The sequence below is a fragment of the Macrobrachium nipponense genome, chromosome 44, assembly GCF_015104395.2.
Source record: "Macrobrachium nipponense isolate FS-2020 chromosome 44, ASM1510439v2, whole genome shotgun sequence".
In the NCBI taxonomy this organism is placed as follows: Eukaryota; Metazoa; Arthropoda; class Malacostraca; order Decapoda; family Palaemonidae; genus Macrobrachium; species Macrobrachium nipponense.
Window position 1 is genome coordinate 48,613,941 of NC_087221.1, and position 60,948 is coordinate 48,674,888.

The 60,948-nt window shown below is 38.5% G+C and overlaps 2 protein-coding genes across 3 annotated transcripts; one reads left to right on the top strand and one right to left on the bottom strand.

Annotated features, from left to right (window-relative positions):
• Positions 1-2,601: 2,601 nt before the first annotated feature.
• On the bottom strand, positions 2,602-24,106 carry LOC135204322 (pantetheinase-like). Its single transcript, XM_064234502.1, has 8 exons — positions 24,058-24,106; positions 23,678-23,770; positions 22,702-22,856; positions 21,573-21,728; positions 21,156-21,355; positions 18,634-18,739; positions 10,238-10,349; positions 2,602-3,623 (listed from the first exon to the last, which is right to left on the bottom strand). Exons 2-8 carry the CDS (start codon positions 23,766-23,768, stop codon positions 2,650-2,652), a joined length of 1,794 nt encoding a protein of 597 aa, XP_064090572.1. The 5' UTR covers positions 23,769-23,770; positions 24,058-24,106; the 3' UTR covers positions 2,602-2,649.
• A 3,087-nt stretch (positions 24,107-27,193) lies between these two features.
• On the top strand, positions 27,194-60,650 carry LOC135204323 (uncharacterized). Of its 2 annotated transcripts, none has more exons than XM_064234504.1 (5): positions 27,194-27,401; positions 49,568-51,450; positions 56,155-56,355; positions 59,192-59,612; positions 60,170-60,650. In XM_064234504.1, exons 2-5 carry the CDS (start codon positions 50,477-50,479, stop codon positions 60,542-60,544), a joined length of 1,971 nt encoding a protein of 656 aa, XP_064090574.1. In that variant the 5' UTR covers positions 27,194-27,401; positions 49,568-50,476; the 3' UTR covers positions 60,545-60,650. The 2 variants fall into 2 exon arrangements, with proteins under 2 accessions (XP_064090574.1, XP_064090573.1); XM_064234503.1 differs by having other exon boundaries at positions 27,194-27,397.
• Positions 60,651-60,948: the final 298 nt, after the last annotated feature.

Here is a 60,948-nt window from a genome sequence, read left to right on the forward strand (position 1 = left end):
CTGAAGTGTCCTGCTCTTCCACACTAGAAGTAGACAACATTAAGCTTTTGCAACTGTCTTGCAAAATTAGATGAGGGAGGAGTATTATTACTTGTAGGTTTCCCATTTCTAAAATTGCTCATGAAACCCGGATGAGACTTAAAACCTGTGCATGGTTGATTCTGGTACTTGACATTATAACTGCACCTACTACTAATTATATTGTAGTCTTCACACAGTGTAGCAGCTTTGTCAAGTTTTTTAACCTCTCTCTCTCTCTCAAATAGGCTCTTATATGCTCAGGAATACCTTTAAAATATTGCTCCAAAACAACTAATTCTTCTAACTCTTAAAAAGTTGTAACTTTAGCTGCCTCCAACCATCTTTTAAAACACCTTCTCACTTTATAAGCGTAATAAAAGAGTTACCTTTACATCCTTTCTTAAATTTCTGAATCTTTCATTGTATTACTCTGGCGTCATTTGGTGTGCTTGTAGCACATATGTTTGAGCACCTTGTAGTCTTTACACTGATCAGCTGTTAAGGCTAAATAAGCGCTTCTCCCTTTACCAATCAAGACACTTTGTAGCAAAACTGACCATTTATCATTCTGGCCATCCCATACCTGAAGCCACTTTCTCAAAGTGATCAAAGAACTCAGCCAGAGCCTCTTCAGTAAACTTAGGGATTAACTTCTGCACTCTTACTACATCAAATGCAGGATCTTGTGTTACAGGTAGTGTGGATCTAGCTCTTATCAATTCCATATCCCTTTCATGTCTTGCAATTTCTCTTTCCTCTTTTATCCTTTGCCTTTCATCTTCAGCTGCTTTTTCTTCTTCTCTTTCTCTTCTTTCTAGTTTTTCCCTGCCTAATCTTTCTCTTCCAGCTTGCATTTTCAGCTTAATCAAACTTTCTTCTGCTTTTATGTGCCTGAGTTCTAACTCTACATCACTTTTCTCTTTCTTTTCTACTTGCTTATTTATAAGATCAGCCTGTGCTACATTCTCGAGCAAATTCTAACTCATCTTCATCAGTTATTCTACCAGAGTCCAGCTCAGTGGTCTGGTAAAACTAAGATATACTTAACTTTCCTACCAGAGTCTATCAATGCTTGCATGGCAAAGCATTTGATTTTTGCTTTTATCATACTACTAAACACATGACCACCACAAACTACTGCTAGAACACTCCATTGTGCTTTAGTTAGAGTAGTTTCAGATAACACTTGGATGGAAGGAGCTGCCAAAAATTCCTGAGTATCGAAAGGAGCCATTTTTCTCAAATAACAATTCTTACAATAAAATGCAAAAGCAAATATATATTCCTAATACCACCAGTATAAGCTGGAGTGATAATGTGATTTGTTTTTCTCCCTGGTCTCTGGGGACCATTAATACTTAGTATACAGAGTGCCAAATATTCCGGGTCTGGGAACCACTACTACTTGTGACAAAGTGGCTAATTTATATATAAATGTGACATATGTTACAGTAATGAAACAGTCTCACGAAAGAGAGAAAGAGAGAGAAATTTGAGATAGATGCTACACTCCCTAAAACACGCACCTAGTCTCGTAATCGAATGCCTTGTCCTATGGGTGCGAAAAAGGGCGTACCAGGTGAGCAAACAAGGGTGCGCAAACAAGGTCAAGATGAAAACATGTTACGTCATCTCTCTATTTTATGGAATTTTCCTATTCACAATTAACTACTTACGAGTTGATAAGTCCTCTTTTGGCAAACTGAAAGATATGAGAGTTAATTTATTAAAGATATTAAATGGTTTCCCTAGCAATAGAATCTTTAATTACTACAGGTACACATGAACGACATAGTTGCAGGGAAGATTCTCGAAGGACCTGATACCGTATCTGGGAGGTCCCTACGCATCCCTTTGCGTACATGGATGAATAGGTCCCCTTGTGTTCGAGACGGGGCCACTTAGGACGAAAAAAATTAGCTTAACTCATTTATTTTCAGGTGGATGAGTAAGTGGATGGGTAAGAGCAATTTCTGCTCGGACAAAGCAGTCTCTCTCTGTGCACCTTACACTACTTCTTCCTCTCTCCTACTTAAACATGTTATCATTAAATATGGGAATCTGAACACAAAAGTACATATTTTACAACATGTTACACAGTTTCTGAGGGGAATTAATTGTATTACCAAAATCACAATTTCATTACAAAACTTACTTACATTATAAGAAAATATATATATATATATATAATATATATATATATATATATATATATATATATATATACATATGTATATTAATAATTATATTTATACATATATAATATTATATATAATATTATAATATATAATATATGTAATACACACATATATATATATATATATATATATATATATATATATATAGTATGTATGTATGTATGTATGTAGTATGTATGATGTATGTATGATGGATGAATGAGTGATTTTATTATAATTGATTTGTTTAGATTTATTTTCAATTGGTTAGGATTGTACAATATATATATATATATATATCAATATATATATATCTATATATACTCTATATATATATAATATATATTAGATATATACATATATATAATATATTATATATATATATATATATGGTATATATATATATACGTATATACCAATGATCATTGGTCATTAACTGTTGAAATCATATTCAGCAGACACTAGTATGGTTGCCTCCATCATCTCGTGAATACCAACGCCCAAACATTCCAGTGACGAGCAAATCAGTCACCGGGTCCCCAGTGGATAAAGTGAACAGCACTTCATCCTCGGTGGATGAAGTTAACTGCGGATTGTATGGAAAACTGTACAGACTGTTTTCGGCGAGGCTGAAGTTCCTGTGGACCAGAGAAGGGTAGACACAGGCAGTATCGAAGGGAGCACTCAGCTTGAATGCTCCAAAGGTGTCACTTTCCGGAAGCCCTTCCTCAACGTGCGTGCAGGTATTGACGTCATCCGTCTGGCACCAGAGAACGGCGCAAACCTGGTTGTAGATGTGGTACGGCAGATGTTCCATGACCATCCCGCTGAATGCTACGAGGCTGTAGTTGAGTTTCCCCGTCGGGTAGTAGGAGAGGCTGCAGCAGAAGCCATCATCGTGACAGGCCTCGGCCCGTTGGAGGGCGTTTCCATCGTGGACGAGGGGCACGTTGGCGTACATCGAAATGTCGTCGAAGTAGACGGTGAGGTTTCTGCTCTGCTCTCTGCTATGTTCCTCTGCAGCGAACGGCTTGTGACTACTGTTACTTCGTCCGTGCTCCTTCCTTGAAACTCTGAAGAAGCGCCCGGCTTCAGACGCATGAGTGTCCACCTCCGGAAACAGGAGCCTCGAATCGGTATCCTGATCAAAGCGACCGGCTTCAGAGGCGTATGTTTCCACCTCCGGAAACAGAAGCCTTGAATCGGTATCCGGATCGAAGCGACCGGCCTCAGATGCGTATGTTTCCACCTCCGAAACCAGGAGCCTCGATCCAGAATCCGGATCAGAGATGTAGGTGATTTCCCGAGCATCCGACGGCCCTTGGTAAATCCCCGACCCAAGCTTCGATTTTTCCGGGTTATGATATCCCGAGACCAGAAGGTTGACCCCGAAGGACCGGCTCCATGCATTCTGAAACGACGGTGCTGCAAGAAAAAAAAACGTGTATGTATGTATATATATATATATATATATATATATATATATATATATATATATATATATATATATATATATATATATGAAAGGCCTAGGGTTTTTGATTAATAATATATTGCCAATATGTTCTCTGTGACCTATGTAATGTGAAGAACAGAGCAGAAGCAACGACCCGAGAAAGCTGACGAATAGTTTCTGTGGGTGGCGTGAGATAAAACTGCATAGTTAGACAAGTCAGTGCACTCAGTTCATGAACTCTCTTTTCAAAGTGCCTTTGGGAAAACTGGATGCAGCTAGTATTGTGAGGCTCTAACGAACTGTGCATTCTTATGTGCGTGTGCGCCTCTTCCTTTTAAATCTATGATACGCAAGTCTATGGAGGATTTTGATAGAGGCATCTTTGGAAAAAAGGCAGGATGCCGTGGTCCTCACCGGGAGTCTTTTTATAATATAGTGTTTTTAATAGTCTGGCTGCATGGACGGTTCTGGCAATGGGGGGGACCGAAAGGGAGTCCCGATGGGGGAAATAGAATTTTGGTGACTAATTACTATTCAGACATTTTACTGTTGGGGTTTTAATTGAATTGATTCATTATTTACTCATTGTTAATAAATGTATCTTTTATAATGCAACTCTCTCATTTTGACTACCTGTTAGAGTGGAGGGAAAGAAGTGGAGAGAGAGAGAGAGAGAGAGAGGTGTCAGTGCTAGAGAGAGGTGGAGAGAGAGAGAGAAAGAGAGGTTTGTTTGTGGTTTGCCTTGACGCTCGAGTTACACGTTTACCAAATGAATAATGAGGAAATATCCTCAATACAGGTTTTGGTGGCAGGCGGGGAAAAAGGGGTATAAAAGTTTTTTTTTATGCCTGGGAACGCCAATGAAGAGATAGGTGACCAGTTAGAAAATAAAGGGGTTATGGCTTAGTGATAGTTTTCGAATGACAAAGCCTTTGTGGGATTGTGGAAAATTGTTAAATTGTTAGTTTTCAGTTAATAAGTGAGAAAAAATGAGAAATATCTATCTGTTAACTGTGCAAAGGGGAGGGGAAGTGTTTTTTTATAGGGTCAGCATTTTGCCCAGAGCGAGACGCTGCTTCAAGGAGCGGGGAACAGTCAGTTGGTACTAAGATGTTTGTGAAGTGTGATTCCCGAGACAGTCGTGCGTGTATCACTGCATTGCATTACGCGAATTCAGTTTTCTTTTTGTTCCCATTATGGAGTGGTGAGTGTTAAAGAATGTTGTTTATTTTTTCTATATATTTCAATGAAATGGGACTGGTTCAAGAGGTCAAAATTTTTTTTTCTTTTCCCATAGTAGCAAAGTGACGTGTTTTCTTTATTGGCGCGTGTTTATAATAGACGTATTCGTCTTTGTTTAAAACATAAGGGTGTATAAAGATGTTTTTTTCATGCATGTGAACTGTGCTTAGATAGCATATCTAGCTTGGAGACAGGGTGGCCACTGAATTTCACGGGCTCAGCACATTTCTGCTAACCACGCAGAGAGGCGCATTGCAAGGGGAGTATGGTCTGCCTCGGGGAGTGTTCTATCGCTTGACTGAGGGGCTGTTCTTACGGGGGGGGAGAAACTTTATTTTTTCTCAGTGTGGATGAACTCCTCCTTTCTTTTTTTTTTTCCTTTGTCGGGCTGTTGAAGACAAGTCTGGCCTTGACAATGAATACTAAGACATCAGCTGATTGATTAGTTGATGAAGTGAAACGCCCGTAAGTTCTTTCTTTTAGAAAAGAGATTTTTTCTCCTCTTGGATGAAGAGAAAAGGAAATAAAAGAGAATTGAAATACATTGTATGTGTGTATGTTTTCCTTGTGCTTTCGAAGACAAATATGATGGGGATACACAGATTATTATTTTTTTTATTGTGTTGGAGAGATTACTTTGAAAATGGTGCCGAATGGTAATGCCCGGTGCCGTGAATGGTGTTGTGTCTGTGTGGGTGTGGCAATGGTGGTATATCATGGTGTTGCATCTGGAGAAATTGTGTGTCATAAGGTTCAGCATTACTGGTGTATGCTATTTGAATTTCACCCGTACTTGAGATCTTTGCAAGAGAATTATGCTATGGAGAATTATTATTATTAATAATAATTATTATACTTGAGATGTGTCAAGGGAGGGTTGCTTAAGTATAATTATCATTACGGGAGACTTGTTTTACGAGAGATTTGAGATATTTCATGGGAGATTATTTTATAATTATTATAGATAATTATTCATGGAGAATTATCACGATGAATTAATGGGGAGAAGTCTTGTCTTAATTATTTGTTGAGTTTTTGTACCTTTGGAGAATATTTCAGTGATTCACGAGTGATGAGTTTTGCTAAATCTTGATGAATCTGACTGAATCTCGGTGAATTGTGTTGAATCTTGCTGAACTTTTGCTGAATTTTGTGCTGAATTTCTTGGTGAATGGACAAGCATTGACATTGGTGATATTTTTTTTATACTGATACTGGTGATTTTGATGATAGCAATGTTGGTGATTTTACAATAATGATATTTCTGATACTGATTTTTTTTATACGAATACGTGGGTGTTGTAATGCTATCAAGGGTGGTGAAACCTTTTGTGAATTTGGGAGGAACTAACAACACATTATTTTAGTTTTTTTTTTTTCCTTTTTTTATGAGTTCAGCAGATAATTGCTTGACACCTAGTGAGTTACGGGAGATAGTTGATAATGCCGTTGATTTTTCTTTTCTCCTTTTTTGGAAGTTAGCCATCGCTGACACCAGTTTTTTTCATCATGGGTGAATTTGAATTTATTTTTTTCTCTCCAGTTGGTGTGAATATTTTTTTTATTATCTCAGTTCGTGACTTAGAGTCATTGTTCGGGAACGTGTTTGGGTTTCAGCTATTTGATGCTGCAGTGAGATTTACGGGAGATTTTTTTTGCACGTTTTGAATGCATACTTAATGGCACTACATTTTTTCTCTGGATATTTGTGTTCCAGAAATTGTGAGTTTTCTTGCACAATACATTTGTTGTATTTGTGACAGCTTTGTGAGAGATAGGAAACTTGGTTAAATTTCTAGTGGCCTATGTTGTAGTGCATATGGAGAAGTCTTGGCTAAGACACTTTGAATTTGGAGTTTTTATTATAATGAGTTGTGGCACATTGGTGATTTTTTCTAGAATTTTCTAGACAGTTTTTATTTGCCGAGTTTTTGGCCTTTTTTAGCAGTTATGCTAAGGAGAGAGTTTTATAGTTTTTGACTATAACATTGAGTTATTCCCTGGAGAATTGAGATATATTATTTGGAGTTATAATTGGAGGTATATATTATTTTGGAGTTATAAGTTGAGATATAATATATTGGAGATATATTTTGGCCATTTTTGATATTTGCCAATGGTGATGAGAACTACGTTTAGTTCAATTAATTGCAGCCATCTTTGTTGCAAATGGAGACACTTTTTTGAGGAGATTATGGGGCAATATTTGTGAGTGTGTGAGTTAGTTGCCTTGAGTGCACATTTTTTTTGGAGATAGGATTTTATTTTTTTGATTATCCTTTTTGGAGATATATTTTTTGGAGCCTTGTTTTATTCCACATGGAGTTATTGGGGAAATAGAGGTAAATATTTTTTATTTGCCGAAATAGAGGTAATTATTCTTTATTCCTGGAGTGGTGGTTTTTTTATTAACATGTGGCTATTGGAGAAATAAGAGTGAATAATATGGGGTTGGTTATTAACCAAATGGAGGAAATATTTTTTTTCACCGGAGTGGTGTTCTTATTAATATGGTGTCACATATTTATATATGGAGATGAAATTAATCTTTGGCGGGTGACCCTTTTTTGTGGTTATGGAGTTTTTTCGAGCCAAGAGAAGATTTCTGTGGTTCCTTCTTTTTGGTTTCGTGACTATTTAGAGGCGAGTGGCATTACTGCATTACGAGTCCTATGGAGATGTGTGCATTTTTTATGTTCACAAGTGTGTTATTTTGGATGCATATAATTGGGCAAAGTCATGTTGAGAGAATAAGTCTTCGAGACAGTCTTTGAACACATTAGTCATATCCTGGAGTTAATTTTGTGAAATGTGTCAGTTAAGACCTTTTTCTATAGAATCATGAGTTTCCAAACTTGTGTGTCTGACTAGACATTTTTTGTGCCGCAGTTTGAGCACACGTCCGCAGGCAGATTTTCTGCTGACAAGCGATGTGATGAGTCCACTGTGTGCTGACTCTTTTCCTCTGATGACGATTGCTCAGAATTTTAGCAATATCTGGAAATGTTGACAATAGCATTTCACGAAAGCGCATGGGTAAGAGTTTGCTTTCTGGACATGTCCAGTCGATGAAAAGTTGCGGTGTCGAGAAATTCCGTAACTTTACATAGAGCATTTCTTGGGAAAAAACGCGGGGGGTTATGCATATTATACATGTACTATGTATTTTGTGATGGGGAAAACTACTTGTGATTATAGTTTTTTTTTTATTATTTTTCTTCCTTTTCCTATGAGAGATGTAATTGGGGGATTGAGGTTAAATAGCATTTCTTTTTGGAAGGGAGATGTAATTTATCGGGAGATGTGATTTATCGGGGGTTGTTATTTACGTAAATGGGAGTTTGACGTTAAGTCTCATTGTGATTAATTGTATGGGCAGTAAAGGGGTTTTTGCTGTTAAACATTGGAGATTTTTACTGATTTTGTGGGTTGTTCAGATATCAGAGCTTGAGAGAACATTTTTTGGGTCTGGGTGTGTTACGTGATTCTTTTTTTTTTTCCTTGGGCTCATTACGATTTTTTCTTTTTTTTTACTTATGCTGACATTCGAGTTTGGAATGGGAGTGCAGAAGTCCGTGGAGTTGCTGTGATTTCTGAGTTGTGTGTGTGCTGATGTGTGAGTTTGGAGAATTGAGTTGGAGAACTTGATGTTTTTTTTTTTCTTTGAGAGTTGCGATAATGACTTATGATCTAGTAGTCATATTAAAGGGAGTTAATTGGGAGACGTTCAGTTAGTATTTCTGACTTTTTGAGATCATTGTTTGATAGAAGTAGTATGTCTGGGTTAATTTTCTTGTATTGACCAGTGACTTGACTAACACACCAAAAAGTCGTTTCCCAACGCTAGCAAAACGTCCACCAGCTGTGCAGAGAGGTTGCTGTTGTTTTGTCCGTGGTGATTACAAGAGTTTCCACGTGGGTGATCAAGAGAGTTCAACAGCGTGTCTTTTGGGGATCTGCAGAAGCCATGAGAAGTCTTCTACGATGAGGGAGGCATTCCGTCTTCCTACAGCTTCCTACAGTCTGCTACAGGAGCAGCAAGTTGCAACAAAGAGGGATATTCAAGAATCCGAAGAGAGAAAATTCTAGTGTTATTTGGAGATAAAAGTGTAACAGACTTTATTTCATAATGCCAGAGACGTGCAGTTATTATTTATATTTTATTTCAAGCCGGCCAATGTGTTTTATATTATATAAGCTATTTTGCTAGGCGGGAGCTAGCATTAGTTAGGTGGCCGAGCAGTGAAAGGCCTAGGGTTTTTGATTAATAATATATTGCCAATATGTTCGCTGTGACCTATGGAATGTGAAGAACAGAGCAGAAGCAATGACCCGAGAAAGCTGACGAATAGTTTCTGTGGGTGGCGTGAGATAAAACTGCATAGTTAGACAAGTCAGTGTACTCAGTTCATGAACTCTCTTTTCAAAGTGCCTTTGGGAAAACTGGATGCAGCTAGTAATGTGAGGCACTAATGAAGTGTGCATTCGTTTGTGCGTGTGCGCCTCTTCCTTTTAAATCTATGATACGCAAGTCTATGGGGGATTTTGATAGAGGCGTCTTTGGAAGAAAGGCAGGATGCCGTGGTCCTCACCGGGAGTCTTTTTATAATATAGTGTTTTAAATAGTCCGGCTGCATGGACGGTTCTGGCAATGGAGGGGACCGAAAGGGAGTCCCGATGGGGGAAATAGAATTTTGGTGACTAATTACTATTCAGACATTTTACTGTTGGGGTTTTAATTGAATTGGTTCGTTATTTATTCATTGTTAATAAATATATCTTTTATAATGCAACTCTCTCATTTTGACTACCTGTTAGAGTGGAGGGAAAGAAGTGGAGAGAGAGAGAGAGAGAGGTGTCAGTGCTAGAGAGAGGTGGAGAGAGAGAGAGAAAGAGAGGTTTGTTTGTGGTTTGCCTTGACGCTCGAGTTACACGTTTACCAAATGAATAATGAGGAAATATCCTCATTACATATATATATATATATATATTATATATATATATATATATATATATATAACTTTCTGATTCACATATGGATCGAACTCAGGCCTTTCAATTGAATATATATATATATACATATATATGATATATATATATATATATACATATATATATATATATATATATATATATATATATATATATATATATATATATGTATATATATATATACTATATATATATATATATATATATATATATATATACATATATATATTATATATATATATATATATATATATATATATATATATATATATATATATATATATATATATAATATATATATATATATATATATATATATATATATATACACACACTGGTTTTTCATTACCTAGGAAGAAAGGAAGGACATCAACCCAGGCAGTACTCATGGCCACATCATTTATCCCATAAGTCACAACGTTCCACAACCCAGGTTTTACGAAGCATATGTCGAAGCAAATCTGTAACAGAAATAAGAAGTAGTCTTGCCCTCCTATGTTCGCAGAACTTATAAAGAAATCATTTATCTTGGGGAACGAATTCAATTAGTTACTAACATTTCAGGTATCTATACAAATGACGCTTCAAGTATCTATACAACTGATGATTTAAGTATCTATACATCTGATGGTTTAAGTATCTATACAATTGACGTTTTAAGTATCTATAAATCTGACGTTTCAAGTATCTATACAACTGATGGTTTAATTATCTAAACAACTGACGTTTTAATTATATATGCAGCTGATTTTATAGTGTCTATACAACTGACATTTTAAGCATCTATACAACTGACGATTCAAGTATCTATACATATGACGTTTCAAGTATCTATAAAATTGATGTTTCAAGTATCTTTACAACAGACATTTCATGCATCTATGCAACTGACGTTTCAAGTATCTATACACCTGAGGTTTTACGTATGTATGAAATTGAACGTTTCAAGTATCTATACATCTGAAATTTCAAGTATCTATAAAATTGATGTTTCAAGTATCTATACATCTGATGTTTCAAGTATCTATAAAATTGATGTTTCAAGTACCTATACAACTGATGTTTCAAATATCTATACATCTGACATTTCAAGTATGTATAAAATTGACATTTCAAGTATCTATACAACTGACATTTCAAATATCTATACATCTGACATTTCAAGTATGTATAAAATTGACATTTCAAGTATCTATACAACTGACGTTTCAAGTATCTGAACATCTGAAATTTCAAGTATCTATAAAATTGACGTTTTAAGTATCTATACATCTGACGTTTCAAGTATCTATAAAATTGATGTTTCAAGTATCTATACAACTGACGTTTCAAATATCTATACATCTGACGTTTCAAGTATCTATACAGCTGACGTTTCAAGTATCTAAACATCTGAAATTTCAAGTATCTATAAAATTGGCATTTCAAGTATCTAAACATCTGAAATTTCAAGTATCTATAAAATTGACGTTTCAAGTATCTATACATCTGACGTATCAAGTATCTATAAAATTGATGTTTCAAGTATCTATACAACTGACGTTTCAAATATCTATACATCTGACATTTCAAGTTTCTAAACATCTGAAATTTCAAGTATCTATAAAATTGACGTTTCAAGCATCTATAACATCTGACGTTTCAATTATCTATAAAATTGACGTTTCAAGTATCTATATAACTGACGTTTCAAGTATCTATACGTCTGACGTTTCAAGTAAGGCAGTCCCCGGGTTACGACGGCTCCAGCTTACGATGTTCCGAGGTTACGACGCTTTTTCTTAAATAATCCGCCCTGGGTTACGATGTTTGTTCCGACGTTACGACGCTGACGCTTCCAACGCTCCGAGTTAACGACGCTTTTAAAAAACGCATACTATGATAAAAATCCTTTATAGTTTAGCAAAGTATATTAATAAAAATAAGTTTCTGGTTAGATTACAACAAAAATTTTGAGGTTATGATGATTTTCGACACTTTTTATGTCGTATTTTTCGATGTTTTTTAGTGACACCTCATAAGCGGAACTAGTTTCCGAGCGAATGAATACTAGCTTGCGATGCGCAAAGTTTATAACAGTCCAAAAGCGCAAATAATGAAAAATCATTGCTTGTTTCCAGTAATAATAACAAAATTAAGTTTCTGGTTAGATTACAACGCAAATTCTAAGCATTCAAAGAGAGACATTATCCAGTAATTTGATCAGAAAGAGAGAGAGAAGCAAGAGAGAGAGAGAGAAGAGAGAGAGAGAGAGAGGAGGAAGAGAAGAGAGAAAGGAAGCGAGAGAGAGAGAGGAGGAGGGAGAGAGAGAGATGAGAGAGAGAGAGAGGCGTCTTCCGACGCTCCGAGTTAACGACGCTTTAAAAAACGCATACTATGATAAAAATCCTTTATAGTTTAGCACAGTATATTAATAAAAATAAGTTTCTGGTTAGATTACAACAAAAATTTTGAGGTTATGATGATTTTCGACACTTTTTATGTCGTATTTTTCGATGTTTTTTAGTGACGCCTCATATGCGGAACTAGTTTCCGAGCGAATGAATACTAGCTTGCGATGCCAAAGTTTATAACAGTCCAAAAGCGCAAATAATGAAAAAATCATTGCTTGTTTCCAGTAATAATAACAAAATTAAGTTTCTGGTTAGATTACAACGCAAATTCCAAGTATCCAAAGAGAGACATTATTCAGTAATTTGATCAGAGAGAGAGAGAAGAGATCAGACGAGAGAGAGAGATAGAGAGAGAGAGAGAGAGAGGCGTCTTGGCAAATGAGATCATTGCCAATGGTCTTGGGGATTGACGTAACATTTATTTTCTGAAACAGATAGGACAGAGAAGTGTCGTTTTCATTAAACGGCCTTCTGACTCATGCCAGGTAAAAAGTTTTTTGTTGATACTAATAATATAAGCCTATCTAAAGAAGCGTTTACTTTAATTAGTCTATATGATACGTAAATAGTAATCAACTGTTCTTGTAGCCCTCAAGATTTGGCAAAATCGAAGTATCCAAAGAGAGACATTATCCAGTAATTTGATCAGAGAGAGAGAGAGAGAGAGAGAGAGAGAGAGAGAGAGAGAGAGAGGCGTCTGGCAACATGTCTTGGGGATTGACGTAACGTTTATTTTCTGAACAGATAGGACAGAGAAGTGTTCGTTTCATTAAACGGCCTCTGACTCATGCCAGTAAATGTTTTGTTGATACTAATATATAAGCCTATTTAAAGATACGTTTACTTTAAATAGTCTATATGATACGTAAATAGTAATCAACTGTTCTTGTAGCCCTCAAGATTTGGCAAAATCACTCCAGGTTGTACATAAAACTTCAAGAATGTAGTGTCACCAGAGGATTACAATAGTTTTTACCTTCAAGAACCAGCATTTTTTGATGAAAATAACTCCAGGTTGTACATAAAACTACAGGAAACAACATGTAGTGTAACCAAAGGATTACAAGTAAGGTTTTTATACCTTTTTATTAGTTTAAGACATTTTTCCAACGTCGTTCCGGCTTACGACGATTTTCGGGTAACGACGCGTCTTAAGAACGGAACCCCCGTCGTAACCCGGGGACTGCCTGTATCTATAAAATTGGCATTTCAAGTATCTATACAACTGACGTTTCAAGTATCTATAAAATTCACGTTACAAATATCTATACAACTGACGTTTTAAGTATCTATAAAATTGATGTTTCAAGTATCTATACAACTGATGTTTTAATTATCTACAAAATTCATGTTACAAGTATCTATACAACTGATGTTTTAAGTATCCATGAAATTGACGTTGCAAGTATTAAATTGACGTTTCAAGTATCTATACAACCGATATTTTAAGTATCTACAAAATTGACGTTTCAAGTATCTATACAACTGACGTTTTAAGTATCTATAAAATTGATGTTTCAGGTATCTATACAACTGACGTTTTAAGTATCTATAAAATTGACGCTTCAAGTATCTATACAACTGACGTTTTAAGTATCTATAAAATTGACGTTTCAAATATCTATACATCTGACGTTTCAAGTATCTATAAAATTGACGTTTCAAGTATCCATAACATTGATGTTACAAGTATCTATACATCTGACGTTTCAAGTATCTAAACATCTGAAATTTCAAATATCTATAAAATTGATATTTCAAGTATCTATAAAATTTAAGTTTCAAGTATCCATAACATTGATGTTACAAGTATCTATACATCTGACGTTTCAAGTATCGATACAGCTGACGTTTCAAGTATCTAAAAATCTGAAATTTCAAGTATCTATAAAATTGACGTTTCAAGTATCTATACATCTGACGTTTCAAGTATCTAAACATCTGAAATTTCAAGTATCTATAAAATTGACGTTTCAAGTATCTATAAAATTGACGTTTTAAGTATCTAAATATCTGACGTTTCAAGTATCTATAAAATTGACGTTTCAAGTATCTATACATCTGACGTTTCAAGTATCTATAAAATTGACGTTTCAAGTATCTATACAACTGACGTTTTAAGTATCTATACAGCTGATGTTTCAAGTATCTATAAAATTGACGTTTCAAGTATCTATACATCTGACGTTTCAAGTATCTATAAAATTGACGTTTCAAGTATCTATACAACTGACGTTTCAAGTATCTATACAGCTGATGTTTTCAAGTATCTAAAAATCTGAAATTTCAAGTATCTATAAAATTGACGTTTCAAGTATCTATACATCTGACGTTTCAAGTATTTATACAGCTGACGTTTCAAGTATCTAAAAATCTGAAATTTCAAGTATCTATAAAATTGATGTTTCAAGTATCTATACAGCTGACGTTTCAAGTATCTAAACATCTGAAATTTCAAATTTCTATAAAACTGACGTTTCGAGTATCTATAAAATTGACATTTCAAGTATCCATACACTGATGTTCGAGTTTCTATACATCTTCGTTTCAAGTATCTATACAGCTGACGTTTCAAGTATCTAAAAATCTGAAATTTCAAGTATCTATAAAATTGACGTTTCAAGTATCTATACATCTGACGTTTCAAGTATTTATACAGCTGACGTTTCAAGTATCTAAAAGTCTGAAATTTCAAGTATCTATAAAATTGATGTTTCAAGTATCTATACAACTGACGTTTCAAGTATCTATACAGCTGACATTTCAAATATCTAAAAATCTGAAATTTCAAGTATCTATAAAATTGATGTTTCAAGTATCTATAAAATTGACGTTTCAAGTATCCATAACATTGATGTTACGAGTATCTATACATCTGACGTTTCAAGTATCGATACAGCTGACTTTTCAAGTGTCTAAAAATCTGAAATTTCAAGTATCTATAAAATTGACGTTTCAAGTATCTATACATCTGACGTTTCAAGTATCTAAAGATCTGAAATTTTAAGTATCTATAAAATTGACGTTTCAAGTATCTATAAAATTGACGTTTCAAGTATCTAAATATCTGACGTTTCAAGTATCTATAAAATTGACGTTTCAAGTATCTATACATCTGACGTTTCAAGTATCTATAAAATTGACGTTTCAAGTATCTATACAACTGTCGTTTCAAGTATCTAAACATCTGAAATTTCAAATATCTATAAAATTGACGTTTCAAGTATCTATAAAATTGACGTTTCAAGTATCCATAACATTGATGTTACAAGTATCTATACAACTGACATTTCAAGTATCTATAAAATTCACGTTACAAATATCTATACAACTGACGTTTTAAGTATCTATAAAATTGATGTTTCAAGTATCTATACAACTGATGTTTCAAGTATCTATACAACTGACATTTTAAGTATCTAAAAAATTGATGTTTCAAGTATCTATACAAACTGACATTTTAAGTATTCTAAAAAATGAGTTTCAAGTATCTATACAACTGAGTTCAAGATCTATACAACTGACGTTTAAGAGTCTATAAAATTGATGTTTCATGTATCTATACAACTGATGTTTTAAGTATCCATAAAATTGACGTTGCAAGTATCTATGCAACTGATGTTTTAAGTATCTATAAAATTGACGCTTCAAGTATCCATAACATTGATGTTACAAGTATCTATACAACTGACATTTCAAGTATCAATAAAATTCACGTTACAAATATCTACACAACTGATGTTTTAAGTATCTATAAAATTGATGTTTCAAGTATCTATACAACTGATGTTTCAAGTATCTATAAAATTCACGTTACAAGTATCTATACAACTGATGTTTTAAGTATCTATAAAATTGACGCTTCAAGTATCTATACATCTGACGTTTCAAGTACCTGTAAAATTGACGTTTCAAGTATCTATACAACTGACATTTTAAGTATCTAAAAAATTGACGTTTCAAGTATCTATACAACTGATGTTTTAAGTATCTAAAAAATTGACGTTTCAAGTATCTATACAACTGACGTTTTAAGTATCTATAAAATTGATGTTTCAAGTATCTATACAACTAATGTTTTAAGTATCCATAAAATTGACGTTGCAAGTATCTATACATCTGACGTTTCAAGTACCTATAAAATTGACGTTTCAAGTATCTATACAACTAACATTTTAAGTATCTATAAAATCGACATTTCTAGTTTCTGTACAACTGATGTTTTAAGTATCCATAAAATTGACGTTACAAGTATCTATACAACTGACATTTAAATATCTACAAAAATTGACATTTCAAGTATCTATACAACTGACGTTTCAAGTGTCTATAAAATTGACGTTTCAAGTATCTATACAACTGATGTTTTAAGTATCTATAAAATGGACGTTACAAGTATCTATACAACAGACGTTTCAAGTATCTATACATCTGATGCTTCAAGTACCTAAAAAATTGACGTTTCAAGCAGGTATACATCTGAAGTTTCAAGTATCTATAAAAATTACATTTCAAGTAGCTATACAACTGACGTTTCAAGTACCTATACAACTGACGTTTCAAGTATCTATATAACTAATGTTTCAAGTATCCTTACTGCTATCTCATTTTGTCCAGTTTGGTTGGAAAAAATCCACGATGCTGCCAATGTGTATATTGTCAATCGTGACAACAACCTTTTCCGCCATTTTATCCTCTCATACGAGAGAAGCAGCCTGGAAGTTTGAATGAATGCAGCTTGGTTTCCCCTACCCAGAGCCTCACCACACACCTACCTAGCCTAGAGCAGTTTCCTCCCTGAGGTCTCTTACTTTCAGACGCCACCGCAAGACGACAGTGCCAAGTTGGCACCCCCCAAATGGGGAATCGTGATGCAAGTCTAGGCCTAAAACAAAAGGGACCAAAGGTCGCTGACCAGTAGAAAACCCTCCAAGGAAGTAAACCCCCCACTTTCAAAGGATGAGAGGGAGGAAACTGAGGCGTGGGTGGCCGGTCTTCACCGATTGAGAGTCTTAGGAGGCGGACGTGCTGTCCTCTGTCCGCCCCTTCCGAGAGGCAACTGTCTCTCCCTTAAAAGGTAGGTGTCTGTTGTATGAGAACCTTATACCCTAACCTATCCTTCCTCCTTCCCCAGGATAACATCCCATCCTTCCCTACTATCCGTACAGAAAGAAATCCTATCCACCGGTCCTTTGCTCCTCTCCCTCTCCTGCCCTCCGGCGTGCCCTCGTGGCGGGCCTGGCTTAAGACCGTCTCCCCTTGCCCAAGAGCAGACTCTCTTCATAATGTGTAAGTGCTAACCGTTTGTAAATATAGCTGTTGCCATGTGTAATTCCTGTAAGACTTATTGCTACGGCCATTAGTAGAAATAATCTGTATAAGTCAAATAGTGCAGTGTAAGTGAATGCTTAAGTGGATTAGCGTATCTGTGCATATTAACTAGTATTTAACTGTCGTAAATTTCCCTTTCAGGGGTCGAGAGTACTTTTGGTGAGCTTCCACGTTATCTGGTTACGAACCGAACCGTAGTACACATTCCACTCCAGTGGAGCCCCTTGCAGCTTCAAGCTTCAGCAGTTAACCACGGTTAACCTAATATTCATATATTTAATACTCTATCCGTTGTGCTCTCTTTTGTCCTGATAATTGTACAAAGCAATTGTTAAATACATTTATTGCCGGTATTTAGTGTCTGTATGCCGGATGGCGACCTCCAAATTCCCTTCTTTTTATCTATATAAACTATGATACACGTGTGCTAATAACTAATGAAGGCCAAAGCAATCGTGAAATCATAAGAATATATATATATATATATCAAAAATATAAATTTTAGGTATATTTTCAAATATATATTTACAATATCATTGCGGATTTCCTCACCATTCTAGTGACTGTCATTATTATTATTATTATTATTATTATTATTATTATTATTATTATTATTATTATTATTATTATTATTATATGAAAGTTTTAAAGGGTTTTACACGGATTCACATAAGATATTGAATTTAGCATATAATTTTTTCATAGATGTTCGTAATCTTACCACGAACAGAGGTTTTTAAAAATCTACCCCAAAAAAAACATTAAATCAGTTTTTTTTTCTCGTTTTCAGCCTGACCCTTGACGGAGTAGGATCTATTTTGCTATTAAAAAGTAAAAATAAATAAAACTGTTGTCCGTGTTATATACCGGCTAATATATACCTTTGCCCTTTCGTTAGTAATGGTGCAGATCACTCCCCTGAAAGGTTAATTAACAGGTTTTGCAATACAGCTAAAACCTCTCTCTCTCTCTCTCTCTCTTCTCTCTCTCTCTCTCTCTCTCTCTCTCTCTCTGTTCCCACCTGTAGGGTGAACGTAACATTGAAGTCGGTCGTGAAAATGGCGCTCTCTACTGGATCCAGTCCGCTGTGGAACTGTGGTTCCAGGAACAAGTTTTGTTTTCTGTATCTGAAAAGGAAGAAGGAACTTGGAATTTAGGCCAAGAGGACAAGGCCTGGGACCTACGAGGTCATTCTGACATGGGACGGAAATGGCAGGAGGAAACCCTTGAGGAGCAATTGCCCTCTGAAACTATTGTCAGGAGAGGTTCGAGGAGAGGAGGATGGAAGAGACTATGAACGGAGGTACAGTAAAAGGAATGAGAGAGGTTTCGCAGCTAAGGGAGGCTGCTGCAAAGAACCTTCTTCAGTTATCCCTACAGTACACCATGCGAACTCCTTTTTTCTTTGTTACACAGTTTAACTTCTGTTAAATAATCTTTCGAATGAACGCCTTAATATTCTTTGGAAGCTCGAATATTGCAAGTTAGTGGGCTCTGTGGTGGACTTATTGCATATAAATAGGGTTCATTTTCTGAATAATAATAATAATAATAATAATAATCACCAGAATTAATACTATAATTTTTTTTTTATCACAGTTCTCCAATTCGACTGGGTGGTATTTACAGTGTGGGGTTCCGGGTTGCATCCTGCCTCCTTAGGAGTCCATCACTCTTCTTACTATGTGCGCCGTTTCTAGGATCACACTCTTCTGCATGAATCCTGGAGCTACTTCAGCCTCTAGTTTTTCCAGATTCCTTTTCAGGGATCTTGGGATCGTGCCTAGTGTTCCTATGATTATGGGTACGATTTCCACTGGCATATCCCATACCCTTCTTATTTCTATTTTCAGGTCTTGATACTTATCCATTTTTTCCCTCTCTTTCTCTTCAACTCTGGTGTCCCATGGTATTGCGACATCAATGAGTGATACTTTCTTCTTGATTTTGTCAATCAACGTCACGTCTGGTCTATTTGCACATATCACCCTATCTGTTCTGATACCATAGTCCCAGAGGATCTTTGCCTGATCGTTTTCTATCACTCCTTCAGGTTGGTGTTCGTACCACTAATTACTGCAAGGTAGCTGGTGTTTCTTGCACAGGATCCAGTGGAGGACTTTTGCCAATGAATCATGTGGGGCCGAGGCAGAGTGGGTTAGGTCGTCAATTGACTGGTTAAGCAACAATGGGCCTGGTCAGTCGTTGGATGGGTGACCGTTCTCCTCGGCGTTGATTCCTTGGGAAAGGATCTTTACCATAATTTCCTCAGTCTACTCAGCTGTAAATGAGTACCTATTCCTGATGGGGTAGGGTCCAGCTATGGGTTAAATAGCAAAACTCAGCAATGATGGAAAGAAATGAAGGATTAAACGACAACGACGTAAATGGAACCTCTGGCAACAGAGGAGCTTCGTCCGGCAGCCAGGAATTCAACCCAATTGAAGGGGAAGACGGTCAGGTACTTGGAGGTCGTCATCCAACAACTGACCACCACAACGACAGTAACCAACAGCCAGAGAATGGAGCTACAGAAGCAAACCAGAGGAAGAAATGGACAAGAGAAGAAAATGAGGAAATATGGAGACTATACTATTGTTATTATTATTATTATGATACCGACGTGTGTGAGGAGGACCTCGCCCCTCCCCCCCAACGAAAGTACCAGCGCGGATGAAACAAACACAGGACGTGAAGCACATTATGAGAACAATACCAGGGGTGACGTCACTCAGGTAGAACCCAATCAAGAGGCTCCCAGTGATATCCCCTGCCTGAGAAGGTCTGCAAGACTCGTGAACGCTCGCCGTATGAGTCACCTTCCCAGGAACCAATGAAAACTCAACCTGCCGGAGAGGTTCAATAGACCGTACTCGAGTGCCCTCAACATCACAATATGAGAAGAAGGACTCACCACTCAAATAAGTCTACGGGCTGCTCTACGAGCAAGAGCTCGTGCTGGCACGATGCCAGCTTAATCTCAAATAACAACAACCACTCGAATTCAGCCCCTCAGCAGTCACCGCTTGATAATGTCCTGGGGATCAGGAAGAAACGTCGCGTTGGAGAGAGAGAATTGTATAAGTAATAATAAACCAAATGACTCAACCGAATTTTACCATGCCCTTTGGTGCGTTGCAAGCCAGTCTAAGCAACAACTAGAAAGCCGTCATCAGAAAAATAGAGAAGACTCTCTACAAGATTAATAGTGTTGAAGCAGCAATCATTTTTAAGAAAACATTATTATTATTATTATCATTATTATTATTATTATTATTATTATTATTATTATTATTATTATTATTCAGGAGATGAACTCTGTCCATATGGAACAAGCCCACCACCACAGGGACCACTGATGTGTAAATTCCATCTTCCAAAGAATATTAAGGCGTTCACTCCACAGAAATAGCAGAAATTAGGAAGAGAAATACAGAAAGACGTCCGGCTGGTAGAGGGGAAATGCGAATGAACAAATTAATAAAATAAAACTGATAAAAATTGAAGTATAGACAAATCGAGACAAACTCGCGGTCTTTGTACCTTGCGATCACAGCTCCGCTCCTGTCGAAGACCACCTGGGTGTTGTAGTAGATGTAGCCCGATTTGGGACAGTCCCTCGAAGTGTCCAAGGTGTTGTTGAAGGGATTGCGGACGTCCGGGGAGCAAGGGCTGGCCTCTGCAACATCCACCACGATGTACATCGCGTTCTCTTTGGCAGAGCAACTCAAATCTTGGACGGCCTGGAAGAACGATACACAAATTGGTTTCCAAGAAGCTCAAGTCTTGGACGGCCTGGAAGAATGATACACAAATTTGGTTTCCAGGCAACTCAAGTCTTGGACGGCCTGGAAGAACGACACACAGATTGGTTTCCTAAGTCTTAAAAACCGGCATCATAAGCATCAAATGTCCCCAAGAAAGGACACAGATCAAGGCAAAGCTAGCGTGAATACTCACGACGACATTTGGTGGATCCACTGGAGTCGTGCAGGGGACGACGCTGAGACCTGGATCAGGGACATATTGCATCAGAGAGAAAAGCTCCTTCGGTCTCAGGATGTGCATTTCCAAGCCGGTAAGGCCATACTCCGGAGCTATGATGATGTCCGCACCCTTCAGAATTAAAATAAAAAAAATTTAATCAAAATAAATCTAGAAGAAATAAGCACAGAACACAAAGAGTAAATCATTATTTACATTCAGACCTGTTTTTTTCAAGTGCTTATTTCTCTTTATCAGTCACTAAATGCAACTTTTTTATCATTAAGAACTTTAAAGAAAGCGCTTCTATCCTTGCTGATATGATGGCGTGTTATGTAAACTAAACATCTGTTGTTTTTAGGTCTAGCAAGATGTCCCCTTTTACTCATTTTCCACGGGGATAATTTAATCAAGTGTCAGAATACAACAAATTTTATAAACAAGTGTCAGAATACAACAAAGTGTATAATCAAGTGTCAGAATATAATAAACTCTATATACAAGTGCCAGAACAAAATATATTCTATATACAAGTATCAGAATACAACAAAATCTATAATCAAGTGTCAGAATACAATAAACTCTATATACGAGTTTTCCCCGTAGGGGGTTAGTGCCGTCAGTGCACCTCATGCGGTGCTCTGTAGGCATGACTTGAGGTCCTTTGCAGCATGTCTTCGGCCCCTAGCTGCAACCCCTTTCATTTCATTATTTGAAGTACCAGTGCAATTTTACATATCATACTGCTTTTTTACGATCATACATTAGATGGAAATGGAATCTAAAATTTAAGGTCAGAGGCCTAGCGCTGGGACCTGATGAGGTCATTCAGTGCTGAAACGGAAATGATGAGTAAAGAGGTTTCAGAGGCATTAGGAAGAAAACCTCAGAGCAGTTGCACCACGAGATTCAGGACAGGAAACTGAAATGGAACAAAGAGAATAGGAACTGGAGTTACAGCAAAGGGAATGAAAGGGGCTGCAGCTAGCGGCCTTAGGAACGCCGCAAAGACCCTTGGGAATGACAGATGAATTCTAAATCCCCCTCCCCTGACCCCCACACCTTTGACCCACCAACTGGAAAAAGACAGGGACAATCGATTGACCTGAGACTTGGCGTCGGCTGCGTATTCGGCGATGATCCTTGAGTTCTCCCTGACGATCTCTTCGCCTCCGTCCTTCCAGTCGATGTACGGTTCGTATTCCAGAACGGCGCCCACGTACTTCACCTTCTGCCTTCCTTTCACGGCTCCGAAGTCGTCTGGAGGAGAGGGCAAGACGAGGATTCTAAAGTTTGAAATGTTTTGGACTGAAGAAAAAATAATAAAAATCATTCGATAAACGAACCATCATATAAATTACCAGGAGAGTTCTACACAGATTCAATACTGCCATACGTTTGCGCCCGTCTCGTGGTCGGGTCGATAACGTCACCTCGTTTCTTTCTGATACACTGGATGCGGGTTCGAATCCCGCTTCGGAAGTCAGAATGACTTTATATTCTCTCTCTCAAAATAAATAAATAAATAAATAATTAAATAAGAATCATGTGAAGACTTCGACGTAGAAATTACGATGGAACTGTGGTTATTACAGTTACACAAGTATCTGGTGAACGGTGATTGGCAGATTCTGTATTTATATTAAATAGCTGGAGTTCCCCCCGACCACCCCCCAATACTTCTGAGGATGCCCTGTGGCCCCATATTGTGGGGAGCCTGTTTGTACTTATAGATACACATCTACATAGACTTCAACTCCGAAAGTTGTATAAAATGAGGGGGTATGATCCCCCTTAGAAACTGCCTTCGGATTTTGACGAAAACCTTCCCGGGGGGGAGGGGACTCTATGGCAAAAATTTGGTAGCCCTAGGTTTCATAGTCTGGGCGTGCATAGTGTACAAACAAACGAACAGAGACAGAAATTGTCCTTATATATCATATATTGCAGTAACATTCACTGAAGAAAATGGAATAAGGATTTCATATAAGAAGAAGAAGAAGGCGAAGAAGAAGGCAATGGATTAGCAGCAGTTGTGCAAATTGAAACTGCAATATTTAATAGCCTCATCGACTACTCACCAGACAGTTTCTCCGGAGTGGCTGACTGACAATAGAGAGCCGCTGCTAGCGTCAGCAACAAGGCGAAGATGGAACTCAGTTTTGGCTCCATACCTGCCAAAAAAAAAAAAAAAAAAAAAAAAACGTGGGTTAGGGAATATAAACACACACGCGCATATGCTTGAGTTCAAGCTACCAAAATTTCCAACAAAAGATGCACGTTAAAAGCTAAAGAAAAAATGCAGTTCTAAACTAATACGACGAGACTAACTTTAGAATTCTCCAGAAGTAGGAGAGTGGTAGGGGTTACCTACCTAAAGTAAAAATATAGTTCTCATCTAATACGAAGAGACTAACTATCGAATTCTCCAGAAGTAGGACAGTAGTAGGGCTTACTTTACCTGTGGCTTCGTGGAAATCAGGATATAAACTAATACTCGTTCGAGATGTGTCGTCTCTTCAAGTAGACAAGAATTCCCGAGAATATATTCTCACGCTTATCACTGCAGGAAGTTTTCCGGAGGGAAATGAACCACATGGTGTTTTTTTTTTTATTATTATTATTATTCACCTTAGCGACCGCTTATATTTATCTCTCTTTCAAGGCGAAATGGACATTCGATGAACGATTTTCCTTTTTATTATTTTTTTTCTTATCGCTCCTAATTCGCTGAGACAGACTTATCCCTGTTCAAAGGTTATCCCTGTTCAAAGGTTCAGTCTCCACGTCAGCGTGTGAGTCGCGATTCCCCCATACCAACCCCCCACCCCCGTGAGGACATGAAGCAGCATGATTCGTTAGTTGGCCTGAGTCATGAGTCAGCGTGAGTCATGAATCAGCTTGAGTCGTCAGTCAGCATAAATCCAATAGTCAGCATGACGCTTGAGTCATGAGTCAGCTTGAGTCGTCAGTCAGCTTGAAGCCAAGAGTCAGCATGAGGCGTGAGTCATGAGTCGTCATGAGTCAGCGTGAGTCGTGAGTCATGAATCAGCGTGAGTCGTCATGAGTCAGCACTTGGGGGCGCGTCCGCTGCCATCGATTTCCCCAACTCCCCCCACCCCCCTCTTCAATCGAATACGCCGATCGATTGCTGGTACTCCCTCTCGCAGCAACCGAGTGCTTTGCAACTGAGAGTGAGCTTGGTGGAATTTTTTAATCTACTTTTATAATAAGTTATTTTTTCTTTCTCTTCTTTTCAAATTTGTCGCGCTATTCTTTTATCTTTCCTAACCCCCCCAACCCCACCCCACTACAACAACATCAACAACAACAACAACAACATCAACAACAACAACAACAATGAGGTCTGTAGGCTTACCCCCCAAGTAAGCGAAAAAAAATTGTCGATGCCATTTTCTTTAAGGTTACGAAGAGGTACTACTACTCCAGATAAAATAGTGTGAATTTCCCTTCACTGTAGTGTTGAAAACATACCTCTTTAAAGGTAAACTACGTTGCCAAGCAAAGGTTAAACTACCAAGTGGCCTTCAAGATGACGTCCCATGGTGTAAAAATCAGCTACATAATTCCCCTTCTTCTTCTTTCCGGTCTAAAAGTCTTCTTGTTTCAAGTCGTGAATGATTTGAACCTCAGGCCTCCATCAAACTCCCAAAACCCGAAGAAAGAAAGGTTCTAAGCACTGTGATGTACATGAGACTTCAAGCACCAACGGCTTCTGGCATTTATATGGCTGGTCACCCCTCCGTGCACTGATCAGACTCAGAGTGCTGACTGAATTCGAAATTCCCTGATCGAGAGGCCAAAAAACTGAGAATTGAACCCAATGGCCAAGCGTTGGGACCTACAAGGTCATTCTGAGCTGAAAAGGTTATTGAGAGTTGGAATCTCGATCAAGAGCCCGTGCTGGCATAAGGCCTTCTTAATCGACCCAGCAAAGAATTATCAAGCTATCTCTGATCACCATCAGCTAATACGCAGATCTAACAAACAACTATATAATTATGTAGAAGTTAAATATCGTTCTATTCCAACCATGACAGAGTCCAAATGCTAACTTAAAATATGTCCTTTTCAATAAATTTCAATTGTTTTCTTTTAGATTTGAATCTTCCCTTTTTCAATAAATTGCAATCTTTTCATTTTTCTTCTTGCTTGTATGCATTTCATTTCCACTGGTGCCTTTGCTTTTATTTAAACTTGTTTCAAAGCAGCGGTTCTGTAAAGAAAATAAGGTTGAAAACATCGATATTCTTCTTTGTAATTTACTGTGTTTCATTTGGCCTAGCGATATTAAATAACGGTCTACATAAGCTCTTAAGATAAGTTTTCCAAGAGAATAAAATCCGCACATAAAAAATATGTAAAGGCATTTCGTATCTCTAGACTTAACTACACAGCATCATTTGCCGAGCGCTCAAGTCTCGGCTAAGATAAATTTACTGCTTTTAGTCGATAAGCGCCGAGGTGTGGTAATAGCAACTGCGTGGGGGCAGATTAGCAGCAGATCACAGCAGATGGAAACTATATGTATAGTAAAGCTTCCCCCTGCCTTCCCCTGTCCCTTGTCTCTTGTTTCTGTCTGCTGCTCCCTGCCGCTGCGCTGCTATCGGTCACTTGCAGCGACCAATATCTCTGCAGGGCATTTTGATATCCTGGATGATGATCCAACGGTGCGGATTTCACTTGAGCAGACAGACAGACCTGTCTCTGATATTCTCGGACGCTCCACAAAAGAAACAGACAGAATCGAGGCGTTGAATTATTTTTTTCTTTTCCATGAAAGAGGTGTGGCATCCTTGGTGGGAACTCGCTTGTCCAGGGCTCTCTCTCTCTCTCTCTCTCTCTCTCTCTCTCTCTCTCTCTCTCTCTCGCTACACGCATCTCGCTGGCTGCTATACAAAAAGTTTCGTTTGCTCCGAAATGCTTCGCGTCGTTAACGGCCTATGATTCAGCTGGAAAACCTTTTCAGACTCTGCTCCTCCTGCCCTCCTGCTCATCTCGCGCTGCTGCTGCTGTGCTGCATACCAATCGAGTATATTTATATATATATAGCCCTTTGCTTAAGTCTTTAATATAAGGTTACGTACAAACAAAGATTCTTTTTTGCAGGCTATCCAGACATGAGCGTCACTTACGAGACGAACGGGAGAAATATAGTCCCGTCGTATCCTATCAACTTCGGGCGAATAGTAGCAACCAATAAACGACGTTCCAGCCAGTTTCCTTTCGAGCGTAACAAAGGAAATGCAAGCTCGACGAAACAATGCCAAACTTACGATAAACTAAGCGGTGGGCTGTCGCCGTTTGCTGACATACGAAATTAAGATTTGCTGAGAGAGGTCCACACGCGCCATTGACTTATATTTGTTGGTGGGGGCTATTTTCGCTCTCATCCCCGCACGGGAAACATCCCATATATATAATTAAATGGGACAGTAGTGTCGGACATAAGTACCACCTCCCGCGCGCCGTTCCCACAAAATAACGTTCGGGGCGAACGAAAGATTCGGGAGGAGGCCAGGGGGCCCCCCACGCCGCGTTAGTACTGCCTCCCTCACTCTTTCTCTCTAGTCTCAGTCTGCTCTGCCTCTGCTAGCTATCACCTCAGTTGCACTTTGGACTGCGTGACAGAACAGTCCGTGCCATATTCCGCTGGAGTAGTAGTAGTGTTTTAGTGTTCTCTAAAGGAATTGTTATGGCTCCCCCGGTGGAATATCTTTTTATAAACGAAACTGCCAGCCAGTGAGGTCCGTCGGAGGAAGCGGAGTTATCTGCAGAAGGTGTGTGAGTGTTTTTGTGTCGTTTTCTCTTCCCCGCCTTTCGCGTCGAGCTGTGTGCAATAATTCGCCAGTATTTTTCTTGAAAGGGTTGCAAGATTGCATAATAACCTTTCAGCAACGATCTGAGCAGATGGAAACGCTCTCTCTCTCTCGTTTTGATGATGGTGGCGTAGAAGTGCTCGCGTTTTTGACAGCCTCGATTGGTCGGGCGTATTTTTTAAGTGTGATATGGTTACCAAAAAGGGGTTTTGAGAAGTCTGGACGATCTCTCTCTCTCTCTCTCTCTCTCTCTCTCTCTCTCTGTCCATTTAATATTCCTTATTTGTTTATAGGGGGTTTGTAGTGACGAGCGTATCTAATAAAAAAAATAAATAAAATAAAAAATAAAGAAAGAATATGAAGGCACTGTGGTTATTAATATTACGTGCGTATCCTATCTGTTGACAGTGATCAGTAGATTCATGATATATTATATATATATATATATATATATATATATATATATATATATATATATATATATATGGGGATACAATCCACAATGAAGTAAAATCCTCTTGCAGTTTAAAATATATATTTCTTGTACAGGATTAAAGCTTTCGACCATCACCTGTGGTCTTGTTCACTAAAATGAACAAGACCACAGGTGATGGTCGAAAGCTTTGATCCTGTACAAGAAATATATATTTTAAACTACAAGAGGATTTTACTTCATTGTGGATTGTATCCCCATTTACTTAGAGGTACGACATAGTACCTGGCTTCTTACAAATATTATATATCATATATATATATATATATATATATATATATATACATATATATATATATATATATATATATATATATATATATATAATATATATATGCGACCTGTTGTACTTTTGTTTGTAATAACCTACTTTGTACGAGAGAGAGAGAGAGAGAGAGAGAGAGAGAGAGCGAGCTAGCCAGCTCAGATAGTCATGGCACCTTCACAATCATTAATTACATCATCATGCATTACATCATCGCTTCAAATCAATATACCTTTATCAACAGTTCGATATATTTTTTTTTTCTTTTTGAAGCGGTTCTAACAAACGACGTATCCAATCATGCAGCATATGATATTATATAGTTTATATGCAGTTTATATGTTATACGTTTTATATATTTACTTTATATATATTTGTAAACTGCTTGCTCAGCCATCTTCTAAGTGTATACGTTCTTCTTCTGTCAAGGATCTCTAAGTGCGATCTCGGGAAGAAGTGACCCACTTTCGCTCAGTTTTCGCTGCGAGAAGAAGAATCAGGTTTTTGCTTTCAGTTCCTTACAGTTCTTTTTTATGGATTTTATTATAATTTCTTAGTTTTTTTTTTCATTTCTATTTAGGCCGGTTCTGATACAGTTGCTTTAGGGTAGTTTACTGAAAGGGATAGTTCGTTTGAAGGGAAGAAAGTGGCATTATTTTATTATTGCTCGTATACAGTGGTGAAGCTAGGCCTATATAGCTTCTAAGATGACGGAAAACCCATGATTTGAAAGAGATGTTTGGAGGAATTAAGTGTCCGTTATTCTGCCCGTACTACTACTAACTACTACTATTATTATTTTTATTACTTACACTAGTAGTAGTAGTAGTACCCCATCTACCATTATTGGTGTGAGCAGCATCAGTGGTAGTAGCCTGTATGGATAGAATGAAACTCAGACACCCGAAACGTATTCAAAGCAAGATTTACTCTCTCTCTCTCTCTCTCTCTCTCTCTCTCTCTCTCTCAATACACACACACTATTGTTTCATAGTGCAACCGCGAGGTTTTCCTCCCGTTACACCTTTCAAAACTTTAACTGTCAATTTCCGTTTTAGCTCAGAATGACCTCATGGCTCCCATCGGTTGGTCTTTGGCCTAAATTCTATATATTGCTCTCATCCATCTCAAAATCCACTAAATGGATGGAATACTCGTATAAACCTTTAGTAACCCCCTTTCATTCCTCTTACTAAATCTCCTATTTATATTCTGAATTTTATATTCCAGTTCCAAGACCTACAAGACTGGCTGTACTTGTCATGATTTTCAGACTGATAACGGAGCCCGAAGTCAGGGACTACTAGTCTTATGAAACAGGACATTGATACGTCTATCTATTTATTTATTTATTTGTTCATCTGTCTTTGTTTTCTAATAGCTGGTCTCTTCTTTCTGTAATCCCTGCTATCTTCTGTCATTCATATGAATAAGGTTCATCTTCTGAATAATAATAATAATAATAATAATAATAATAATAATATAATAATAATAATAATCTGACCGTACGGAGAGCTCGCAACACCACGATAAAAGGAGAAGGACTCGCCACTGGAATTCAGTCCCTCAGCAGTTATCGCTTGATAATGTCCTGTCGATCAGGAGGAAACGTCGCGTTAGAGAGAGAGAGAGAGAGAGAGAGAGAGAGAGAGAATTGTATAAGCAATAATAAATCAAATGACTCAACCGAATTTGACCATGCCCTTTGGTGCGTTGCTCGCCAGTCTAAGCAACAACGAGAAAAGCCGTCATCAGAAAGATAGAGAAGACTCTTTATAAGATTAATAGTGCTGAAGCAGCAGTTATTTTTCAACAAAACATGTCTACGAGGGACTCCTTCCGAAATAATAATAATAATAATAATAATAATAATAATAAATAATAATATCACTGAACAGAATGGCCGTCCAAATGCCATTCTATCCAGTGAAATTTGTTTGACAGAGATAATAATAACATAATAATAATAATTAATAAATAATAATAATAATAATTAATAACTAACTAATAATAATAATGTGTATATGCCATAGAATTCATGTGTGAAAATCGTGATTTTTGGGGGATTTTTATATTAAATCTTCACGACTTCTGCTCCCTTGAGCCTGACGAAGGCCACGAGAAAACGAGTTTTCTCATTCTATCCTTCAGTGGCCTCGATATACTGCTGTGTGAGCCGTGGCCCACGAAACTTTAACCATGGTCTGGCAGTGGCCTGTCCTACATCGTTGTCAGACGCACGATAATGGCCAACTTTAACCTTAAATAAAATTAATAAACTACCGAGGATAGAGGGCTGCAATTTGGTATGTTTGATGATTGGAGGGTGGATGATCAACATACCAATTTGCGGCGGCAGAGAACTGATAAATTTTCTCATATGTTCGCTTTTTCAGGTGTTTTCAAGGGAAGGCTTATAAATCACTGGAAGGAGTTGTAACATAACTTTCAAAAACCCGTGTTTTAAAGGCCATTTACCTTGGCTAAAATAAAAATATATATATAAATATATATATATATATATATATATATATATACATATATATATATATATATATATATATATATATATATATATGCAGAAGCCAGGTACTATGTCGTACCTCTAAGTAAATGGGGGATATAATCCAACCAATGAAGTAAAATCCTCCTGTACAAGAATATATATTATAAACTACAAGAGGATTTTACTTCATTGTGGATTGTATCCCATATATATATATATATATATATATATATATAGATATATATATATATATAATAAATAAAATTCGTAATGGTAAATATGAGCTTCGTATCTCGAAGTATAATTGTTCCAAAAGACAGTGATCACTGGACTGTGAAGAAACCTAGTTTCATGAATTAACGAGTTGCCTATACCTGTCTGTCTAAAAAAAAAAAAAAAAAAAAATACGTATTAAATTCCACCTTGCAGTCCTCGCAAAGGGCCAGAACAGGAATGTGTGCCGAAGATTGCGTCATCGTGACTTGCTTGCAATTTGCAGTGGACCCAAGTGACGAAATCACTTGCACGAAGGTTTTTAAAAGTATCTTGAATAAGGAATCAACTCTGATTTTGAATAACCTTTGAAGGAAATAAAATTCAGAACCCCAGGCTGCACGTAGGTCCCTGAGTGTTTGAATATGACCAAACCCCCAGTCAGCTACAGATCTGACGTTTGAAAACGCTTTGAAGGTCCGTGAGTATATAAATATGACTAAAACTCACTTCTTAATTCCCCCCACTCAGCTACAGATCTGACGTTTAAATATGCTTTAAAGGTCCCTGAATGTTTGAATATGACCAAAAACTCACTTCTTAACTATAACTGTAATCTACGAATATCTAGAACCATGGAGGCGTATGTATCTATTTGCGTCAGCTGAAGTGTCGTCATCTCCGTTGCCGATCACAAGGCAGTGGCAATATGAAGCTCAAGTTTAGTAAAAATGTTTGTATATTTATTCGTTCGAGAGTCAAAGGCCCTTTGTAGATGTGTCAGGGTCACGATGATAAAAATACTTCGTCTTTTTCCCACTACAGTCTGACGCACTTAACTTAACTCAGCTGTGACTCTCTGGAGGCTTTTTAGCGCGCATGCGCAGTAATCGCTGAAGATCAAAGCACATTACAGATCGATGATTTATACCGTGCCATAAATACATACCTCAGAGATAGGTACGAACTTTCCAACTGGTTAAATTTAGATAAGAAAAGTCGTTTTAGAACCTCCATTAGGGGTGGGGGGAGTTAGTACCGCCAGTGTACACCACCTCACGCGGAGCACTGCAGGCATTATTACTTAAGGCACCTCTTTCATTCCTTTTACTGTAACTCCCTTCATATCCTCCTTCCATCTTCCATTTTAACATACGCATGCTTATATATATATATATATATATATTATATATATATATATATATATATATATATCTATATATATATATATATACAGATATATATATATATATATATATATATATATATTATATACATAAAATGCAGGAAACCTGATCTTGCATACCCACCGGATTCATTCAAATGTCGTCAAACCGAAGACGAGAGTGGGCACCATACCCCTCAGGAACTTGCCCTGTAACCTAATATTATGGGTATGTCGGAAATACTTGGGATGGCCAAGAAGATGGTGCTGATGCCCCCAGGAGAAACCTGAAGGGAGGTGGATCGAACGGGGGGAGGGGGGGGGGGGGTGGGTAGTACCTCTCAAGCAGAAATTTAAAAAAAGGAAAAAATATCCAATGTCATGCCCAAGAGTTAACCGTCGAGGAGGAATCCACGATACATAGATATTATTATTATTATTATTATTATTATTATTATTTATTATTATTATCCAGAAGATGAACCCTATTCATATGGAACAAGCCGACCACAGGGTATTTACTTGAAATTTAAGCTTTCAAAAAGAAAACTAAATAAATAAATAAATAAATAAAAAGTCTGAAAAAAATTTAGTAAATAAATAAATAGTTGGCTATATATTTCCGCCGGTTAAAAAAAATCTTGGTTCCACCCCTCCACTCCATAAATAAAAAAAGACCCTACCCGACAAATTAAAAATTGAAATAGTTGTTTACATATTACCGCCAGGCAAAAAAATAAATACATAAAATTTGAAAAAATCCCTAAGGCCAAAAAAACAATTACAAATAATTGTTTACATATTTTCGTCCCGAAATAAAAAGTCAACTGACAAAAGAAAATTAAAAGTGTCTTCTTTATTTCCTCCTGGCCAGTAAAAGAAAAAAAAATCCGCTTTGCAAAGATGCAAAGAAAATTTTAAAAAAAAGATGCTTGCGTTAGCTTACCGTCAAAACAGAAAAAGGAAAAATGAAGTCGAAAAAAAAACTACCCTAAGCCACGTTGATGAGATGATCACCAGTATATATTTTTAGATGGTTTAAGTCTATGTCAAAGGACGTTTTCCTCTCTCTCTCTCTCTCTGCTGCGGGCCCCCAGTAAGGGGCCAACTTCCCATCGGCAGCAGGAACGAATTAGTACATGGATCAATATTCCCACCCCACCTCCACCCCCGCCCCCAAAAGAAGTTGCTGAATCAATTCTTGTGGCTCCAGACTGGATGGTCTGTTTCTGTTCGAAAGTTGATGATCTTCGATTGCTTGCTGCTGCTGCTGCTGTTGCTGCTTGAAAGCAAGCAAGCAAAGCAAAGCAAGCACATTTATAAGTCATTGCAGTCCTCCTCCTCCTCCTCCTCCTCCTTCAGGAGATGCGAGAAGAGAGAGAGAGAGATTTAGTAATATGAGAAGATGAAGGAGAGAGAGAGAGAGAGAGACGGAAATGATATAGTAGTAGAGAGAGAGAAAGAGAGAGACATTAATATGTGAAGATGAAGGAAAGAGAGAGAGAGAAAGAGCGACATTAATATGTGAAGATGAAGGAAAGAGAGAGACGGAAATAATATAGCAGTAGAGGAAAATGAAGAAAAGAGAGAGAGAGAGAGATAGAGAGATTGACTAATATCAGAAGATGAAGGGGGAGAGACATACCGAAATAATATAGTAGTAGAGGAAAATGAGAAAGAGAGAGAGACTGAGTACTATTAGAAGATGAAGCAAAGAGATATACGAAACAGATATAGCAGCTGAGGAAAATGAGAGAGGGAGAGTTTACAAATAGGGAGGAGGAGGGATTCGGTTAGGATAAAGGCCGGGTTGGGCCCTGGGTGTCTCGGTGAGATTAGGGTGAATATTAAACATTTCAAATCCCTAAAGCAACCCGTATGATAACGTCATATATAGGAGTCACCCTCTCTCTCTCTCTCTCTCTCTCTCGTCTCTCTCCTTCTTTTTTCATCTCTCCTCTCTCTCAGCTTCACGAATAAGCGCTTTCTCTCCGAGTCAGACTTTGTTGGGGAAGGGTTAGAAGCGTCCGGCAGCGTTCATGAAACGGAAAGTGGGGGCACAAAACCGGATTCGCTAACGGGAACGCGGCAACAGAGCCTTCGACACGAGTTTTACTTTCTATATATATATATATATATATATATATATATATATATATATATATATATATATATATATATTTGTTCCCCGTTACTACCTTTAGGGGGGCGATGGGGGTGGGGTGTAATGTCTTGAGAAAAAGTAGCAAGAGGGGATAAATGGCAAATAGGTTAAGAGTGGCAGAAGATAAATAGCAAAGAGGATAACTAGCAAACAGGATAAATAGCAAACAGGATAAATAGCTAAGAGGATAAGTAGCAAAGAGGATAAGTAGCAAAGAGGATAAATAGCCAAGAGGACAAATAGCAAATGGGGAAAGTGGCAAAGGAAAATAGCAAAGAGGATAAGTAGCAAAGGGGATAAATAGAAATGGGGATAAGTAGCAAAGGGGATAAATAGAAATGGGGATAAGTAGCAAAGGGGATAAATAGAAATGGGGATAAGTAGCAAAGGGGATAAATAGAAATGGGGATAAGTAGCAAAGGGGTTAAATAGAAATGGGGATAAGTAGCAAAGGGAGATAAATAGCAAAGAGGATAAGGGGCAAATAGGATAAGAGTGACAGAGGATATATAACAAATGGTATAACTAGCAAAGGGGATAAATAGGAAAGGGTATACATAGCAAAAGGTATAAATAACAAAGAGGATAAGTGACAAATAGGATAAGAGTGGCAGAGGATATATAGCAAATGGTATAAATAGCAAAGTGGATAAGTAGCAAAAGTGGATAAATAGCAAAGGTTATGGATAAATAGCAAATGGGATAAATAGTAAAGGGGATAAATAGCAAAGAGGATAAATAGCAAAGATGATAAATAGCAAAGAGGATAAATAGCAAAGAGGATAAGTAACAAAGAGGATAAGTAGCAAAGGGGATAAATAGCAAAAGGGATAAATAACAGAGAGGATAAGTGACAAATGGGATAAGATTAACAAAGGATAAATAGCAAAGTGGATAAATGGCAAATATGATAAGAGTGGCAGAGGATATATAGCAAATGGTCTAAATAGCAAAGTGGATAAATAGCAAATAGTATACATAACAAAGAGGATAAATAGCCGAGACGAGGCCTCTCACACCACTGGCGAACTCAAGTCTCATTACTTCGTCATATTTAGCCCTTTGCAAATTGAACAGTTCAAGGTTACTGGCATCTTTTATATGTAAGAACTTTTTACCCCAAAGTGGAGAACGATTGTTCAAATCGAATTAAGGTATTGTATATCACAAAGATAACTTAAATTCACATTTAAAATCGCGTTAAAAATACGCTTTCTTTCCTCCACACGCAGTTAAAATATTTTGCATAAGAAAAAACGTATTTATATGAAGAATTATTTTCAAAGACTTATACGCAGCCAAGTGCAAAGAAATGCTTATTGTTTTCTCTCTCTCTCTCTCTCTAACAACACCCACTGTGGGCTATTGTGGAATAAAGGGACATTGGGACATCGTGATTATTAGTCTCTCTCTCTCTCTCTTCTCTCTCTCTCTCTCTCTCTCACACACACACAAGCAATAAGTGGCATTTACCTAATTCACGGCAGTGCTCTTTTCCCTGTAGAGTGAATACATCTCCTCTCTCTCTCTCTCTCTCTCTCTCTCTCTCTCTCCAAGAGAGGGAGATGATCTAATAACATGTGGTTGTTGGACTCTTGCAGTAAGTCTTGCAACACATCAAGCCAGAAGCACCTTTGAGCCACTTGATAGTCTAACGAGTGCCGGGATGCAGCCTGCAGTGTGCTTGCTTGTGCTGTTCTTAATTGTATGTGCGTTTGTTTATGAGTATACAACGGTCTATCTGTCTGTCTGTATGTGTGCGTTTGTTTACTGTACAAGCATACTGTTCAGTCTGTTTGTGGTTTGTATCTCTAGGCTTATGAATTTTTTTTTATATGCGAATGTGTTTGTGCCTACGTTTTCTTCACGTGAACGTTGGTGAATTGTATGTTTTGGTATGAGGAAGCCTGCCTGTTTATGCTATGAAGCACAAACAAACATCCTGTTCGTGTTTGCGCGTATGTGACACCGTGTATAACATTTGAGCTCCGAATAGGGCAGTCAAAAGTTGCACCAGAAGAAATAGACTAGTCTGAATGAATACGAACAAGAAAGCTCCGCTTGAAGCACAAAGAAACATCCTGTTCGTGTTTGTGTGTATGTGACTTATGCTGTGTAACATTTGATCTCCGAGTAGGGAAGATCTTGGCGGTGATCTTGATGTGATCACCACTTGACTTGGAGCCTTATTGCTGTTCATACGAGGCTCGCAAGACCCAAGAGCGAAGAGAAGAATAGTAATGGAGCTGGCCTTAGTCTCATGTCGTTGTTTCTAGGGGGTTGTTTTCCATCAAATCCTTTCCAACGTTTATCCTCGCTAGATATCTTCATGACAGCGTATACTTGTCGTGTAAAAGTACAGCTTTCCTTTCTACAGTTTTTTCATTTTTTATAGCGAAATGTAAATGAGAAAGTGTGTTAGGCCGATAAATGGTTTGGTTTAATTTCACTCGCACAGCTTATAAGCGGAGTTGGTTTTAACTATGTGATATTAGTTTACAATGACCAGAAAAGCACTCGTATACATTTAACCAGAGCTTTATTAAAAATTAAAACAGCAAGTTTACGTTAAAACTTCCAGTGTGTTTGAGTGAGAGAGAGAAATAGGTAACCTTTTGCTGTAGTGCTAATGGTTCAGGGTAGAGCGGGGCTGAAAAAAATGCTATTTATATATATCAAAACAGCCCTCTCATACGTCAGCACTTTGGACAAGCTTTAAAGCAACGCTAGAGAGAGAGAGAGAGAGAGAGAGAGAGAGAGAGTTTAACTTTCTGGTCCCCCTTTTCCGTCGTGTGCTATTCATCTTACCCCTGTCCGTTTGGCTGAGGTTGGAGAAAATTCTCTCGCCGCCATTGTCATTCTCCCTCCTCCTCCTCCCCCTCTCACGTGAGGAGAATTTTGTAGAGGGGGAATTGAGAGGGGAGGGATGAGAATGGGACAGAAAATGGAAGGGGGAGGGGAGGAGGGTGTGAACGTACGAAAGGCTTTCGGGCCGTCATCCAAACAGAAATGTGGAAGGGAGATTCTTAGACTTAGAGAGTTAAAATAGTAGACTGATGATGATTGGCTGAAAGGGAATAAAAACAGTAGACTGACTGACTGAATTTGATTGATTCAAGACTTAAATCTGGCGTCACAACAATCACGGTCATTAAACTTGAGAGGAAAACTTAGCTAGGGGAACATTTGATTGATTGATATATTTATTCCCAAGTCGTGGCATCACAAAACAGATTACTAGGCCTAAGTCTTGTCGATGGTAAATGATATTTCCTCTCTCTCTCTCTCTCTCTCTCTCTCTCTCTCTCTCTCTCTCTCTCTCAATGAATCCTATGACTGGGGCTTCAAGCTGTGTAAAGTTCACTCTATGTATATATTATTTGAGCAGATATTTTATGAAAACAGATTACTAGGCCTAAGTCTTGTCGATAGTACATATATCCTCTCTTCTCTCTCTCTCTCCTCTCTCTCTCTCTCTTCTCTCTCTCTCTCTCAATGAATCCTATGCTTGGGACTTCATTTTATTTAAAGTTCAGTAAATGCATAGTATATCATTTGAGCAAATATTTTATCAAAACATAATGACTAGCAAATAACGAGGTCAATTCTTGCCGATATAGTAATAATAACGTGATTCATCTAGCTCTTATCGCTTATAGTGCAATCTCTCTCTCTCTCTCTCTCTCTCTCTCTCTCTCTCTCTCTCTCCTCTCTCTCTCTCTCTAGGGAAAATACAAGGTAAATATTTTGACGTGATTCGCGACGTACACGGGAAAAAAAGACGGGGATAAAAAGCCTGATGAACAAAGACGGGGAAAAAAAGACGGGTAAAAGTCACGTGAAGAAAAGATAGGGAAGAAAGTTGGGGGGAAAATGGAAGGGGGAAAAAGTCCCGCGAAGAAAGGAAAAAAAAAAAAAAGTCATGCGAAAAAAAGACGGGGAAGACAGGGAAATAGACCGGGGAAAAAAGACTGGTGAAAATAGACGGGGAAAAACACTTGTGAAAAAAGAAGGAAAAAAACTGCTGAAAAAAGGGGAAAACGGAGAAAAAAAGATGGAGAAAAAGACAGGGGAAACGACTGGTGAAAAAAGACGGGGTGGTGGGTGGGAAAGTCACACGAAAAAAAAAACACACACACATGGAAGAAAGTCACGCGGAAAAAAGTCGGAAAAAAAGTCGTGAAAAAAAAAACTATAAAACTAAAAAAAAAAATGAAAAAAACAGAAAAAAATTTGGAGAAATGAACGTTCTCCTATATTTTTTTGTCCTCTATGAAAAAAAAAAAAAAAATTCCACACCCATTATCTTTGACCTTTGTGCCTCAGTTGGGATGCATTTGGCAAAGTAAGCGATGAAAGTGACTCTTTTTGTGACTTGTTATTTGCTTTGGAATCTATCTGTAAACAAAACATCACGTATAAATAATATATATATATATATATATATATATATATATATATATATATATATATATATGTATATATATATCCTAATATATATATTATATATATATATATACATACATACATACATACATACATACATACATACATACATAGTGTGATGCATTATAGTAATAATAATAATAATAATAATAAGGTAAAGAAGACGAAGAAGAAGATGCGTTGGAATTATGTCACATCAACCTTCTTGGGACTTCTTGGGAACTCTCGAGACGGCTTGGGACTTCTCGGGACAGCGTGGGACTTCTTGGTTCTTGGGAGTTATTGGGACTTCTTGGTTCTTCTTAAGTTCTTCTTAGGACTTCTTGGTTGCACCTAGGACTTCTTGGTTCTTCTTAGGACTTCTTGGTTGCAACTAGGACTTCTTGGTTCTTCTTAAGTTCTTCTTAGGACTTCTTGGTTGCGCCTAGGACTTCTTGGTTCTTCTTAAGTTCTTCTTAGGACTTCTTGGTTGCTCCTAGGACTTCTTGGTTCTTCTTAGGACTTCTTGGTTGCTCCTAGGACTTCTTGGTTCTTCTTAGGACTTCTTGGTTGCACCTAGGACTTCTTGGTTCTTCTTAAGTTCTTCTTAGGACTTCTTGGTTGCGCCTAGGACTTCTTGTTCATTCTTAAGTTTCTTCTTAGACTTCTTGGGTTTTGCAACTAGGACTTCTTGTTTCTTCTAGTTCTCTTAGGACTTCTTGGTTGCAACTAGGACTTCTTGGTTCTTCTTAAGTTCTTCTTAGGACTTCTTGGTTGCGCCTAGGACTTCTTGGTTCTTCTTAAGTTCTTCTTAGGACTTTTTGGTTGCTCCTAGGACTTCTTGGTTCTTCTTAAGTTCTTCTTAGGACTTCTTGGTTGCGCCTAGGACTTCTTGGTTCTTCTTAAGTTCTTCTTAGGACTTCTTGGTTGCTCCTAGGACTTCTTGGTTCTTCTTAGGACTTCTTGGTTGCAACTAGGACTTCTTGGTTCTTCTTAAGTTCTTCTTAGGACTTCTTCGGTGCGCCCTAGGACTTCTTGGTTCTTCTTAAGTTCTTCTTAGGTGATTTTTGGTTGCTCCTAGGCTTCTTGGTTTCTTCTTAATTTCTTCTTAGGACTTCTTTTGGTTGCTCCTAGGACTTCTTGTTTCTTCTTTAGTACTTCTTGGTTGCAACTGGGACTTGTTTGGTTCTTTTAAGTTCTTTCTTGGACTTCTTGGTTGCGCCTAGGACTTCTGTGGTTCTCTTAGTTCTTCTTAGACTTCTTGGTTGCGCCTAGGACTTCTTGTTTCTGCTTAGTTCTTCTTAGGACTTCTTGTTGCTCCTAGGACGTCTTGGTTCTTCTTAGGATTCTTGTTGCACCTGGACTTGTGTGTTCTTCCTTACGTTTCTTCTTAAGGAAACTTCTTTGTTGCTCCTAGGACCTTTCTTGGTTCTTTCCCTTTTAGGGGACTTCTTGGTTGCAACCTAGGGACTTCTTGGTTCTTCTTAGGTTCTTCTTTAAGGGACTTCTTGGTTGCACCTTAGGACTTTCTTGGGTTCTTCTTAGTTCTTCTTAGGACTTGGTCTTGGTTGCGCCTGAGGACTTCTTTTTGGTTCTTCTTAAGTTCTTACTTAGGAACTCTCTTTGGTTGCTTCCTTAGGAACTTCTTCTTTCTTGGTTTCTTGCTTAGGACTTCTTGGTTGGCACTTAGACTTGTTGGTTGGTTCTTCTTAGTTCCTTCCTTATTGACTTCTTTGGTTGGCACCTAGGCTTTCTTGGTTCTTTCTTAAAGGACTTCTTTGGTTGCCACTTATGAACTTGTTTTGGGTTTCTTCTTAAGGTTTTCTTTCTTAGACTTCTTGGGTTGCACCTAGGGACCTTCTTGGTTCTTCTTAGGGATTCTTTTGGTTTGCAGCCTAGGACCTTGTTTTTTTTGGTTCTTCTTAGTTGGTTCTTCTTAAGGATTTTCTGGGGTTTTTCCTAGGACTTCTTTGGTTCTTCTTGGCTTCTTTGGTTTGCAACCTAGGGCTAATGTTGGTTCTTCCTTAAGGTTCTTCTTTAGGACTTCTTGGTTTTGCTCCCTAGGATTCTTGTTCCTTTCTTAAGGTTCTTCTTAGTACTTCTTGTTTGCGCCTAGGACTTCTTTGGGTTCTTCTTTAAGTTCTTCTTAGGACTTCTTGTTGCTTCCTTAGGACTTCTTTGGTTCCTTCTTAGACTTCTTGGTTGCCCTAGGAACTTTTCTTGGTTCTTCTTACAGTTCCTTCTTGACTTCTTGGTTGCTCCTTTAGGACTTCTGTGGTTCTTCTTAGGACTTCTTGGTTTGGCACCTAGGGCTCTTCTTTGGTTCTTTCTTTTAAGTTCTTCTTAAAGGAACCCCTTACTTGGTTTTGGCACCTAGGTCTTTCTTGGTTCTTCTTTAGGGTCTTCTATACTATCTTGGTTGCGCCTTAGGAACTTCTTTGGTTCTTTCTTAAGTTTCTTCTTAGGGACTTACTTGGTTGCTTCCCTAGGACTCTTGGTTCTTCTTATTGATTTTCCTTCCTTGTTTGCACCGATGGGGAATTCGTGTTCTTCTTAGTTACCTCTTAGGACTTCTTGGTTGCACGCTTAGGACTTCTTGGTTTCTTCTTACGTTCTTCTTATGAACTTCTGTTGCGCCCTAGGAACTTCTTTGTTTCTTCTTAAGTCTTCGTAGACTTCCTTGGTTGCAACTATTGAACTTTCTTGGTTCCTTCTTAAGTTTTCTTTCTTCAGGGACCTTCTTGGTTGCCTACCTAGGGACTTCTTGGTTCTTCATTAGGAACTATCCTTGGTTGCCACCTAGGACTTCTTGGTTCTTCTTAAGTTTATTCTTAGGCTTCTTTGGTTCGCCTAGACATTCGTGTTCTTCTTAAAGTTCTTCTTAGGACTTCTTTTGGTTGCTCCTATACTTTCTTTGGTTCTTCTTAGGACTTCTTTGGTTTTGCACCTAGGGACTTTCTTGGTATCTTCTTAAGTTCTTCTTAGGACTTTCTTGGTTGCCACCCTAAGACTTCTTGGTTCTTCTTAAGTTTCTTCTAGGACATTCGTGGTGTGCGCCTAGGACTTCTTGGTTCTTCTTACGTTCTTCTTAGAACTTCTTCGTTTGGTGCAAATAGGACTTTCTTTGTGGTTCTTCCTTAATTTCTTCTTAGGCTTCTTGGTTTCAACTGGACTTCTTGGTTCTTCTTAAGTTCTTTTAGGACTTCTTAGTTGCCGCCTAGGAACTGTCTTTGGTTCTTCTTAAGTTTTGTTCTTAGTACATTTTTTGGTTGCTCCTAGGACTTCTTGTTCTTCTTAAGTTCTTCTTAGGACTTCATTGGTTGCGCCTAGGACTTTCTTGGTTCTTCTTAAGTTTTCCTTAAGGACTTCTTGTTTTGCTCCTAGGACTTATACTTGGGTTCTTCTTAGGAATTCTTGGTTGCAATAGGACTTCTTGGTTCTTCTTAAGTTCTTCTTAGACTTCTTTGGTTGCGCCTGGACCTTTATTGGTTCTTCTTAGTTTCTTCTTAGGACTTTTTTGGTTTGCTTCCTATGACTTCTGGTTCTTCTTGATTCTTCTTAAGTTTCTTCTTTGGACTTCTTGGTTGCTCCTAGGACTTCTTGGGTCTTTCTTAGGACTTCTTGGTTTGCAACTAGGACTTCTTGGTTCTTCTTAAGTTCTTAGGACTTCTTGGTTGCGCCTAGGACTATCTTGCACCAGTGCACAGGAACCAGAGACCACTTCCCAGAAATGGAAGGAGAGAGAGAGAGAGAGACTCTGCTGCTGTTGCTGTTTATTCGCGTCACTAGAACTGATGACATTAAAACGGTACAGAATAACAAGTATACAAAAAGTTACAGCGCTACGTAAACAAGTGTGTTTACGCCCCTTGTGTTATACAAAAGTTTTTTTTTTTCTTTCCGAGCTTTGGCATGGTGGTGAATCCATTACTATAACTCTTGTCACCGTCACACTGTGGGTCTGAAAGTGCTTTTGCTTGCTATTTAATCATCCTCTCTCTCTCTCTCTCTCTCTCTCTCTCTCTCTCTCTATCTCTCGCTTCTCTCTCTCCTCTCTCTAAAAAAAAAAAAAAAAAAAAAAAAAAAAAAAACGGAATCCTTCTCTGATAAGACAATAATATCGTCAACCTCACGTCAGTTAACGGCTCGTTTCATAACATCAAAGTCTTCACCTAAAGTCTTCTCTCTCATAAAAAACTTCAATAAAAAAAAAATCCTCTGGCGCCTCGGTTCAAAGATATTATGGCAACTTCGAGTCACCAAAGTTTGAAATACTTGAGTCGAGTTTTAAGTCCCCCTTATTACGGTTGTGCGTTAGACTTATAAAAAGAAAAGAAAAAACTCTGGTTTATCGAGGTTTAGTCTACCAACAGACTTTTGATGATATAACTTCGATTTGTGCTTGAACTCTGTCATGTGGCTCTGTGTTCTTAAGAAGATTTAAAACTGTAAAGGCTTTGGACCACTTATAGACGTAAATCGCTGCTATCACTAGTTTCATCATCATAGCCTGCTGCATTTATATAAACTTAGTATCTTTATTATCACCACTAATTTCATTTCTGATTTCCCTTGTCAACAGTTTATCAGCATTATCTACCACACTAAAACAGACCATTTTACATAAGAATGTAGATACACTGATAACCACCAACGTCCCTGTATTCGATATCTTTCGTGACTTCTTGCCTGTACATTCACTACAAGCAAGAACAGTAACAGCAGTGACTTTGGGAGCCAGAGAACCTCCAGACAGAGTGTATAGATAGATAGCCGTGTGATCTGGGTAAAGGACGCCCTAATAGGCGTCTTGTCCAAACAGAGGGGGAAGGCAGCATTTGCCCTTGAGGTATGCCAGCGCTCATGGCGCTGGTTTTGCTGGGTTTCGTCTGCAGAATAGTTAACTCTCTCTCTCTCTCTCTCTCTCTCTCTCTCTCTCTCTCTCTCTCATATGCCTTTTTCTCGTTATTTTCTCCCGTCTTGCTTGATCCCTTCAGCAGTTTCTTGCCTCTCTCTCTCTCTCTCTCTCTCTCTCTCTCTCTCTCTCTCTCTCTCTCTCTCTCTCTCTCTGTTAAATCACTGTGGGATAATGCTAGTACAATAGTACAATCAATATACTGTATTAACAGTAGGCTAATCGCAAAAATAAATCAAGATTTAGTATCAGACACTGCTTTATTATTATTATTATTATTATTATTATTATTATTATTATTATTATTATTATTATTATTATTATTATTATTATGGAAGAATTACTTAGCAAAAGCAAACTTATAACATTATCACTCTCAGACTATGACCTCGCAACAGTATTCTATAATATAAATCATTTGCATTCATACAAAGTAAATTACGTGGGGAAAAAAGTCATGAATTAAAAAAAAAAAAAGTAAAGATAAAAACGAAAATTCAGTCTTCCCAATTCAAATAATTTTGACTATTTGAGACATTGTTTATTATTATGTTGTAAAAGTTTTCCATTATCAATTTTTGTAAATTCTTATGCACACGTTTGTATTATTAAACTCAGGGGGAGAGAGAGAGACTCGTTCCTTCCCAAAGACACTGCGTTACATACACAGCACAAGGAAGCATGGAGAGAGAGAGAGAGAGAGAGAGAGAGAGAGAAGATTGCCTGCACGCCAACAGTCTTGCCATATGATGTTGGTGATGACAACATACTTGAACATAGCCACCAGCTCTTGAGAAACGGGCTGCACAGCCAACGGACAGCCTGAGCGAAAAAGGCCGCTGCTAAGATGTCTTGTCTTTTCGAGACAGACAGAAGAATGTCTCTTTTAAAACATGATTTTGGAATTTTGTTTAATCGCTGGCTAGTGACAGCATCTCAACAAGTATTTTGTTTAAAAATATATTCAGTTTTGGTCGCAATCAAAACTCTTCTGTCCCTCAAAGATAATATATATTTAAATGTTATAGTTTTTATTTTTTAGTTCATGCTCAAAGCAGCCATGGTGTTTTTTAATGTAGTTCTAAAATTTGGAACAAAGCCTATCTGTTGCTGGCTGTAATGGGCCACAGTGAGAATGATAACTCCAAGGCTATAACTTATTTTAATTTTATCGGTCTAATTACAGAGGCTTATTTTTTAAGCTACCAATAATTTTATGGCCTTATCGAGCATAGGCCTACAAGGAAATTATTAGTCCTAAGTTGGTTACGAGCAAAGACCTACAAGGAAATTATTAGTCCTAAGTTGGTTACGAACATAGACCTTCTAGGAAATTATTAGTCCTGAGTTGGTTACGAGCATAGACCTACAAGGAAATTATTAGTCCTAAGTTGGTTACGAGCATAGACCTACAAGGAAATTATTAGTCCTAAGTTGGTTACGAGCATAGACCTACAAGGAAATTATTAGTCCTAAGTTGGTTACGAACATAGACCTTCTAGGAAATTATTAATCCTGAGTTGGTTACGAGCATGGACCTACAAGGAAATTATTAGTCCTAAGTTGGTTACGAGCAGGACCTACAAAGAAATTATTAGCCTAAGTTGGTACGAGCATAGACCACAAGGAAATTATTAGTCCTAAGTTGGTTACGAACATAAGCCTTCAGAAATTATCTAGTTGGTACGAGCCATGGACCTACAAGGAAATTATAGTCCTAAGTTGGTAAGAGCATAGACCTACACGGAAATTATTAGTCCAAAATTGGTAAGAGCATAGACCTACACGGAAATTATTAGTCCAAAATTGGTTAGAGCATAGACCTACACGGAAATTATGTCCAAAATTGGTTAGAGCATAGACCTACACGGAAAATTAGTCCAAAATTGGTAAGAGCGTAGACCTACATGGAAATTATTAGTCCAAAATTGGTAAGAGCATAGACCTATACGGAAATTATTAGTCCAATATTGGTAAGAGTATAGACCTACACGGAAATTATTAGTCCTAAACTGGTGCTTTTTCAAGAAACAAATATTTTAATAACTTGAAGGTCACGGCCCACGGGTAGACTATACGCCAGTGTATGAAGTTACGCGGCTATAGCAAGGCCTAATTGTTTTTGCGGTTACAGTTCAAAAAACAAAAATAAACCTAAAGCTGGTAAGGTAACTGAATGGTTTCTTGCGTGATGAATACGGAGTACTTTATTTAGGACACGACCCCTTGACGTAAGCGTTTCATCAAGTAGAACTACGGAAATAATCATCCACCTCCAGCCAGTTCAGGCTAGCTTGGCGCACTTGGGTTCTTGCGCAGAGAAACTTACTAGTCTCATACACAATGGATACGACAGGTTTCTCCTTTTTTATGCTCATGGTGAGCTGCGATTTCTACCACCAGAATACATCCGTGTGCAGAAAAATTTGAGCATTATTTTTGGTTATAAACAGAGGGTTACTGCTGCCTGTAAACAGTGTTATTGTTGTCAGTAAACAAAGTGAGTTCAAGTACGTGTCCTTGAAGTACACCAATGCAGTATGTATATTCATAATATGGGGAATATAATTAGTACATTTTTTGGTGATTTTTTTTTCCTCTCTCTCTCTCTCTCTCTCGCAATCATTGTAGCCTTATAAGGAAATGTCTACTGTCACAAGTAAGACATTATAGCATCACGGACTCTTCTGCTACACCGTAATATAATATCCGAGTGAAAGGAAGGAATATGCCAATAAATACCTTCAAGATCCGTATAAATGCCCTTTCTCGCCCTTGGAGGGAGAGAGAGAGAGAGAGAGAGAGAGAGAGAGAGAGAGAGAGGTGACAACATCCTCCGTGTGCGGTAGGAAGTTGGTTATAGTGTGAGTGAGTGTGGTGGTAACATAACCCCTTCAAGAGAGCTTAACAAACCCCCTCCCTCCCCTCACCGTTCTTCTTCCCTCCCCACCTGCCACCAACACACCATCCTCCTCCCCGCCCTGTGGTGACGTCACGCGAACCCGCACGTTGATCTCTGTTGATATGTATTTAGCTTTTTAATGAGAGTGGCCAGCTTACCAATTTCGGCCAATATTTCTCTCGGCGCGTTTAATTTTAGGCAATGGCTCTCCACAGTCGTCGTGGAAAGGTTCCTTCTGTGTCGTGTCAAAGGATATTCTTGTTCGTAGGACGAATTTCAGGACCTTCTTCAGTCTAGGATGTAGACACGAATGTCTTAGGATAGCTCAGTGAGTCAACAGCGACTTACTTCATCGGGATATTAGTCACTCTGGTCATTAATGTTAGTCTCACACAAACACACATACAAACACACAATCAAAAGACTTTCCCGTAAAAAACCCAGCGGTTATTTTACTTTGTTTAACTATGATTTGTCAACAAAAAAAATCCTTATGCAGAGTTCATTTTAGTGTATAAATTTCAACTGAGTTTTCTTTGTCGAAATATTCTACCAGTAAGTGCTTCTGTGTGTGTGTGTGTGTGTGTGTGTGTGGTTTTTAATATGTAAATAACCAAGTTTAGTATATTCACTTCAACTCCTTCTGGGAATAGCCTTAGACGCACTAAATTCTTTTTTCTATTATTATGTAAATAACCAGTTCGTCCCCAGAACTGGATGTCAGTGCAAGATGGGCGTCGCCTTGACATATCCAATTAAAGCCGTTCCTGTGGGACCCAGGACCATAGGACTTGGCAGGATTGGTAAACAGGTCGGATTTGCTGGAAGGATTGTGACTATATAGGACTCGGTAGGACCAGTAAACAGGTCGGATTTTGACTACGGACGTTTTAAACAGAATAATTAGACGAAATGGAATAAGTTCATAGGCCTATATTTCTTGGGGTTAGAGGGCAATGATCAAAGTACTGCATAATTATATATATATATATATATATATATATATATATATATATATATATATATATCTTATCCTTTATCCCACCAAGATTTATATACATTTATTATAATTCATTTACATACCCTGTTGTGTATGTGCGTACATACGTTTCTCTCTCTCTCTCTCTCTCTCTCTCTCTCTCGCATGCGTTTTAGAAAAAAGCTAATACTATAGTTCTGAGAAGTCTGCGCAGAACCCTAGTACAAAAATATTCTATACTGTATCTGCTTGTCGTTTCTTCCCTCTGTTATCTTTGTCTGTGTCTGTCTACAGACATGTCTGTCTTCCTTGAGGCGTAAGGGTCCTCCTCTCCTGTCTGAATAGTACCGGTAATAGACCATTGTCAAGTCGACAAAGAAAACAGCTTTGCATAGAGCCCCATTAAATGTATTCCGCTCACGCGTAAGCTAGACGCATTTTTTTTTTAAACTATCCTTTTTGTATCTTCCCCTGCTTCTTGTTGCTCTTTAATTTATTCGTTTTCGTGTCTTACGTAAATACAGGATGTGTGTGGAGGTTAGGAAAACACACACAGCTTTGATGTCTATCCTGTGGGTAATGATTTTCTATAAATTTTTCGCGCAAATTGTTTGATGAAGGTAGCAGCAGAGCGAATGTGTGGTCAGCTCTCTGAAATATTGACGGTTTTTTAAAATGTGCTCTCTCTCTCTCTCTCCTCTCTCTCTCTCTCTCTCTCTCTCTGTGTGTGTGTGTGTGTGTGTGTAAGCACACTACACAAGGGAGTCTCTCTCTCTCTCTCTCTCTCTCTCTCTCTCTCTCTCTCTCTCTCTCTCTCTCTCTCTCAGACATCATTGACATGTATTCACATTCATCGTATGACGGAATAGACTGCCTAACCTTATTATTATTATTATTATTATTGTTATTATTATTATTATTATTATTATTATTATTATTATTATCATCATCGCCATGACTGCAAGCACTCGGTGAAGGGGGAGGGGGTGAGGGGGAGGGGGCAGGCAGGCGCCCTTTGCATGACAGAAGACTGAGGTGATACTCGAGCCTCGTAATCAATGTTGAAAGGGGAAGGGGTCGGCGCCCCCCTTCTGTTTGTGCAAGGCGTGTTTGTGTGATGTTTGTCCATTTTTCTTGTCCGTTTGTGTAAATTGCCGTAGGTTTTTTGGTAAGGTACAAAATGTTCCTGGTACCATGAATGATAGTACTGCAATAGCTAATAGTAAATAATACTTAGAAATTGAGCTAGAATATAGAATTTAGGCCAAAGGCCTAGCGCTGGGACCTACAGGGTCAATCATCGCTGAGAAGGAAATTGACTAAGAAGGGTTAAAGGTGCAACAGGCATTCTCTGCATACACAGTTAAATTTTATATGCACATATACGCACACTTTATATACATAGCTAAATTGTATATGCATAAACACATACCTTATAGGTAAATTATATGGATATACATGTATACTTTATATACATGGTTATATTGTTTATGCATATACACACATACTCTATATGCATAGGTAAATTGTATTTGTATATACAATTATACATAGGTAAATTATATACATATACATGTACTTTATATACATAGTTATATTGTTTATGGATACAGGGTAAATTATATGCATATACATGCATACATTATATACATAGCTATATTGTTTATGCATACACACGCATACTGTATATGCACAGGTAAATTGTATATGCATAAACACGCATACCTTATATATACATAGGCAAAGTATATGCATATACATGCATACTTTATTTACAAAGTTATGTTGTTTATGCATACACATGCATACTCTACATACATTGGTAAACTGTATGAGCATATACACGCAACCTCTATACATACTTAAATTGCATACACATATTTAAACAAGAATCTCTCTACATTTGAATATCTGTATAGTGTTAGGTTAGAATTTTGGTAATATATTCTTCACAGAATATGTAACATAGTTGAGGTCATGCATAATCAGCATTATTATTATTATTATTATTATTATTATTATTATTATTATTATTATATTATTATTTTCGTTTCTCCTTTGTTGTTCGTAAACGCTAATACATTCGTTCTTCTTTTTTTCACAGGAACAAGAACTCGACCTCACGCCTCCGGAGAGAAAGTAGCGAAACAGAGGCCCCTAATAAACCCGTAAAAAGGTCTTTGAAGCAATAAAACAATAGCCCTAAAAAAAAGAAAAGTAAAAGACAATAGCTACCAGAATACAGACACGCCCACATCACGCTTCTTTGTAAATAGGTGGAGGGAAACAGACCAGTGACGTCATCGGCGAACTCTTATTAATCAAACGACGGGGTGGAGGTAATATCGAGAGAGAGAGCGAGCATTAGCATCAAACGGTACCATCCATCCATCCAATGGCGCTCTATTTGAATGTCAGAGGTGAAGGTGAAACCGCAGCGGGTTTTATATAGCTTCCCCAACAACCTCTCTGCCGTCCAGGTTACTTTTTAGAAGCCTGCGTCGATATCACAGCGAGTTCAGCTCGACGATCGCAGACTAGTACTAATACCTGGGCTTCATCGACTAGTACTACCTGGGCTTCATCTACACGTCGTCAGCAGCAGGCTTCTTATAAGTTTAAAGATAACGTTCGTCGATGTCCAGGCTTCTTCTAAGCTTAAAGATAACGTTGGTCAATGTCCAGGCTTCTTACAAGCTTAAAGATATGCATTTATACTCGCCACCAGAAGCAGCAGCCCGCATCCGTTGACACATGAACCACAAACAAACGCTCCCCCGAACTGCGGTGAACTGGAGCTGATTAACTTAAATATGTCGGGTGAAAAGACGCTATGACGGTCACCCATCGTAAATCAGTTAATGCTGATGCGTTATCTGGGTGCCTGTAACACCATTCTCTGACGGGACGGGAAAGAGACGCCCCCACCCCATTCACAGCCACTTCGCAGCAGCGGTCAGACCCATCCGTCTCCCTCCATCAATCAATTAGCCCCCCAGCAAAGGCAGGATTGATGATCGTCATCAACTCCAACATGCTGCCGGGGGACTCGCCTCGCCTGAACCTCGTGACGTCATCGCGCGACTATCTGGACTACCCTCTGCGCCCCAACGTGCACAGGATGTGGGGCACGTTGCAGAGGCCCAGGAGCAAGTGGCAGTGCTGCTATTTCCCGCAGTCCTTCCCCGTCTACAGAATGCAGAGGATGATCAGCATGATCCTGTGTCTGCTGGTCATGGTTCTGCTCTCCGTCATCGCTTTCGTCCTGGTGCAGATTGTGCCGCCGCCGCCGCCCCCGCAGCAGCAGCAGCAGCAAATGGCTCAGGCCAAGTCCGTCTCCCCCGGCGGGGACGTCATCGAAAGCGGCGGGGTCGTCGGCAGTGAGGAGGATTACAGAAAACGGGAGTCGGGCTTGGGCCTCGTCCGCACCGCCAGGAAACTGGAGGACCACGCCGAGTACAAGAGGAGCGTCGGCGACGACTACAGCGAAGCGGAGGACGACTACGCCGACGAGGAGGACGACGACCTGATCCTGAACAATGACGGCGACGACGAGTACGAGGAGGAGGAAGACGACGACGGTGATGACAACAACCCGGTGTTCGACATGAAGTACTTCGACTTCTCGGCTAAAGCGCGCGAAAACCAGATAGGGCAGGATGAGGTGGACACGGGCGAGGGCGTAGATGCGTCGCCAGCCTTCTTCGCGACCCCTGCCATCGGCCAGAAGTGGGATGACTTGCCCAAAGTGACAGTGGAGAGCGCATTCAGGATGGACGTCGTCGAAGACGGGGTCGTGTTTTCCCAGTCCGTCGAAGCCCTGTTACCCGAGCCGGAACTGAGCGACGCCAGAGTGGGCGAGATGCAGGGTCGCATGAGGTCGGGGGAGGTCACCGTGCTTCAGGAGCCCACCTGGGAAAAGTGCGGGCGGCCCAAGAACCAGTGGCTGGAGATGGCTTCGGGGGAAGCTGCTTGTGCTAGATACAGGTACAGTTATTCTTACAATATAATAATACTGCTATTTCACAATATCCATTTAATAAAATCGAATAGAATTTAGGCCCAAAGGCCAATCGCTGGGACCTATGAACTCATTCCATTCACATTCTCTGACCTCGTAGGTCCCAGCGCTTGACCTTTGGCTAAAATACAATCTACCTTCATATCAGGATCTAACAATTATGACTACCGTTTCGACTGGTTATTATCGTATTCGTAATCACCAGCATACTTTAGGTGCCATCTATGTAATTGCTGACCAAGTTCTTTGTAACGCCAGTTGCATTTTATGGAAGAGAGAAACGTTTATTATTATTATTATTATTATTATTATTATTATTATTATTATTATTATTATTATTATTATTAACAAACTTACCCATCTACGATGGGTGATAAAATACGGGTGCAGAAGTGAAAAATTTATATGTACTATTTGTTCAGCAATATTAAAATAAGGGCGATTTTTATACATACCTACTACAGAACCTCTTTGTACACAATATTATCAGTTTGTCCACAACTTAATTTCAAGTTGGCAGAGTCAGTTGCTCTGCTCCTCGCCACATACAGTTGGCCATGCGTGAACATTGGTGACGGCAGAAACACCAACACGATCCAAAGTCTGGCCCTGCGACTTGTTTGCAGTGAATGAGAAGGCCAGGTTGATGGGAAACTGCCTGCGCCGTAACTGGAACGGAAACTGGTTGTCCGAAGGTATCAGAGGAATCCGGGGGATGAACAGACGTTTGCCGGTGTGAGGGTCCGTTGCTATCACTGCTTCGATGACGTGGGATTTTAGCTCCATAACGGTGTACCTTGTTCCGTTGCAATGTCCATTGGCAGGATCGAAATTCCGAAGCAACATTACCGGGCAGTACTTCTTCGTTATTTTTGTGCACTGGCAGTCCCGATGGATTTAAGTTATTCAAAAAATCTTGCGGATATTGACGATAATTTTCATCTTCTATTGTGTCCGAGCTGAAATATTCTGGACTTTCTCCGGGGAAGTTGTACAGAAATTATGTATGAAAATTCGTAATGTAACCAAGTCTACGGGAATAACCAGCCTCGTTTCACGGCCAGAAACAGCTCCGTTTCAGGGAATCCCTTCTCACCCCCACCCCCAACAAAGGAGGGGGGTAGGTTGGATGAAACCCCATTACAAACCATCTTAGGGGTCCCCACCATAACCCTGCCAAGTTACATGCCCATCTGACCAGCCGTTTGGCTGTGATTGAATGACAGACAGACAGACAGACAGACATTACGCCCATTATAGTATGATTATTATTATTATTATCATTCAAAGTCTCTCGAATTAGAAATTGTTTTGTCGTATTCATGCAATTTAAAACAATGATTAATACTATTTAAAAAAAATCTTACACAAAAGATGGTTCGTACTTCGGGTATAGTGTCGCAAGCTACCTTATTCATGTGTAAGTTACCGAGTACATGAGTGTAACCTAACCATCCCCCCCCCCCCCCCCTTCTCTCTCTCTCTCTCTCTCTTAGGAAGACTCCAACAGTTTCCTCATTAGGCGCGGTGTCAACTCCTCCCTTCGCGTTGCTTTAGTGACAATTTTCAGTCACTTTCCCTCCGCTCCTCGCCCTTCGAGTTCGTGATGTAATCCGACCCCAAGGGCCTCCCCACCATCTTCCCTCCTCTGCCAATAAACCAGTTTGTTGTCTATTACGGGGAGCTGTTGAGTTTTCACGCCCGTTGGCGAAAGTGGGGCAGTGTAGTATCAGACATTCGGTAGGCTACCGGACCACAAAGCTCTCCAATCACTACTATTATTATTCATCTCATTAGAGACCAACAAAGCCAAAGGACTCTTGTTACGGTTGTTATTATTAACTCTGGCTCATCAGAAATCAATACCGTCAAGAGAAGCTGCCAGAACCAAGATCTTATCAAAAACAAAATCGATTCTTTAAGCGAAGTTTGAGAACCAAGTCCTTAAAATGAAAAAATAAAAAATAAAAACATGCCGTTGGGTATGTAAGGTTGTTTAAAAAAATAGTTAGAATGAAACCAGAGGACATAAACCTAAGAAGGGAATCAAGGTAATCGAGAAGGGTGAATTATATTAACAGGTCTGACGAGTATTTATTGCGACTAAACACTGACGCGTCGTTTACCAGAGAGATTCGAGACAGCGGAGATTATCTTGCTCATTGAGTGGTGGGTCCCCTAGGTAGAGGGGCGTTTGGTTAGCACCGTTAGTGTTCCTCACGTGGCGAACTGTCTTGGCACTCATCGATCAGGGTTCCATACGGCGTCCCTTCGGCCCATAGCTACAATCGCTTTCATTTCTTTAGCTGTACTTCCGTTCATATTCTCTTCCTTCCATCTTATCTAACTCAACCCTCGCCTAACAACCGGTTCATAGTGCAACTACTAAAGGTTTTCCTTATGTTGCACCTTTCAAACCATTTTACTCAAGTTTCCCACAGGCCTCAGCTCTCAAGTCAATATTCTATTCTGGAGTATTGGGACTTTTACACTGGACAGGTTGGCAGTCAAGGGAAAGAAAGATCCCGAAATCCCACGTGACAGATTGTCAGTCTAGGAAATTAGAAGTCCTCCTCGTACATTGAAAAACCACTTGACAGTTGGCTGCTAGCAGTCAAGCGAAGGAAAGACCTCAGATAGTGAAACGCCACTTGACAGTTTGGCAGGGAAGGTGGATGGAAGTCCTCTGTTACTGAGAAACTGCGTGGTAGCTTGTCAATCAAGGAATGGTATGCCCAAGATCTACATCTCTCTTTAGACTTTGGTTAGGCCTAAAGTAAGGAAAGACCGTTTGACAGTTTGCCAGTCAAGAAAATGGGAGACCCCTGGTAGTCAGAAGAACAGAAGGCTTTTTGATATTGCAGCAGCACTTGAATTCAGTCATGGTAAGGTAGAAGTTCTGAAACATGCAAGTTATATGCTCTGTCTCTACGGGAAACCTTACGAACCAGTAGGTACCCAATTTTATGGCTTCCTTGTGATAATCGAGTTTATCACAAACTTACTTTGTGTTGATAAATGGGGCCAAAGGTATGTTAGCTTGTTCACTGAAGTCACTCTTGTGAATTTGCTTGATCAAACTTATGAAATACCTAGGAAACACTACTGGTATAGGCCTAGAGATTTAGTGAGGATGAAGGGTTCACCTTCATATGTCTAAATATTCGATTTTCCCTCTTGTGTTAGAGGCTGGCCTTCCCTTCTGCTTTGCTGAAAAAAAAATAAAATTCCACTAGTGTTATAATCCTTATGGTACCGATAATGATCATAAACTTCAAATAATCTGTCATGAAGAAGATATATTATATTCCCTCAGTTACAAAGAGATCGCCAGATCTTTTGTCCAATTAGACACCTTCGCGAGTCTTTTATTCCATTATAAAGTCCCACTACTCAAGATCACCAGGCAGGCCTTTTATTCTATAGCAAAAGTCTCCTCAAGGGAAGACGGACGAAATCCGAGGAACAGCGAACGTCATTATCGAATGAATGCACGAGCCGGATCTACCAGGTGTTGAATTCCTATGTTGATCATGGCGCTCTTTGCTGGCTCACTCTGAAACCGGTTGTTACGTTCAGCTGCTTCAGTTCACTTTCATCTGATACCTCCTTTAGTCCGTGCGCACTTTCTTCTTCTTCTTCTTCTTCTTCTTCTTCAAGTTATGCTCTGGGGTATTTTAATGCTATTCTTCATGTTACTATCATTATTCCTGGTTTCATGATGGGTGATTTCGCGAGTTAGTGATGCTCGTGGCACGGATGTTGTGAGCCGATAGCAAGATCCCACCAGGAAAAAACTGCTGCTACAAGGTGGAGGCTGCGTTTTGGAATTCATTACAAAAAAAATAGAATGAGTTTAAAATACATCAACAATCAATCTCCAAGAAGAACAAATCACTGCAACAGTGCCTATCATCGAAACTTAAAAAAACGAAACACTCGTTCAAGAAGTAATCACGTAGCACTTAAATTTCCCAAAGTGCTTGGAAACCTAAATAACACGAATCTAAAGAAATCATCACAAAACACATCCAATACGATTAACAGTTGAATACTAGACACGGTTTCACTACTATCATTAACTTGAGCTCCATTATAAGACGGATGGAGTCGGATAAAATTTCCGCCTAAGTAAAACGACACCTTGGTGTCGCCAAGATAAGATCTAGTTTATTACGCATTGTGTTTTTCATATTTAATTCTAAGAACTAGAAATTAGTACAATGACTGAAATTTGACTCAAGAGTCATAAAGGCATTACTTAAATGTGATTTTCTCAGAGGATTCTCGCAAATTTTAGCAGAGTCTTAGCCTAGTGGAATTCCTTTGTCTCCCAAATCACATACAATAGTTACTTTGGCGATTCTTTGTTACAAAAAAGGTAATGTTTCAATACCAAAATTCCTCACCTTCTCTTCTGATCAGGTTACGAAAGTCTTAAGCTTATATTAGCATAAGTTATTCTACGAGGACACGAAGTTAGTTCACACTGTCCTTGCAGCCTCTTCTTCTTGCTCTAACCTGACGTTGAGGAAGGTTTGTCGTTACAAAGGGAATATTACCTTTTTGGCAACAGATTACTTCAGCAATTTTGAAATATTGTCTATTATTATTTATTGTTGTTATTTATTATTGTTATTTATTTATGTATTTATTTATTTATTTTCCAGATACCCGGACGACTGCCTACTCGTAGGGGAGGTCCTTAGCTTCTACCTGTCCCGTGTCTTGGGCGTGGGTCACGTGCCTCCTGTGGTCTTGAGTCAGCCCTCGGGGGCGCGTTGGCAACGCGTTGCCAAGGATATGCAACGGGCCGGGTGGGGGGACGCCCCCGTGGTAGTCCTCACCCCCTGGATACCGGATCTTGTGAGGTGAGAGAGAGAGAGAGAGAGAGAGAGAAGCTATGATGATTTGTATTCATTTTTTGTCTTTTCGCTTAAAGATAAGAAAGAGAGAGAGAGCTGATTCGTATTTATTGCCGTTGTTTGAGAATTAAGATAGTAAATGATTTTTGTTTAGCAACAGGTCGTTCCCATCGATATTTTGAGAGAGAGAGAGAGAGAGAGAGAGAGAGAGAGACTCGCTAATACGAAAGGTCCTCATCATAGGCCTACGAAGAGTGCTAAATGGTGCGAAGGCATATGCAAAACGAGATGTTGATTGCAAAAGGGCTTTTAGTCACATATAATGTGTTCAGGGTTGCCGCGAAGTCCGCACATCACCGAGAAACTAGCTCCGCACTGGGAGGTGGTGTTAATTGCCAAGCAATGTTATGTTGCTACACTAACTAGACGAAATAGTCACCCTGGTTATATTATATTAACCGTATCTTTACCAGTATATGAGTTGGGTTTACTAATAAAACCTTTTTAGAGTTAGATTTTCCCCTTTCCGAAATTCAGGTGCTTCATATTTTTTTAAACATTACGTAACTTTAATGATAGGAAAATTTAGAATCGAACTAGTTACGCGGACAATGTTCGGTCTTGAAGCTGGTTTATTACATTCGATATATATATATATATATTATATATATATCTATATATATATATATATATATAGATATAATATATATATATATATATATATGTGTGTGTGTGTGTGTGTGTGTGTGTGTGTGTGTGATTACTGTTTTATAGTTATGATTGTTGTATATGATTTGATGCGTCAATTAGGCTACAAAGTGAAAAGGGCAAGTAAATGTATTCATAAAGTTCTCAGCAAAAAGTGGAAAGTTACAAAAAAACAACTGCACTAAAATGTATTTCTTTACTAAAAACGGTTGGTTTTGGATTCATTTCTTTGCGTTCCCCACAGAGTAAGTTGACAAGTTCCATAAATCCTTCGATATTCATAAGTAGTTTATTCTTTCTTTTCTTTTATAAGCCACATTTGTCACTATAGGTAATATGCTGTATGTTAAATCAAACGTTTGCTGAAGTATTAATGATAATAAACAACCTAATATATAACATAGGTCTAGGCTTAAAATCAATGCCATAAACATTGTAAACTGACAAAAACGATATGAAACATGTAGGTCTATATGCCACCTTTTATGATCTGGATATTTTGAAATGAGATATTTCCCCAAGAGAATGGACAGCATATTATGCAGGATTTATGGTATACTTGTGCCAATCCTAAGCCAAACGAATGCCCTATTCAGGGCTATGAGTTTAAAAAAATTAGAAAAGAGCACATCATAATTGGTCCTTTTTTTTTATCAATAAGCTACATTAATATAATGAAATCCACTATTATAATACACCACTTTCTAGCATACTGATATCGAAACTTATTCGGTTATAATCAGTTGAATCACTTCAACTAATGAAATTACCTAATGCATATTTGCAGTTGTTTTCTAAAAAAATAAATAAAAACTCGTTACACATGACTAAGTTTACATTAATTTAAGTCAGTCTTCACCCTAAGATTTCACAAATTAACCAAATTTTACTAACCTATATATATCTATATATATAATTACAAAGGCAATTTGAAGATTGCTGGACCTATAGAATGAATGCATTGGGTTACGTCATCTGCTGTTGACAAAATCGGTTCTTAATTGAAAATCGTATATGATCGTATCTGATATTGGCTCACGAACACTCGAGACTAGTGAAAATGGTTCATTTTTCAAAAATATTAGTATTTTCAAAAATATTATATAATTTCAATCATTTTTTATTAATGGAAAAAAGTTTTAAAAGCATATATACTATGCGGACCTACAGCGCCGCATACGTGAGGAGTGCAGACCTCAGCTCTGCATTCAATGACTCCCCCTCGAATCTTCTCCGCACTTTTGGTCATTTCTCCGCGCTTTGGCAACACATTATGTGTTGGTTCTTTCTTATGCCAAGCTGTCACTCCCCCCCGCCCCCACTCCAACGCCCCCGCAAATACATTAGCCGCTAGGTGAAAGTTTCGGAATGTGACTGAGCTCCGTCAGCTCAACGGGATATAGTGGGAGAAAGGAAAGTTTTCCTCTTTGTTTTATTTGTTTGTGTTTGCTTTTATAGATACCGAGTCCACCAGGCTTCTTTAAACATTCTATGGCGTCGTACTTTTAGAAGGAACATTATCGTGCCTCACTATGAGTGCGTTTATGGATTTATTTCATTTTCAAAAGCAGACTTTTCTCCAACATAAATGCACTACTAGGCGGATGATGTGCATATTCCTTGGATATTTTAAGTTTTTTGTTTATTTTTTCATAGATACTGAGTCCACCAGACTTTTATAAATATACATTTGGTGCCGATCTTTTAAAAGGCACCATCTTTTGTATTATTATTATTATTATTATTATTATTATTATATTATTATTATTATTATTATTATTATTCAGAGGATGAATACAATAATTGTTGTTAAAAACTTATTTTCTACAATATTGTGTAAAATAAATATTTTCTATAATAATTGTTGTTTACAAAATAATTTTCTACAATAATGTTTAAAAAATAATTTTGTACAATAATTGCTTTAAAATTATATTCTACAATAATTGTTGTTTAAAAACTTATTTTCTACATTATATAATTGCTTTAAAAACGTATTTTCTACAATAATTGTTGTTTAAAAACTTGTTTTCTACAATAATTGTTGCCTTAAATATGACAAATTCCTTTTTATGCAAAAACTCTTTAACCTATTGCTGCAAAAAATGTTTAATTTTTGTTTATGTTTCCGCAGGGACCACATGCCGTCAATCCTCGTCAACGCCCTCATGGAGGGCAAAACCCTGAGTGCCATCGCTACAGACGACCTCCCTGAAGCAGGGCTCCCCAACCCCAAAGACGTCAAGACGAAGAGCAGCCTGAAGAAGAAGAAGAAGGCAGCAGAGAGAGATCTCCTGAAGGCGAAGGACGCCCTCGTCCCGGACCAAAAAGGACTCGAGGCCGAGGAGTCTCCTCAGTCTGCTTCTGCAGGAGGAGTAGCTCCCCCGAAAGACATCAGGGAACTGTCTGAAAGAGACCTGATCAAACTGCTTCAGTGGAGTGACCTGCTGGTGTTCGATTACCTGACGGCAAACTACGACCGTGTTGCCTACATGCAGGACGCCGCTGAGAAAGAGGGGCGCCTTCGTGTCCTCAGCGGGACGGTTCATAATCTGGTGAGGCTTGGTGTCGACGTTGTTCTGTAGATTGGCGCCCTTATGCCAGCCAGCACGGGCGCTTGCTCTTGGGGAAGGGTTTGGGGTCACCTTTCTTTGTAATCTGGTCGCTTCAGACCGAGCCAGTCAGTTGCAAGATTCATTAAAATAACTTAACGGAAATATGAAGAGTGACGTATTCTTTGATGTTTTCAGCCATATTTTTGTGTATGGTACTCTTCTTTTATCTCAGTGAGACGGACATATATTAGTTTTTCATGGCCTTGAGAGGCTTTTAACAAATCCTCACCCCCACCCCCGGGGGACGAATACTATTTAACTTTTCATGGTCGTATTTGATTTAAACATTACACACACACTCACTCACACTCATATTGCCATTAATACTGCGTGTATCATTTCGAATCGAATTTTAAGCCTGGTGTTATTTCTACTGATGTCTAATCATAGGTATACAATTTCACGCCTAATCGATTTGGATTCCATGTCTTAATTTATTTATCTTTGTACTAATCACTTATGAAACTACGTCTGACCAAATGCAATTTCCTCCGCAGGTGCGCAACACGAAAACGGACGCTCTGTGGCTACTTGACAACGAATCGGGACTGGTAGACGCCTACACCCTACTCTACGGCACCGCCGACCCGGTCCAGTCCAGCAGATTCAACCACTTCCACAGGCAGATGCTAGAGAGCATGTGCATCTTCCGACGGTCCACGATGGAAGCCATCTTGGGACTCCACCGCCACCCGGAACCTCACGCCTTCCTCGTGGACTTCGCCAGGAGACACGAGCCGCTCTTCCACTTGCTCCCCGACCCCCTGAAGAACCCTCTCTTCGCGAAGTACTTCCCCGTCCGCGTGGGGGAAGTCTACCAGTGGATGTCGGCCTGCGTTGACAAAGTACGAGGGCATTCCAACGCCAGATGACAGTGATTCGCGCGCGCAATCGGAGATGTAGTACTATATTTTTTATATATTTTTGTAAGACGGAATGAAATATATCTATACTGTACGCTGGAGCTCTTTGCTTTTATCTGCTTTGTTTCATTCATTCGCGGCTATAGCCTATCCTCAAGAGTGAAGATTTTACAGTTTTATTATGATTATTGATAGTACTATATGTGTGCGTGTTGACCACTTTTTGGATAATATGCTTATCACCAAAACCCCTGAGATCCAATCGCAAGACTATGAACTAATCATGACGTAAGTAGCGGGATTCGAACTGCTTCCAGAATGTCAGGACCTGCGGTAATCATGGACGCTAGCACAGAGTTTAGCATTCTCTGACATTATGGCGGAATATGACACAGCAGTTGATCCACAAAAAA

Coding starts and splice junctions, on each gene's coding strand:
- LOC135204323 (XM_064234504.1), top strand. CDS start 50,477: ATGATCGTCATCAACTCCAACATGCTGCCGGGGGACTCGCCTCGCCTG. Junction 51,451..56,154: donor GCTGCTTGTGCTAGATACAG/GTACAGTTATTC, acceptor TTTATTTTCCAG/ATACCCGGACGACTGCCTAC. Junction 56,356..59,191: donor TGGATACCGGATCTTGTGAG/GTGAGAGAGAGA, acceptor ATGTTTCCGCAG/GGACCACATGCCGTCAATCC.
- LOC135204322 (XM_064234502.1), bottom strand. CDS start 23,768: ATGGAGCCAAAACTGAGTTCCATCTTCGCCTTGTTGCTGACGCTAGCA. Junction 22,857..23,677: donor CACTCCGGAGAAACTGTCTG/GTGAGTAGTCGA, acceptor CCTCTCCTCCAG/ACGACTTCGGAGCCGTGAAA. Junction 3,624..10,237: donor TGTCCTTCCTTTCTTCCTAG/GTAATGAAAAAC, acceptor TTTTTCTTGCAG/CACCGTCGTTTCAGAATGCA.